Raw genomic sequence first — 72,089 nt, 5'->3', positions numbered from 1 at the left:
CATACCATGCCGGCCTTCCCTATGCGGCTACCAAAACGAAGGCCTGCAACAATCAACAACCACTTTTTCATCTAAGATGTAGATCTTAGCCGTCCAAGGTTACCAGCTAATGCATGGCAACCTTTGGCCCTAGTTTGGTCGCGCCTAAACAAATACAAAACCCTAATTTTTGGTCGCACCTAAACTGGGCCATATTAAAGCCATACTGATCATACTTTCATGCCGCTGGATACCAAACGAAAGGTTGCAATAGTCAACGGCTACCTTCCTCTTAAGATGCAAAATCTCGACCGTTGAAGGTCACCACCGAGCGGGCAAGTCTCCCAAGCTCAACTTGCCAGAAAACAACAACATGCTACATGTTTTCCAAGAAAACACTCGAGACAGCAACACATGTCACAAACTGGGGGATGCTCATTGGGTATTGGTTTGGCGGTTACAGCGTGCGGCGTACACTACGCTCGTTATAAGAAAGTGTCATAAGGATGAGGCGGTTAGTAAATATAGGGAGTAATGGTGAAACGCTTTCTTTTATGGAACATCAATTCCAAGCGTTACCGGTTACCACCTCCTCCTATTTACTCACCCGTTTTCCATTACTTAATGAGACCAGAGTACGTTTCACTTCGAATTTTATAAATAGGCATTACCTATTTCCACCAAACAACAAGTTCTGGTCAGGAGCATACAACACTCATAAAACGTTTGCTAGCTTTCCCATCTGTTAGCTTCCCACTTTCTGATACAAGTCATAAAACGACTACTCTTCCAGAATCAACTATTCTAGTCTCAACACTCTCTTCGCTTCCCTCCCCAAAACCAACCCTTCTCCTCCACTTTGTGACCGAAGCAAGTCTGGAACGGCCATTTCTTGGTTTAGGACGGACTTGTACAGATTGATCTCTCGAATCTAAAGTACTCCCTTGCAGTACATTTTTTAGGGTTTAGATTTGTTTCTCACCCACATCACACGAAATTACCGAAACCAGCAGAAATTGTTTTCACCCTCAAACAATTGGCGACCACAGTGGGAGATTGGTCTTTCGGTTTCAATGTCAATTTTCAATCCTCGATCTCATACTTCGACCCAGACGTCAAGACGGTAGAGGCAAACGTTCCGCTCAGGGATCGATGACTCAACTACCAGACGGCCCGATACGATCCGCTCAGGGATCGACGACTCAGTTACCAGACGACCAGATTACCAGTCATGACATGGCAAGGGGCGACTGGGGACTTCCCAGAGGTTTAAAACAAACGATTCGCCCAGGGATTTACGAATCGATTATCAAGTGACTCAGGGATGACTGGGGACTTTCCACAATTGTTGTGCTTCTCACAAAACTCGGACTTGCACCTGACTCATTTTTCGTTAGTAGATCCAAAAAACCGAGTAAGTATTTCCTAGAAAAAATACATGGTTTACCATTTCAAGTTTTCACGGGAATGATAAAACCGATAGCCATGTTATGTTTCATCCCATGTCATCTACCGACACGCAACGTTCACGGTTCCATATCTTCCCTGGGATATTTGTGTTACTTACAACCATAACCAAAAACGGCATCATCCTAAAACAGTTCATCCCAAATAATAATCCAAAACCCTCATAGGTAACACTTGTCTATCAACCCAAAAATCCAGAAAATCAAAACCATAAAGCCAGGTGTTTCATTTGCCTTTCAAAAAAAAAAACGAAACAAAAGAATTTCAGAAGACAGCAGTGCATTCAAAGGAAGCCATTCAACGGTGTTTTTCTCTTCTCGAAGAAGGCGTCCTTCGTCATTTGGAGGACCGCCTGTTTCAGCTCCAACTCTTTGGAAAGCCTTTCGACCTCCGCTTCTTGTTGTTTGGCCACGTCCGCATAAGGACCTTCGGTCACCTTGTCCTGCAACTTTTGGATCTCATAGAAACCCTAACGCCCAGTTCCTCGTGGAATCAGTCACCTACCCGTACGTACCTACTTTGCATAATAACGATTACCAGTCACTATTCATGAGGTAGCCGATGCTACTACTGTGACATTCGAAGAGAAGAACAATATTTCTACAGATTCATGGAAGGCATACCTATGGATAGGATTTGCCCCGAAACAAGAAGACAAATTGAAAGAGAAACGCTGAAGTACATAGCTGGAATACGCTTTCCCACTTTATTGCTACAGCGCTAACGCTAACACCAGGACGTGAGAACAAAGATACGAGATAAAAAGGAGAGCCAACCCCTTTCATATGCATAATACATTTGGAATTTGAACAAGGAAATGATTTCCTATTTGAGCTACATATGGAAAGAGGCAACTGGGCCCGAAAGAACAAGTCCGCGCCATGCCAAGCCAACAGTCTGCGCCATGCCCAGCCAAAAGTCCGCACCATGCCAAATCCAAGCCAGCGTCCACGCTAAGCCGATCCAGCGCTAACAACTTGCATCTTTCCAGCGCCAGCAGCTTGCATCCTTCCAGCGCTAACAACTTGCATCTTTCCAGCGCCAGCAGCTTGCATCCTTCCAGCGTTGCCTTTTGAACGCCTAGTAGAAGGGAATCAGCAATTTAATTTCATCACACGTAAAGATCAAGAACGATTCTCCAAAATCGAAGCAAAGAAAATCAGCAACCCCCCTGAGTTCACAAAGACTCTCTTCCTGTCAGGAGCTGCATGATTTCCGGGGACTTCGCCCACAAAATCGTGCATTCTATGATGAAACACTTATGTGAGATTCTGTAGGCGCAGAAGCGTCAAGACATATTTGCAGCCCTCAACCGCACTGCATCAGGGAAGCAGCTATTTCTAACCAGAGAAGTCGTTCCCAAACCCCAACCTCTCCTAGAAAGCACGATTGATAGATGGAACTGGGGACTCCTAACCATTGTTCGTTTGAAGGGTGTCCAGTTTGACAGCACACTGACTAAGCCGCTTCACTTCAACGTCCTCCAGCAGCGGCTCCGCTTCAACGTTCGCTCCGACAGCCGCTCGCTCAAGCAGCCGCTACGCTTCAGCGTTCTCTCTATAAGCTGCTCCAGAATCCGAAGCCGAAGCTTCAACGTTTGTCTCCTTAAGTTTCAACATCCTTTACAAGATCCGAAGCTGCTTCAACACCGTTTCTTCCTGCAAAGGGTCGTACCACCATGCTCCCCATGTCAAGGATCATGATCACAGCCAGCCAACCTTCATAGTCATGACCGCCTTTTGATCCATCTCGCCAAAACTCGTGATCATGGACAGTTTGCTCGCTTACGCGTCCATCCAATCCTTTTACTTCCATGGATGCCCATACAATTCCAGCCAACCTACTTTGTTACCACGGCAATGTAGTCTCTTCTGATTACATCTGCTACCGAGAATTGTTGCCGCTCATTTGTTGATACCAGCCAGAGCTTCACCACAGTAGTAATCACTACAAAAGTAACCTGTACTCCTCCATATTTTAAGTTCCACGTGGAAGAAGTAACAAAATCACCAGTACGAACGCACGATGGTGATGTCTTTATCATGGTCAACCCACTAACCATACAAGATGGAAATATGTAAACCATACTTGGGGACTGAGGATATACATGGAATCCCTTCACTGTCAAAGCTCAGAAGACACGTTCAACCAAAAGGTCATAGCCACAACAAGGGTGCAGCGCAAGAAAATCATCACCTATCTGTCCAGGAGACGCCTTCAATACTTTACAAGGTCGCGGAGGATCCCAAGCCTGCTTAGAGGAAAATAAATTCAGAAACTGAAGAAAAATGCGACTGGGGACTGCTCATCGCAGTCCATCCCAACGACCATCAAAGACTCATGAGATAACTCCAGAGACGTGGCTGAAACATTTTCTTGAAGAAACAGAGGGAGCCATGATAAACAACATAACACTCGCATTCCTACCACTTTACTATCCAGGATATTTCATCATGTGATATTATGATCACCCCAGTGTCACATCCATAAGAGTACGATAAGCTTATATCAAATCCCGTAGACGTGGATTCAAGGCGATGCAATGAAAGTAGGCTACACATGGGGACTACCAACATGGGACGGTTTCACTCCCCTCAACCAGGTTATTTCTGATTTCAACATCATCACTGTCGAAGTTTTACGAGCCGCAGGAATTTCTCAACATGAAGCCGTACATGTGCACCGAAGACTCCAAATGCACGCCACAAAGATACATTCACATATTCGGCCAAGCCATCGGATCTAACAGAAGCATAACTAGGGACTGCTCACTACATCCCATTCCACACGATAGTCTAAGATTCAGAAGATGGTTTGAAGGATGCCACTTGGAACCAAGTCCTTGAAGACTTGAGTAGTAGAACATCGCCAACGAAACATCTCCCAACTCATCTATTTCATCCAGTGTCTCCGGAAGATTTCGACCAATACAAGCATCCACAACATATTGTCATCGCGATCAGAGGGTCCATGCACTGAACAACCTAAAACCAAGGATGGACCGAAAACGCAACCACATCCATCTGTCCCAAGAATGCAATGGAGTTTGATAAATTTTGGAATCCACTGGAGAGACACTGCAGACGAAAGCACGGATCCGGATGAGCAACAGAAAACAGAAGAAGGTCAATATCTCTTTTCATACGGACAGAGTTTCTAGAGTTTGAACAAAATGAAGATTCCTTCTTGCTCCATGAAACGGATGACTGGGCGCGACTATGCCACCTCGGGCCCGCAACATCCCTCCTGAGTTCTTCCTGAATTTTACTGTCGAGTTGTTTTCACCTCCCGAACGAGCTCAACACCTAAATATTCCCGCGTAGGGGGGATAGGAAATTCTTTCCTGAATTTTATTGTCGAGCTGTTTTCACCTCCCGAACGAGCTCAACACCTAAATATTCCCGCGTAGGGGGTAGACCATAAAAAAGTATTATCTTTGTAGGCCCAATAAACTTTTCATGTATATAGTATCATAATGTATGTACAATTATGATCGAGCTCAATTACTGTCCGCGGGAAAAGTAATAGGTAGGGATGATAGGATTTCAACCCGTGACATTTTGTACCCAAAACAAACGCGCTACCAAGCTACACTACATCTCTTTCAATTGGTATACAGTGTCATTGTAGAGAATCCCTGTCTTGTTTTCCACATCATTATTTCCCCCTATAATAAAATATTTTGATTGCAATTTGTTATTTTTGGTCTCATATAACATATAATAAAAGAATTATTTACATATGAAATCCATCGGATAGAGAAATGAATATTTGTCGGTAATACTCAGGAAGAGGAGGGTGTCTTTTTCTGTTTTAAGGAAAGGGAAATCTTATCTACCGGGTCGTTGTATATATCCATTTTTGTTTCTTCATTCATGATTGTATTTGGTTGAATTCTCTATTAACGGGTTCTTTTTTATGTTTTTCTTTCTTTAGAAATATTTTTACCCGGGTAGGTAAGTTCAGAATGGAGGGGCGGACCGTCAAAATCCGAGTTCGTACGAGAATTCTACAACGATTCTAGTAAGGGGCGCTAATTAGGGTTGCAACATGCTAAAATCTAAAGCAAGTTGTTACCTTCCCGAAGCCATTCGTCACCTTCCTAGGGAACTAAAACAAGTTGTTCTCTTCCTGAAGCCAATCGTCACCTTCCCAGGGAACTGAAGCAAGTTGTTACCTTCCCGAAGCCTGTCGTCACCTTCCCAGGGAACTGAAGCAAGTTATTATCTTCCCAAATCCAGTTGTCACCTTCCCAGGGAGCTGAAGCAAGTTGTTATCTTCCCAAAGCAAGTCATCATCTTCCCACGGAACTAAAGCAAGCTGCCATCATTCCACGGGCCCGTAATTCTTCTTGAATTTTACTGTCGAGCTGTTTTCACCTCCCGAACGAGCTCAAAACCTAAATATTCCCGCTAAAGGAGATAGGAAATTCTTTTTCGTTCAGAATGGAGGGGCGGCCGTCAAAATCCGAGTTCGTACGAGAATTCTACATCGATTCTAGTAAAGGGCGCTAATTAGGGTTTCGGCATGCCAAACCCTAATTCAGACAAAGTTGCCATCATCCCATGAAACTGAATCCGATCGTCATCCTTCCACGGAACTGAAGCCAGTCGTCATCCTTCCAAGGAACTCAATCTAACTCCATTCCAAGCCGAGCAACGCAAGCAACTCCATTTCAAGACGATCAATGCTGACGGCTCCATTCCAAAACGACCAACGCCTGCGGCTCCCATTCCAAGCCGACCAAGGCCTGCGGCTCCCATTCCAAGCTGACCAATACCTGCGGCTCCCATTCCAAGCCGACCAACGCCTGCGGCTCCCATTCCAAGCAGACCAATGCCTGCGGCTCCCATTCCTAGCCGACCAATGCCAGCGGCTCCGCTCAAGCCGCACCAACACCGACAACTCGCTAATCCAGCACCTTCGCGTTCCCTATCTCAGCCAAGATGATGCGTGACCAAGCCAAGCCGACAGTATGCATCTCAACCAGCAACCGACTCTACCGTTTCAAGGTCTAGCCAGCAACATCACGAGTAGAATTTACGCAAGGCCGCCAACACAAGAATCACAAATTCTCCTTACCTCTCGAAAAAGGTTAGTCGGGTCTTCCTGACCATCTTTTCATGACTTGCCATTTCGATTTTTTCCTGTCCTGTCACCATCTTATGCTTACCTCGCAACAATGCTCATGTTCCGAGCTAAGCGGGGGGACTTAATGTTGATGGTGGTTTTTAGCTTAGGGTTAAAATCGTAAAACCTTACGATAGAAATAGCAAGATCAGATCAAACAACTACGATAAAGTAGTATCGGTCTAGCTTCACAATCCCAATGAAGTCTTTAAGTCGTTAACCCGGTTTGAGAAAAGAAAACCAGAGGTTAATGGAGAATCGACTCTAGCTTAGCACAACTAGTATCACATAGAATGTGTGGGGATTAGGTTTCCCAGTTGCTAGAGTTCTCCCTTATATAGTCTTTCAAATCAGGGTTTGAAATCAATGTTAGATTGGTAACAAAACATTCAATATTCATCGTCAGATGAAAACCTGATTAGATTCGAGTTAATATTTATCAACCGTTAGATCGAAAACATAGCTTGTTATACACAAATGAAATGCACGTTTCTAGGCTTGTGTAACCGTACCCAAACTTGTACATTAGTTGGTCCAACAATAGTTAACAAAATGGTTAGCCATATGATCACTTTCATATCAACCATATTCTTATTCACCATTGTTGATGGTGGTTTTTAGCTTAGGGTTAAAATCGTAAAACCTTACATCTGACATGACATCACTACAACCACTAGCGCATTTATTGAATCATTCAACATACCTACGTAAGAATTACCAGGGTACCGTTTTTTTGTATACATGTGTCATGTTCCACGGCAGAACCCTTAGTATTGACCGACATCATCTTCGTACATACCAAACCCTAATTCTCATGCTACCGCGCCAAGGCATGCAACCATGCCAGCCGCACCATTGTTCCAATGGCAAACCATGCCAGCCACATCTCCGCGCCAAGGCATGCCAACCATGCCAGTCGCACCACTATGCCAATGGCAAACCATGCCAGCAACATCTCCACACCAAGGCATGCCAACCATGCCAGTGCACCACTGTGCCAATGGAAAACCATGCCAGCCAAATCTCCGCAAAGGCATGCCAACCATGCCATCCGCACCACTGTGCCAATGGCAAACCATGTCAGCCACATCTCCGCGCCAAGGCATGCCAACCATGCCAGCCGCACCACTGTGCCAATGGAAAACCATGCCAGCCACATCTCCGCGCCAAGGCACGCCAACCATGCCAGCCACATCTGCGTTCCAAGGCATGCCAACCATGCCAGCTGTACCACTATGCCAATGGCAAACCATGTCAGCCACGTCTACCATGCCAAGGTATGCCAACCATGCTAGCCGCACCATGCGCTAATGGCATGCCAAAACCCTTGGCCCCATCATGCCAAGCCAACCGCATCTTGCCTTGGCCCCACCATGCCAAGCCATCCGTACCAAACCCTTGGCTCCACTACGCCAAGCCATCCGCGCCATTGGCCTTGGCCCCTACATGCCGGCCTTCCCTATGAAGCTACCAAAACGAAGGCGTGCGACGATCAACGGCCACCCTTCCATCCTGGATGCAAATCCTAGCCGTCCAAGGTCGCCAAACAACGCATGGTAACCTTTGGCCCAAAACCCTAGTTTTGGCCACGCCAAGGTATGCCATGCCACATGTGCCAATGGCATGCCAACCACCTTGTCGCGCTACACCATGCCAACCTTCCCTATGCGGCTACCAAAATGAAGGCGTGCGACGATCAACGGTCACCCTTCCATCCTGGATGCAAATCCTAGCTGTCCAAGGTCGCCAAACAACGCATGGTAACCGTTGGCTCAAAAAAAAGTAAAACCTAGGGTTTGGACGGGAAGGAGCTCCGGTTTTTTCTCCCTTTCTTTTCTTTGCGCGTTCAAGTTTTCTTGGTTTTGCGCGTTCATGGCGCAAAATCAATCAGTTCCGCCTGATTTTGGCGAACAATCACAACCTTCATATCATGCACGTGGTCGTTTCTTCAACAATGCTCGATCATGCTCGAAATCAAGAACTCGACAGTTCTACAGGCCGAAGGAAACTTCTAACCATATCCCTAATTCCAGTTCTGGGAAATAGGTTGTAGATAGTAATATGGATGTGGGTGATGGTGGTAATCGATCATGGGCATCCATAGTTAAGAAGAGAACTCATGTTCTATCTAAGATTGATGCGGAATCTTTGTCACATCCTCCGGTTAGAACATCAACAGGTGAAGTTTTTATCACGATTCCGCGTGAAACTCACGTTAGAATTAAAGTTGTTTGGAAGTTTAGTTTGGTTGGTCGTTTAGATTTTAGAACACTCAAATTTGATGTTGTTAAAAGGGAATTATTGAATCAATGGAAGCTGGGGGGTTCGGTTCAATTTATTCCATGGGTTAAAGGTTATTTTGTTATCAAGTTAGACAACGAGGATGATCGCAAGAGGGTTAGCTATGATGGTCTGTGGAAGATTAATGAGCAACAGCTTAAAATTCAGCCATGGACGCCAATGTTTGATCCTGAGTCGGACAAGGTTACAATGGCTGCTGTTTGGGTTCGTTTTCTAGCTCTTCCATGGGAATATTGGATGAAGAATCATTGTTTAGAATGTCTAGAGGTTTAGGTAAGCCATGTGCAATTGATCCACGAACCTTAAATTATGAATATTGTTATTTTGCAGCGGTTTTGATTGATATTGACTTCTCGAAACCACTTGGTAAGATTATTATTAATGGTGAAGATGGTGAGGAATCTTTTGTTCAAAATTATGAAATTCTTAATCGGCCTAGCTTTTGTGATCACTGCATATCCATTGGTCATATTAATGCTGAGTGTCTTATTAAGAAACGTAGGGATTTACGAGAACAAGCTGATGCTGAAAAAGATCCAGAGATCAAGAACAGAATTGAAGCTGAGATTGCTGAGCTACAAAAATTTTGGAAGAAGGAGAGAATCCCAAAGGATAAAGTCCCAAATCTGGTGGATCAATCGGACGTACCTCCATCTGATCCAAAAACTACGCCACCACTAATTAATCCAACAAAGAAGGTACCAATTACTGGGGTTTTTGATGGAACCCATAGATATATTGATATCCCTTTGACGAGTGTTGTTGGTGAATCTATTCCTCCAGTTCACAATGTTGGTGCGTGTGATGGTGCTCCGCATAGTGATAATTCTGAGAAGTGCAAGGATAGTGAAAGCCAGCGCAAGGATTGCGCTTCTTCTGAACGCAATGATTGTGATACTTCTGGTGCTGCGTGGGTGCACAATGATGGTGCTTTAAGTTCTGCTCTAGTCATGACTTCTTCTGAGGATGTTGACTTGGAGGATGATGAAGAACTTGATGCTATTAAAAAACTTGAGGAATTGAAGAAAATGACTTATGATTTGCAGAGAGATGCGGAGGTGGCCAGAATTGAGAAAGAAATGGCGGATACTAGGGTTGAGAACCTTAGAAAATTATCACTCGAGAAGAGGAAGCTGGCACTTGAGCAGAAGAAGCAAGCCGAGAACATTTTTTTTCAAGATAATATTGAAAAACGTGTTGAACTATAGTTACAGGTTCGCTCCCTATAAATTTTGTGTTGGAACCTGTTGACGAGGCTGGTTTTAGTGCTGCTATTAAAACATCTAGAAGATCATCTCCGGCAAAATATGTAGATAATATAACTTTATCAAACAGATTTGAATCTGGCACTGAGGAGGGTTAACAAAGAGGCGAAGGAGTTTGTATCTGATATTCCTCCTGATACTACGCAATCAAGTTCTAATCCTGTAGATGATGAATCTAAGAAGATTGAATGGAGTGCTCTGATGGACCGGGAGGAGCGGGAAAATAAGGAAGCGGCAGATAAATTGAAGCAAGAAACTTTGGAAAAGAAAGCGGCTGGTACTACAAAAACTAAACCAAAAAAGAAACTGGGCACTAAACCTGTGGAGAGTACTAGCCATGTTGAAACAAGAAATAAGATTAAATGAAGGGGTTCGACAAGCCCTCCACGTGATAGGGGTAATTAATGCGGGTCTTCTATTGGAATGATCAAGGCTTGGCCAAAGATGGTGCAAAGGCCAAGTTAAAGGAGCTCTATCACTTGCACAAACCTGATGTTATTTGTATTGCAAAACCGAAAGTTTTTTGCACTACACATTTTGTTAGGTCTTTGATATTGGATGAGTTTTGTGAAGATGTTATCACTAATGAGGATGTTGGTGAAAAAGGTAACATATTGGTTTTGTGGAAGAATTCTTTGGCAAGACCAGGTATTTTATCTTCTTCTAAGTAAGCTATTACTTTAGACTTTGATGGTGATTGGATTACGGCTGTTCATGCTTCTTGTGATCCGGTTACAAGGAGATTAATGTGGCAACAATTGGGGTTGGGTTTTATATCTATTCCTTGGTTGGTGCTGGGTGATTTTAATTATGTTCTTCGTCTGGATGAAAAGAATAACGGTAGGCCAATTTTAAGTATTTATATGAATGAATTTCGAAGTTGGATTTCTGATAATGGGCTAGTGCAAGCGGATTCGATTGGCAAAAAATATACTTGGTCTAATTGTCAGAGTGGTGATCGTCGTATTGTTTCAAGGAATGATAGGGCGATTGTGAATGATGCTTGGAGTTACAAATATGAAAATTGGAGGTGCAAGATTTGCCAAGGATCTGTTCAGATCATTCCCCTCTTTTTGGGTTTGCTTTTGACAGTCCAAGGCCGGCAAGAGCTCCATTTAGAATCCAGAAGATGTGGTTTGATCATACGAGTTTTATGCAGCTGGTGGAAGATAACTGAAATTTGCGCCTTGTTGGTGCGCCTCCTTTTGTTTTTGCTGGAAAGTTAAAACGTTTGAAGGAAGTCTTGAAGCTATGGAATAGAACTGTTTGTGGTGATGTTCAATTTCGTTTGAAACAGGCCGAACTTAGTCTTGATTCTGAAAATGATTTTCTATATTTAGATCCGGCGGCTGAAGTTCAATTCACCAAGGTGGCAGATGCCGAGAAAGTTGTGGATGCAGTGCGAACTGATTTTGCAGTAATGCTTAAGATGAAATCGAGAGTTACTTGGTTGGAGGATGGTGATCAAAACACTCGGTTTTTTCATAATAGCATTCGTATGCGGAGGAGTCAAAATACAATACCTGAACTTAGGATTTCATCTAACTATACTTTGGTTTTGCAGGATGAAATTAAAGATTTCATTGTCAATCACTATAAAGAAAAGTTTAATGGTGGAGCGGCTGACATTGATCCAAAATTGTTTGAATTTGAGCATGAAAGAATCTCAGCTCCTGAGAGTTCTTTTATGGATGTTATGCTAACTCTAGACGAGATTAAGAGAGCTGCTTTTGACTTGGGAGCGGATTAGGCGCCTGGCCCAGATGGTTTCTCAGGTTCTTTCTGCAGACATTTTTGGAAAATTATTGCTACTGATCTTTTTAGTGCCACTAGAAATGATTGGTTGATGAGGAAAATTCCAAATGACATTAATTCTAGCTTTATTGTTCTCATTCCAAAAAACACAAGGTCGGATGCTATTAAGGATTTTAGGCCTATTGGTTTGAGTAATTTTTTCTTCAAAATCATTAAAAAAAATTTGGCTACCAGGCTTGGTACGGTTCTTAATAGACTGATTTCTGATGAACAAGTGGATTTTATGAAGGGAAGGAACATACATGAAAATATAGATCTTGCGCCTGAATTGATTAATGAGATTTCTGCGCCAAGGAACTTTGGTAGTGTCGGCTTAAAACTTGACATTGCTCAAGCTTTTGATACTGTAAGTTGGGAGTTTATAGCTGAAGTTTTCCGACAATATGTTTTCTCTGAAACCTGGTGCTCTTGGATTCATAGTATTCTTAGTTCGGCTAGGATTTATGTGCTAATAAATGGCAGTCCGGAAGGTTTATTTAGCATCACTAGAGGGTTGCGCCAGGGTGATACTCTTTCACCTTTGATTTTTGTTCTTATTGAAGATATTTTGAGTCGTAATCTCTCTAAATTGTTTGCTAGAAGAAGTATGCACTACATGGTTAGTAAGAAAGGTGTGGCTCCAACACACCTACTCTTTGCAGACGATATTCTTGTTTTATGCAGAGGTAATCTTCATAGTTTGCAAAATTTGAAGAATATGCTTAATGTCTATGAGAAGGCTTCAGGCTAGTGCGTAAATTATGCAAAGAGCAAATTTTATTATGATGGTGGCACTTATTCTCGGAGTACTGCTATTGCTAATTATTTGGGCATGGAAAGAGCTTTATTTCCGGATAAATATCTGGGAATTCAATTGAAACCTGGCATTGTGTGGCACATTCATGTCAGGCAGGTGGTTGAAAATATTATGGACAAGTTGGCTGGTTGGAAGGGTAAACTCTTATCTCTTCAAGCTAGACTGGTTTTGATCAGATCGGTGACTGCTAGTTATGTTATTCACTCTATGGATGTTTCCAAATGGCCTAGCAATATCATTAAACAGGTTGAGAGGTCCATTAGGAATTTTCTTTTGTCGGGTGATGCGAAAAAGCGTAAGTTCTTTACGGTTTTATATGACAACCTGTGCTGTTCAAGACGTGAAGGTGGCCCGGGCCTTAGAAAATTGATTGATGTTAACAAGGCTATGCTTATGAAGTTATGGTTCTCAATACGTGATTCAGACAAGACTTGGGCCAGATTTTTGAAGGCGAAGTACTTTAAATTGAATGGTGTTTTGATTGATTACAAACTTGGTTCTACGGTTTTCCTGGAATCAGGTGGGTTTATGATTTTGTGCAGCAACACACTAGGTCAATTATAGGTGATGGCGCTAATACTTCCTTATTCTTTGATAATTGGCTTGGTGATTTTTCGATTGCGAAGAGATTAGGTATTACTTCCAAAGGCCCTAATGATTTTAAGGCTAAGGTTAGTGATAACATTGTTGATGGTGCTTGGGCTATTCCCCAAAGCACGCGGGATTTGATGGTTCGGCTCAATAATGATGTTGAAAATTTGCCTATTATTGCTGGGGGCGATGACTATAAGATTTGGGATTTGGATAGCAAAGGAGTCTTCTCAGTTAAATCTGCAAAGGCTGCCATTAGAGAGAATGCGGAAATTCTGCCAATTGCAACTTTGTTTTCTCGGCCAGTTGTGCACCCTACTCTGAGTGTTCAATATTGGAAGGTCTGGGCAAAGCAGTGTTGTGCTAGTGATGATAACGTCATTAAGAAGATTGGAAGGTGTTTGCCTTCAATGTGTCGTTTGTGTAGACGGGATTGCGAAACTCTTAGCCATATTACTTGGCAGTGCAGATTTCCCAAGAGAATTTGGGCTTGGGCGGCACGTATTTTTAATCTGCAACCAAGAAAAGATTTGGTGGTTTCGTATAAGGCTGCTAAACGGCGCAGCAGGATGATTAAGGATCTGTGGTTGGTTTCTAATCTTGCAATCACTACGGAGTTATGGAGGCTGCGCAACAAAGTTTATTTTGAAGATGCTGTAGTGCATTGGCTAGGTTTTAAAGGTATAGTTTATCAGATAATTTTTGATAACTCAATACGGATGAAGGGCCATATGAACAATACAATGGAGGATTTACGCATCTTGAATTATTTCAAAGTGAAGCATCGATCATGCAAAGTTTCTTCTCCAATTGAGGTAAGGTGGTGTCCTCCTAACCAAGATGAAATCATGATTTGTTGTGATGGTGCGTCCCTTGGGTATCCAGGCCCGGCTAGTGCTGGCGTTACATTTCGTGATGCAAATGCAGCTGTTTTGGGTGTTCTCTGCGTTGGCCTGGGATTGCAGACAAACTTTTATGCGGAAGTGTGCGCAGTTATATATGGTACTATGCTGGCCAAAAGGTGGAATTTTAGTAATATTTGCGTGCAATATGATTCGATGAGTTGCATTCAAGCTCTTCAGAATGAGGGTTTACCTTGGCAATTAAGTCAGAAGTGGAGATTGGCGAGGAATTTCTATTCCAATATTCGCTACATTCATAAATATAGGGAAGTTAATTTTTCTGCAGATGCTTCGGCAAAGCAAGCCTATTTGCTAGATGAAGACATTTTTGAGTTTTATGAGGGGAGGCCAATTTCTATGCTTTCCGTAGAATGGTCGAGTGAGGTTTATTTTCGTTTTAAATAGGCTAGTTTTGATGGTAGCCCATGGCTCGCTCATTATAGCCTAGGACCTGTTCAGTTTTTGCTTTTTTTTTTTATCTATTTTATTGACCGAGTTAAAAAAAAAACCTTTGGACCAAATCCCTAGTTTTGGCCACTCCAAACCGCGCCAAGGCATGCCATGCCACATGTGCCAATGGCATGCCAACCACCTTGACGCGCCACACCATGCGACCTTCCCTATGCGGCTACCAAAACGAAGGCGTGCGACGATCAACGGCCACCCTTCCATCCTAGATGCAAATCCTAGCCTTCCAAGGTTGCCAAACAACGCATGGTAACCTTTGGCCCAAAACCCAAGTTTTGGCCACGCCAAAACCGCGCCAAGGCATGCCATGCCACATGTTCCAATAGCATGCCAACCACCTTGCCGCGCCATACCATGCCGACCTTCCCCATGCGGCTACCAAAACGAAGGTGTGCGACGATCAACGGCCACCCTTCCATCCTAGATACAAATCCTAGCCGTCCAAGGTCTCCAAACAGCGCATGGTAACTTTTGGCTCAAAACCCTAGTTTTGGCCACGCCAAACCGCGCCAAGGAATGCCATGCCACATGTGCCAACGGCATGCCAACCACCTTGCCGCGCCATACCATGCCGGCCTTCCCTATGCGGCTACCAAAACGAAGGCCTGCAACAATCAACGGCCACTTGTTCATCTAAGATGCAGATCTTAGCCGTCCAAGGTTACCAGCTAACGCATGACAACCTTTGGCCCTAGTTTGGTCGCGCCTAAACAAAGCCAAAACCCTAACTTTTGGCCGCGCCTAAATTGGGCCATATTAAAGCCATACTGATCATACTTTCATGCCACTGGCTACCAAACGAAAGGTTGTAATAATCAACGGCTACCTTCCTCTTAAAATGCAAAATCTCGACCGTTGAAGGTCATCACTGAGCCGCCAAGTCTCCCAAGCTCAACTTGCCAGACAACAACAACATGCTACATGTTTTCCACGAGAACACTCGAGACATCAACACATGTCACAAAATGGGGGATGCTCATTGGGTATTGGTTTGGCGGTTTACAGCGTGCGGCGTACACTACGCTCGTTATAAGAAAGTGTCAGAAGGATGAGGCGGTTAGTAAATACAGGGAGTAATTGTGAAAAGCTTTCTTTTATGGAACATCAATTCCAAGCGTTATCGGTTACCACCTCCTCCCATTTACTCACCCGTTTTTCATTTCTTAATGAGACCAGAGTACATTTCACTCCGACTTGTATAAATAGGCATTACCTATTTCCACCGAACAACAAGTTCTGGTCAGGAGCATACAACACTTAGAAAACGTTTGCTAGCTTTCCCATCTGTTAGCTTCCCACTTTATGATACAAGTCACAAAACGACTACTCTTCCAGAATCAACTATTCTGGTCTCAACACTCTCTTCGCTTCCCTCCCCAAAACCAACCCTTCTCCTCCACTTTGTGACCGAAGAAAGTCTGGAACGGCCATTTCTTGGTTTAGTCCGGACTTGTACAGATTGATCTCTCGAATCTAAAGTACTCCCTTGCAGTACATTGTTTAGGGTTTAGATTTGTTTCTCACCCACATCACACGAAATTACCCATACCAGCAGAAACTGTTTTCACCCTCAAACAACCATAACTAGTTCAAATGACTCAAAGAAACTAGTTAGAGAGTTGTTCAATTGCAAGGAAATCTCATGTACTACACAATACACAATTGAAACAAAAACGATTTGATTCACTTGAATCGGTTCATGAACTATATAGCCATGGTTTGCAATTGCATTCCTTAATTAATATAAATAAGTTCACAATCATCGTTTTTAGATATAACCTACTCAAGTTCGCGGACTGGGTTCGCGGACTTAAGTTCCTGAATGGAGTTCACAAACTCCAGCAGAAATTCTCGGGTTTGAGAACTTCGCCAGTTCGAGGACTGGGTTCGCGGACTTAGCTCACACACTACTCCGGTTCACTTGATCAACAAAGTTCGCAAACTTTGGTTCAAAAAATAAGGACTTATACACCACGACAATGCTTATATCCTCCAATGGTTATATAATCTAAACTCTCATTTCAATCATTGAAACATTCTCAGAGGACGTTATATAGTTGTTATTCACAAACCATTTTTCGTCAGAGCAATTTTCAAAGTGATTGAAACATAACATGACTTTCGTCACTAGGTAAAGATGAACTTGGCTAAAGCGAAAGCTTACCAACACATATTTCGAGAAATAGATAGGCGAGATAAACTCGGCTCGAAATACCAAATGTGTATAATCTAAGTCTATATAGCAAAACGACTTTTGTCTCAAGATAGAAGATAAATAGACTTTTGAGTGATAGATAAGTTCAAGTCTCCACATACCTTTTAATCGATGAAGATCCACCAGTTCCTTGAGTAGTCCTTCGTCTTGTATGATGATTGCCATGGAGTTCTTGAGCTCAACTACACTTTCTATCCTAGTCCGAGACCTTAGATATAGTAGACTAGAAATCAAGACTTATAGTTTTGATCACTAACATTGACAAACATGCTTGAGATAGCAACGCATGCGAGTTCGACCGAGCAATGCTCTAACAGTATGTATTGTTTATAGCTTAACAAAATACGGTATCATTTGTTTAGTGCAATTTGATTCCAGATAAGAAAAATTAAGTTAATTCTGATCTTAGTAAGACTTATCAAATTGAAGGATTCAATTATTCAAGTCTAATCGAATGCCTTAACAAGAAATACTAGTTAACCAACCTAGTACTTGTCTTGTCTAAAGTGAAAGGTCTAAGTTACTGTCTGAATAATTAGAACCTAATGAGAAAATAAAGTTAATTCTGATCTTTATTTTGGTATCGAAATAAGCAATTATATTTAATCGGTTTAGCAAGGGAACTAAGTTTCTTAGTCAATTTGTTAAACTATTAGGGAAAATTGCTTCAGGCAATTGTTTTCTTGATAACGTATTAAAGCCAAATTACTTATAGTTTTGGTTTTGATATTGGTTATCTAAAATGGTATGTGAAACCTTCGTGCTTAAATATTATAGGTTGTACAAGTCTTTTAGATTTGTAAGATCCTTTCGGTTTGACCTTTATTTGCTTGAACCTTTGTCGTTTTGTGACAAAAAAGGGGAGAAATATATGGAGTAAACAAGTGATTTTTAATCACTGAGGAAAAGACAATTGTGCTTAAACATTATATCTAACGAAAGAGTAAAGCATTGACTAAGGTAGAGAAACATATCATATTGCTATTGTAGTTATCTTGGCTACAAAAGGGGAATAATAAAGATTTTTGGATTGAAAATCTACCTATCTTACCTTTAGGGGGAGTATTAGCTTTGTTATTCAAATGTCAACATCATCATTTATGGATTGAATATATGCAGGTTATCGTGTTGTTGAAACTTGGAATCAAGCGTATGTGTAATGAATTCTTGTAATTTGTTTATCCATATGTATTAAGATTTTTATCATGAAAATTGACAAAGGGGGAGATTTTTAGAGCATAGCTCGGTTGAACCCACCAAGCGTTGGTATGTCAAGTTCGGTTGTCATATTTTAGTGAATCAAAACTCATCTAAGAGTCGCTTGATTATGTACTAGAGACAACTTCGTATAGGTTAGACTAGAAAGTTTTGGATTATGAGACATACAAGTATTACTCGAAGACTTAAAGAATGTGAAGAAGTAACAAGCTACAACGACGACATCATCCTTCCTATTGAGGTTAGTAATATTTGACTTGAATTGTTTCATTCCTAACGTATCTTTAAAGTCGTGTTATATTGAAAACATAACTGCGAAGCTGTGAATGATTATACTCTAGTAGTAACACATGATCACATGATCATAGTGTTGAGGAATTAGGATACAAAGTATAGAAATTATCTTTTGAACTTCGTATATATGACATCGACATAATCGTACGAATGCTATTGTGATTATGTGTATGGGTAAAGGTGAAGATTTCATCCTAGGAAACAATGTTTGCATTTGTTTAAAGGAAGTACATTCATGAACTTGTTTTATGAATCGAAAGGGAGTCGCTAGGCTCATTGGTATTGGTATTCATTGCATATATTTGTATTACCAATACGTGTGAGTTAGTAGAACCGACCATAACTTGTTATATATCTTGGTATAACTAGTCATAGTGCCTGACTTATGATTTGGTATGACTTTTATTGGTGTAACCGATCCTAAGGAGTCACCTAGATGGTATGATCGATATTTATAATTGGTGTGACCGATCATAAAAAGAGTTGTGTAATCGATCATTGTAATTGGCGTAACCAGTCCTAGTAATTGGTATAACCGATCTTGGTAATTGGTGTAACCAATCCTAGTGACTTGTGTAACCGATCACAAGTAATACCATAAGTATACGGTAATCGGTCCTGATAATTGACGTAACCGATCCTAGTAACTGATGTAACCGGTCCCAGTAACCATATCGAGGTAGAACCGATCCTTAGTGATTTTATATTTGATCAATCACATAGTTGTCTTGGAATACAGATGAACCAATTCTAAACTTGTTTGGAAGTGTGGTATAATCGATTCCAAGATTGTAAATATGAAAAAGGATTTACAAAGAAAATATGTCAACATACTTTGAACATGATCAGTAACTCTTATCTTTTATTGTTCAAAGATATTCCTTAATAACTCAAGGAGATCCCAGTCCGAAATAAATTAAGAATCTTTTAATTAAGGTTGTTAGTTTTATATTATTTAATTACCAGCAATTAAATGCATTCTCTAGAAAATAAAAATTGGTAATGTGCATTTACTAATTGGAGATAATCTATGAGAGATTTCGAAAATATTGGACAAATCATTTCCAGGAATTATGAAAACCGATTTTGGGCATTTATTGCATATCTTGAGAATATTCGGTTTTGGAAATTCCTTGGTGTCCAAGCATCCTTGGTCTATTAAATACCCAAGTTTGCATTTCTAGCAAACTATCCTAAGAGCTAGGCAAACTTCATCTTTTTGTTGTTTCTGGTGGAGCCGTCTATCCGGAGAGGAAAGTACCCTAATTAGGCGAATCTCTTACGACCGCTCGATTAAAGATTTTCGTGGGATCAAGAAGCTCTACGAGTACCGTTGGTGGGAAACTATATAATTGCAGTTTTTTTTAGTTTTAGATTGATTTGATTGACTAACCGTTGTTGAAATTTGATTGCACCTAGTTTGTTTATTCTTGAGAATCTTCTCTTTTGATATAAGATTCACTCAAACTAGATCGAAGTGTCGACGGGATATTTAGAACTGTTTGCAGATCTAAAGACATCTTGTGATAATCCATTGTTAACAGACTCCATTCTGCGTGATTGATTACAAGAGATTCAAGTGGTGTTGCGCAAGTGTTTATTGAAGATTAAAGAAGATTTGAAGACAAAGAAGATTTCTTATTTGGTTTCTATATCTTTGGGTGTGCACAAACCTTGATCGGCTGGGATACAACTAGAATCAGATTTATTTGATTGGTTAGTTGAGATCGGCATCACCTTATAGTTTTTTGTTTGATTGATTGATTGTTTGATTGCAAATCTAAACTCTTCTAATTCGGTAGTTGTTGGATAGATTGATCTGACCAGACAAATGAGTTTATTTGTTAAACGGAAGAGCCTTTGCATATGACTTGAGATATCTTCACCTGAAAGATCAAGAGTGTTGTTACCAGACAGATTTGTTGTTCCTTACTGTTTGGAATACGATCCAAAGGAATTGTTCCAGCGCGTGCACTTATTGAATGTCGGAAGCGCAGGGATACTGAAGAAAATAAGTGAACTATAGGTTTAGTTGCTTTGTCTCAACTATACGAAGTTGGTTTAGATTTTGTATAACGGCTTAATTCTGAGAGTATTCAATTCTTACTAGGTCCCGGGGTTTTTCTGCATTTGTCGTTTCCTCGTTAAGAAAATCTTGCTGTGTCTTTTACTTTTTTATTTTCGTAATTATAATTGTTTATTATAATTAAAAGTAAAATACACAAACGTTAACTCCGTATTACTTGATAGTGATCCTATAAGGTTTGGTTAAGTCCGAACCTATTATCAAGTAATAACACTTCGATGTTGTCTCGATCTCGTCTCCATAGACGATCACACAAAGTGTGAATACCGATTTGTAGTATTGTCTTGACTTTGTCCATAGACAATCACTTTCGGTAAGAGGACTTATAGGTGGATAATTCAAAGATTGTGGTGTATTTGGATACCCTCGTCTTTTCATATCCTAATCCGAGAAATGACTAATTCTAGATTAGAAATCAAGACTTACTTTTGATCAACTAAATTTGACAACAAGCTTGATATAGTAACACTTGTGAGTTCGACCGAGCAATGCTCTAACAATTTCCTCCTTTATCAATTTTAGTGACAAAACTATCAATACATATGGATTTAAAAAATAAAGCTTCAAAAACTCCTTGAGTCCATCATGCTTGATTTCCTTGGTTTCTTCAACTGCTTGAATTCTTCGTTACTTCAAGTTGCAGTGATTCTGAATGTGTTCAACTCAGCATCGTTATTATTGAAAATCCATAGCGATAACAACTTTGAAAACTAATATTATCAATCATTGGTATACAAAAACATAGTATTATTATCTTTTCCAAAGTTCAATTGTATCACAACTTTGAAGTAATACTACGGTGATATGTTTCCCCCCTTAATCAATACTTACATCTTTTGCATAATAGGTGAAACCTATAGATATTGATTCACTCCTCCTTTCATAATGATACGTAAACCATGTACATGTAGTGCGAAACTACTGATTAATTCACCCCCTTTTTGTCAATAAAAATTGGCAAAGGTACGAAAACTATGGGATCGTAATGAATTCAATCAAAAGACACGTCAATACTGTAAAGGAATTACGTATCAAATTTTATTTAGATGATATCACAGGGTAAAAAAAATACTCAGCGCTCATCTAGGAGATTTAATATACAAGCATCCCTGTAAATTCCACATCCACTCTCCCCACAAAGATATAGTGATTAAGCACAATTTCACTTAAGAATTCTCCCCCATTGATGTCATTCCTAAGAGAACAACATGACTGACCTTACTTTAACGAAAAATAAGGATTTTGTCGGACATTAACAAATCACATGGATTTGTATCCTAAACATCGACATAAATTAATCTCAACGCCAGTTACAAACAAAGAGATAATTTTAATCAGTATGACTCAACATAAGAAAATATTACAGAGTTGATAGTGCAGTAATTACACAAAAGTGTGACCACGAGTAGATCAATAGTGCGAAACATTCTCACAAAGCTTGTTTTAATTTCAGTTCATAAAACTTAATAGATTTAACTTTTGAGCATTTATGAGATATCAGTTCAATTCACATGAAGTAAAGGACACATATATCTCGTGAGACATTGAGCAATACACAAGAATATCCATGAGGATCAAGTATTGCTATCATCTTGTCTAAAAAACAAACTTGTAAAGAACATACAAGTTGATTTGCTCTTAGAAGAAAGAATCAATCTTTTCCGCTGAAGAAATTGCAAGGTCATCAAGGACGATGCATAATAAGTTCACATTTGTGAATGTTCCATGTCTGCAAGTGTCCGATTAGTATCCGGAAAGTGTCTAATTAATGTCGATTTTTATGCGACAAATGATGTGGTGTATCCATCACGTGTCGGAAAGTGTAGTAACCATATCGTGTCGGTTCGTGTGTTCGATACGGTTAGTCGGTTACAACATCTTTCTTGGCATGTCCGTGCAACATAGCAATAAAGTGGTCCACTTGCCTATTGACCACTGTGATAAATTAAGTTTGCCCGTCCATGTGGACAAGCAAACAATCAAATGAGACTAGTCCAAGTGGACTTGCTCTAAGTCGGCCAAAACAAACTAGTCCAAGCCCATTTTTGATGGTGGGAAACTCGGAAGACAAAAAAAGGTCATAATGATACAGCGAGAGAACTTCAGAAGAAATAAAAAACCAGATCAAATTTTGGATGCTAAAACCCTTCTCTCTTTCTCACTCAAAAATCTTGAAGAACATCAGATGTTCAAATTCTAAAACCCAGAAGAAACAAGACGAAAAAAAGTTGAGTTTACTAATTCAAGAGAGATGGAAGTAATGGAGCTAGAACCAAGGGTAAAACCCTTATCATACAAAATCAAGGGCATGTCTCGTGAAGCCCCTTCACAAAAAGCACTTCATGTTCTCGATACTGATCTTCGTTCTCACTGGTCTACTGGTACTAGCACTAAAGAATGGATTTTGCTCGAGCTAGACGTAGTTTTCTCTCCCTATATCCCCATTCTTTGATTTTTACTTAGCTATTGTTTCTGCCCCAGTTTCATTATTTGGTATAAAGTTGTAATTTCTTATAATTTTGATTGAATTTAAGTATGTTTGCTGTATTAAGGTTTTTTATTTTATTTTTCATCACATCTTAAAATTTTAGGTCTTCTAGATATGAAATTTCAGGCAAGTAAATGTTCGCATACCGACTGTTAAACCTTGTTAGTTGCTTGCTGTATTTATTTTTCAGAATTTTTGAATTTCCTAGTTTTATTGCAGGAACCGTGTCTACTATCACGTATACGGATTTATAATAAATCAGTACTTGAATGGGAGATTGCAGCTGGGTTGCGGTACAAGGTTAGGGAATTACACTAGTTAAATATTGAAATTGATGGGTTGCATTGTTTTTCAGTACTGCCTTTCCGTTAATTTTGATTGAGAAAATGTTAACTTTGTTGTACTTCATATATCTGGGCAGCCGAAAGTGAAATAATGTTGAGAGAGTTGATTTTATGAAAAATGAGATTTTAGTAGTTTTCTTTTGAAGCATGTATTGATTTTAAGAAGCAATAATGTTTTTCCTTTCTCAGATATGGTTAGTTTCCTTCCTGCAAATGTGAATCTATACTTGATTTGATATTATTACTTTTCGTTCATTTATATACGATCCCCACTTTACTGCTAATGAAAGTAGCTCCAATGTGATCCTTAACGCATTTCCCCCTTCAAGTTCTTACGTACAACATCTCATAATATATGGTTTGGTTTGAATGGACCCTTCTCTAGTTCTCTGCCAAGTTATATTTTCTAGTTGCTATATTTTGCAGCCAGAGTCATTCGTTAAAGTTCGCCCCCGATGTGAAGCACCTAGGCGTGACATGACATACCCTATGAACTACACTCCATGCCGCTATGTGCGAATATCTTGTTTGCGTGGGAGTCCTATTGCTATATTTTACATTCAGGTAAACAGCTGGAATATATTCCATTTCATCATCTTTGATAGAGCAGCTTCGTTGATGCTCAAGTCGCTTTGCATCTCTCTTGCAACTCGCTAACACATGCTACGAATACAAGCTATTATATGTTCCGTACGATATGTTTATGTTGAAGAGATAATAAACTTACCATGTGTCCTTACTTTGCAACTTATACTAAATTGTCACCAAGTTGTCATCTTTATCTTTTGTGTACCATGCACTCCCTTCATAATTTTGTCAGCCATCAACTGTTCACTGTGCTTATACATATCAAGAGATTCTTGATCATGAGTTGGCAAAATATGGATTCTAAATAAAGACCATTAAATGTATTATTAGTTCGGGTGACTGTGTTGTAGACTTCAGATATCTAAACTTTTGCCGCTTGGCTCCTACTGCAGCTAATAGGAGTTTCTGTGCCTGGTCTGGAGCCAGAGTTTCAACCAGTTGTTAATTATCTTTTGCCACACATTATCTCTCACAAGCAAGGGGGAGAAAATCTGCATCTTCAGGTAGACCATTTTTTTCCTTCAATTTTGGTAATCTGTGCATTGTCTTCCTATCAGTTTGATTTCTAATATTCATCAGTTTGTAGTTGCTTCAAGACATCACAAACAGGTTGCTGCCATTTCTCCCACAACTCGAGGTACAGCTACGGCTTACGACTTATGATGGAACAGAAAGTGTAATGCTACCTTTATTCCGGGATATATATCTTGCTTATTCTTGTTAGTTACATATTTCCTTAATGTGCAGGCGGAGCTTACCAATTTTACCGAGGCAGCAGAATCTAACATGCGTTTTTTTGCTATGCTTGCTGGCCCATTTTATCCAATTCTATATGTAATAAATGAAAGGTCAGTTCTACTTTGCATTGTTTATCCGCTTCTTCATAAGGATATACATATGCATGTATATAATGTCAAACGACAACATTTTTGTGTTTCAAAATTTCCTCGCATGGAGTCGTACCCGACATGCGAAGACACGGCAACAGCTTTGTTAGCCATTAACTTTAACACCTTTCGAACCTAGTTTTATAAAGGTTTGGAAAAGAAAAAAGAAAGAAAGAGAAGAAGAAGAAAAAAAAAGGCTGTCATTTACTTCAATATAGGTCTGGATGTAGACATTCTATTTTCCTAAACAGAATGTGCATAATACTAAGCTAACCCAGTAACCCTGACTCCCCTGTCCCCATATTTAGCCTTTCTAGGTTTGGCGGAGACCATATGCCGGTATCGGACACTGCCACCTGCACCCGTGTCACGTTACATAGTTCTTTGTTTGTTTGAATGATAGGATGATCCCTTTTTAGAGCCATTCAAAAGAAAATAAGGCATAGTAAGTACAAATAACAAGGAATTGTACTATATCTGTAACAAATTCAGTGCTCACCAGATGATTGGTTGCGTCATTGCATCTTATGGGAATGGGAGAGCAACATATAGCTTAATTTGGTAAAATATTTCCCACAGTTATGTCTATGTCCAGGGCTATTTGTTAATACCAATTAGGTAAGTAATAATTGTTTTATGATTCAACAGATTACAGAAAGTATATTGCTGAGAACTTTAAACCATTTATGGAAAAAAAAGAGAGATATTGAATCATAAAACCAAGAATGAGGATTCATTTTCTTCCCTCCTGTTACTCTTCACATTGATGAGTGAATCAGTCTCTTAAAAATTTTGTATGCATACTTGCAGAAAGAACGCATTTAACTTGCGTTTTTGAGGTTAACATATTGAAACTATCCATTAGGCATTAGCCTATTTTACTGGGAATGTTACAACTTATGAAGAGTAACAGGAGGGAAGAAGTCAGTGGAGATAAAAAAATCAAGCCACACTTCTTTTACGGCCGTTGTTGGACTTGTTTTGGAACTTTTTGTAATGCTCAAGATATGTTCTCGTCTTTCCGCATTGCGTTTCTTATCATTATACGAACAATTGGACATCGTGCATATTATGTTGCCTAATCCTTAGGCTTAAGTTGTGTTTATCTGATTTCTTCTTCTTACTCAAATCATCTTTTGTAATGTTTTATGCCGTGGCTACTGTATTGACTAGTTTATTGCATACTTCTTCTATCCATAATTTTGTGTTCTCTGGTGAAAGTGCAGAGAAGCAACTAGAACTTCGTGTAACTTTCTTGATTCAGATGCTTCGAAAAACACCCTACCTCCAACCTTAACGGTTTCCTCCAATTTTGAGGTGACTGCTCTGTTTCATTCCCGTGGATTGTTCTGCTGATTATTCGATAAAGTCTCATATTCTGAATTAATATGTCGTTGGTTTTTTTATATTTTCTTTTTACTGATTGTCTGCACTTCGCATTTTGTTGTGTGTTACTAGTTAAGTAACACTTCAAGATTCGAAAGAGTGCTTGCATTGGCCACCGTTTTCATCTCTAGATTAGTCAGTGGATATTATTTGCTTGAAATTACTTAATTAGTTAATTTGTAAATTCTGATCATGGCTAGCATATAAATTCTTGTAACCCAGGTGAGATATGACTTGAGCATTACTGTAAATATTTACTTCAGAAGTTCTCTTGGCTATTGTTAGATTTGTTTATGGAAAAATGTGAATCATTTGTAAATGAACTTGAATTTAGGTCCAACCGAGGAAGTTACGTAGCCCTTCATCATTACTTCAGCCTGCTTCGAGTTTAGTTTTTCGTCCCGACACAGTCTTCATGCTGCTCAGAAGGGGTTATACAGATCCTCATCTAGGATCTATTTGCCGAATGGTATGTACCAGAGCCTTTTTTATCTATTGCTGTCAGTAGTTATCCTGCACTTATGTTGAGCATGAATCTTCTGATCGGTGGAGATCACTGTGTGTGTTTCAGTTTTCTGGAGTTCTTCGAAAGCTCATTGAACCTAGTGAACCACTAGAAACACCAGTTCCATCCACTGATTTGACATCTACAGTTTCTGATGAGACCAGCAAAGCTGAAGCATCTAATTATATGCTTTTAGCCGATTACTCAAGCTTGTTTGGGGAGGAACTTAAAATACCTGAGGATCACTGGGACCCCAATTATGCTAATGTCTTGGATATTTCGACCGTGGAAGAGGGGGTTCTACATGTCCTATATGCATGTGCGTCACAGGTGAGCCATGGTCTCAGGGATGTGTTGTTTCTTAAACTTTAAGGATCCAACTCTTATTTATATGTTTTCGGTAGTCTTATTTAGCTCTTACATTCCATGTATTTATTTCTGTTCAAATTTCAGCCTCTCCTCTGTCACAAGCTAGCTGAGAGTAGTTCTGAATACTGGTGTGTTCTACCGCTGGTTCAAGCACTGCTTCCAGGTAGTGTATCCTTCTACATAAGTTCACTCTGGTATTGTGACGGAATCTATCTGTTTTTCTGTTTATTTTGTTTTTTAGGGTGAGAAATAGTTGGAAACCATGTATGTTTATTCCATCTCAAGCTGCTTTTCTAAAATTGTCTAAATTAGATGTTCTTTCAAAGTCTCCTTGGTATATGGTATTCTTGCTAGAACATGAGCAGAGTACGATAGACAAGGCTTTATTTTAGATTGACGCGCAGGTTCTCTAAGTTAATTGTGTTTGAATCAGTTATTAAATGTATACATTTCTTGCGAACTGCAGCACTTCGTCCTCCAGTTACCGGTCCTTCAGACCATGTTGAGGACGGTTTTTCTCAATGGAAACACCCATTCGTGCAGCAGTCCCTCTGTCAGGTTACTGTACATACTTGATTTATTTTTATATTTTGTCTTTTTGACCAGAAAACCTAATTTCCTTGTCAAATTCCATTTGCTATTGCAGATTGTAGCAACGTCTTCGTCTTCAGTGTATCGTCCTTTGTTATGCTCGTGCTCTGGTTACTTGGCATCATTTTCTCCATCACACGTTCGTTACTTCTAGCTCCTTTGTACATGATACAATTTTGTGATCCTCTATTTTGTGTAACACTCGCGTGTCAGCTATTCTGTTTCATATTCTAATTCCTCAACCAAATTGTAACTTGCATCTAAATAGCAAGTTGTCTCCCATATTGCAACTGCCCTGGGTATTTGGATATTTAATAGTATGCTACCTGCTTATATTGACAGAGAAAGGCAGCTTGTGTTTTGATTGATCTCTGTTCTGGACCACTGGCACCATGGATATCTGTTGTGATTGCAAAGGTTCTCTCTCTTTCTCTATCTGTACTACTGTCTTTTTTCTTTCCCTTCTTGCTTACTGGTCTGATTGTACTGCAGATTGACTTGGCAATCGAGCTGTTACAGGAGCTCTTAGGCATTATCCAGGTAAACTTGTTACCTCATTTAGTGTGGTTAGGCCCAATTCAGGCTCTAAATTCATCCTACCGATCATTGTCCTCAATTTCAAAAAATTTCTTCTTTATATCTTTGTATAATTATTTATTTTAGCTTTCGCTCATTTTGGTTTTGGTTAATTTATTTGTTATGGTAGTCAGAAAGGTTATCCATTTCATGTTATATTCTAAGTATGTCAAGGAAGAGCTTATTCCTGCTTTTCTCATGTTTAAGGGTGCTCGGACTTCTATATCTTGGTCTCGAGCTGCTCTTAAATACATCGTTTTGGCACTCTCTGGACATATGGATGATGTACTAGCTGTGTATAAGGTGCCACAATTTTTCTTTATCTTTTTTAATCTTGTTGTTTGTTTCACATTCATGCTCTTGTTTCCAGTTTACCAAAATTACAGTACAGATCCGTAGTTTTATACTCAAGGCTTCTTAAGGTTGTTAGTAATCTTTTATACAGATGGTCTCATGTTGCGGTCACAAAATCCAGGGTTATTTACAATTTTATGCTTATGTGTAGGATGCGAAGCATAAAGTACTATTTCTCGTGGAGATGTTAGAGTCCTTTCTTGATCCTGCCGTAACTGCAGCAAAGAATACAATTGCTTTTGGAGACGTTTCCAGCATTTTCCTGGAGAAGCAGGAACAGGATTGTGCTGTTGCTCTGAATGTTATACGCACAGCAGTGCGTAAATCTGCTGTACTTCGGTCACTAGAATCTGAATGGAGACGAGGATCTGTTGCTTCGAGGTAACAGAACCGGATTCTGGATTCTCATATACCTATTTCTAAAATATTTATAAGCTAATTATTTTGAGTTTATTTATTTATTTGGCTTCTAGGTAACCAGTAACTGTTTCCCGAGAATTTAATTTGATTAGTTAGGAAAGGGAAAAACTTAGCAGTATAATATCTTTTGATCAAGAAGTTATTAGAGAATGACTCTAGGGATTTGAATGATCTTGCTCGAGTATACCTGTACCACGAGGTGGCTCTTCTTTTTATTGGTAAATTTGGCTTCTAGGTAACCAGTAACTGTTTCCTGAGAATTTAATACTTTATTTGATTAGTTAGAAAAGGGAAAAACTTAGCAGTATAGTATCTATTGATCAAGACGTTATTAGAGAATGACTCTAGGGATCTGAATAATCTTGCTCGAGTACACCGATACCACGAGGTGGCTCTTCTTTTTCTTGGTAAATTATTTTCTAATACTTGACTACAAAGTCCATGGATACAAGAAATGTCTGAGATGTTTCACATCTTAAACTTAAAATGCTTAATTAACACATCTGATTATATTTATATAAAGCTAGTAATTAGTTTCCCTGATTGCTCAGAATTGACACAATACAATTAATGCAGTGTGCTTCTCTCTATTTTGGATCCAAACTTGCCATTGCCTCCTGATATTGACCTTTGCGTATGCCCTGTTACAAAAGTATCAGAGCAAGAAGAGTCGGTTCGCTTTGGAGGAGCCTTTGCAAGACCCAATGACCAAGAAGAATCTGATGGGAAAAGTGAAATTCCGGAAATGAAGATAAACGTCCTGGATGATGCTGGTCTTTTCTTTGCCCCACCGGAATTGAAAAGTGCTGCATTGAGGAACCTTTCTAACTCTTTCACGGGACATAGTCCGGATAAAAACAGTATAGAATCCAATCATGAAATTGTCAACAAAGGAGGTAGACATCTAATTGGGAAAAATCTAAGCACGCACTTTGAGAATGGTTTAGTTCTGGATGTTGGGTTTTCTGTCGAATACTTCAACTTGCAGGCTGATTATTTGCAACTTATGAATCATCGAGACTGTGAGCTTAGGGCATCTGAGTTCCGGAGTTTGGCAACAGAGTTGCATTCACAACATGATATTACTCCTGAGGGTCATGATGCTGCTATTGATGCTTTGCTTTTAGCTGCTGAGTGTTACATAAATCCCTTCTTTATGACGGCCCTTAGATCTCGTCCAAAAGTTAATCTGACAAGTATTAGCATAATCAGCAATGTTAAGAAGGATGAGATATCAGTACCAAGGGTTTGTGAAATGAAGTGCAACGACTTGGAAAAAATATCACTTCTTGAAAGGAAAAGGGACTTAACTGTTCTCCAAATACTCCTCGAAGCTGCTCAATTGGACAGGGAGTATCAGAGAAGGGTATCTGGTGAGGATCAATGTTTACATGATAATGGGGGCATGGAACAAGGGATTGAAGTATTGACAGTAGATGAGCATGCTTCAGATGCAGTTACTCTGGTTCGACAAAATCAAGCTTTGCTGTGCCGCTTTCTGATCCAACGGCTAAGTAAAGAACATAGCTCAATGCACGAGATTCTCATGCAGAGTCTGTTGTTTTTGTTGCACTCCGTCACTGAACTTTTCTGCTCTCCTGAAGATGTGATTGACATTATATTGGGATCTGCTGAATATCTTAATGGCCGACTTTCATCTTTCTATCACCAGCTTAAAGAGGGCAATTTGCAGTTAGATGACGAGAAAGTACATGGGATACAAAGGCGCTGGATTATTCTTCAGAGATTAGTCATTGCATCCAGTGGAGGTGATGAAGGACCAGACTTTGCAATGAAGGTCAACAATGGGTTTCGGTTCAAAAATCTGATTCCTCCTTCCTCCTGGTTAAACCGGATACCTAAATTCTCTTCTTCTCAATTCCCACTTGTTCGATTCCTGGGATGGATGGCGGTATCCAGTTATGCAAAACAGTATTTGAAAGAGAGACTGTTTCTTGTCTCAGATCTCACAGAGATGACGAGTTTGTTATCAATATTTGCAGATGAGCTTGCCCTTGTCGATAAAATAGCAAAAGATGAGGCTGCAAAGTTGGGGCTGACCAGAGAGAAAACTGATTCTCAGGCCAGTGAAGGGTTTGAACTTCATGAAAGACATGGGACCGGATCATTCCATATTATTTACCCTGACCTACATAAGTTCTTTCCAAATTTGAAAAGGCAGTTTGAGGCTTTTGGGGAGAATATTTTGGAAGCTGTCGGATTGCAGCTGAGGTCTCTTTCTACAACATTCGTTCCTGATATGTTATGTTGGTTTTCTGAGCTTTGCTTATGGCCATTCCTCGGCAGCGGATGGGATTGTTACTTGAACAGAACCACTTGTAATCATTTGAAAGGTTATGCTGCAAAGAACGCAAAAGCTATAATCTTAAATGTACTTGAGGCAATAGTGGTAGAGCACATGGAAGTTATGGTGCCTGAGATACCCAGGGTGGTGCAAGTGCTGGCATCCCTATGTAAAACCTCATATTGCGATGTGTTTTTTCTCAATTCTGTTTTACGTCTGCTGAAGCCACTCATCTCCTATGCTCTGAAAAAAGCGGCTGATGAGGAACATATAGTGAAGGATGACTCTTCCTGTCTTAACTTTGAGTCTGTATGTTTTGATGAGCTTTTCTGTTACTTGAATAATGGAATTGGGAATGAGGATGGTGCTACAGAAAGAGTATACCGTGGAGCACTGACCATTTTCATTTTGGGTTCTATCTTCCCTGATTTATCATTTCAAAGGAAGAGGGATATTTTAGAGTCCTTAATTTTGTGGGGTGGTTTCACGAAGCACGAACCACCATCTGCTTTATATGATTATCTGTGTGCATTTCAGAAAGTAATGGATAGTTGCAGACTTGTACTAGTCAAGACCTTAAAAGATTTCAACCTAAGTATCCCAGTAATGAATCCACAATTGCCTGTGGAAGGCTCTACTCCTGTCCTTGATGATAGGTTAGGAATCTTTGGTATTCATGATGGTATCTGCGATCAGTTTGAAGGTGCTGAGGATGATGAAGACCTGTCAGGTAAAAAAGTCCAGGCTTTGCAAGGTGAAGAAATTGATGAGTTTTGCAAATGTTTAGATGGATTGATTTCTAAGCTTTATCCAACAATCGAGCTCTGTTGGAAACTTCATTCTCAACTAGCAAAGAAGCTGACTGTTACACTGTCCAGGTGTTACATGTACTTTAAATGCTTGTCATCTCTGCAAAACTTTTACGAAAATGAAAAGAATGGTGGTGAAGATGTGTGCCCAACTATCACAAGTGAATGTGCCGCACTTCATTGGAGAAGTGGTCTTGAAGGGCTTGGGAGATCTGTTTTAAGGCTCTTAGAAAACCGTTGCTGGCAGGTTGGGTCCACTATGATTGATTATTTACTTGGATTGCCTCCATATTTTTGTCTCGATAATGTGCTGGGATATGTATGTTCTGCAGTAAAGCATATTTGTTGTCACGCGCCAACCTTAGAATGGCGCCTTCAGACTGATAAATGGTTGTTGATCTTAGTCTCGAGGGGTATCAGTAGCCTTCATGAAAATGAATCCTCATTCTTGGATATGTTCTCTACGATGCTGGCTCACCCTGAACCTGAACAGCGATCTGTCGCATTGCAGCAGCTTGGGAGACTTGTAGGAAAAGATGCAACAAGTGGAGCATCAAATTTATCATACAAGATTCACGATATCAAATTAACTGCATCTGACTTGTCCAGTTCTGTATCTGAGTCGGTTCTGTCTCTACTGGTATCAAATACGTGGGATAGGGTAACCCTATTGGCTTCATCTGATCCATCAATGGTTTTAAGGCTTCATGCAATGGGTATTCTAGTTGATTACGTTCCTTTTGCTGAGCGGAGTCAATTGCAATCTTTTCTTGGGGCGTCGGATACTGTTCTTCATGGTTTGGGCAGACTTGCATACTCGGTATGTGAAAGCCCGCTAACACATCTCTCACTATCCGTTCTTGCTAGTGCCTGCCTGTATTCCCCTGCTGAGGATATTTCGCTAATACCTCAAAATGTTTGGAGAAACTTGGATATCTTAGCAACATCAAAATCTGGTATGCTCTTTCTTTTTGGCTTTTTTGAACATTGATTGAGCAGGGAAAACCTTAGCTCTGCTGTAATAGGCTTCTGATAATTTGTTTGCACAGAAGGAAGGCTTGGTGATTTGGAGAAGAGGGCCTGCCAAGCTTTATGTAACCTAAGAACAGAAGTTGATGATGCAAAAGAGGTATATGATATTGTGGTATTGTAATGTTTGTGCAAAAAACCCTGTTAAGCATGCATCATCGCTTCTTCAGATATGCTTCAGTGTACCTGGCATCTATCTGGTGTAATTTTATATTTTAGCAATATATAGTTAGCTGGACTAGATTGAAAATCTATCTGGTTTATATTATTCTTATGCCTCTGCTAATTTTAGTTAAAATCTACTGAAATGTTGAGTGAAGCATTAATTTTACGTATCAGGTCCTGAAAGAGGTTCTTTCTACAAGTACTTCTACTAAAGACAGTAACCCAGATTTTGGAAGTACCCGTGAATCTATTCTTCAGGTACGGAGCCGTTTTGCGCAGGAATACTTTTTTTTTGCGTCTATTATTTTTACCTTCCCGACCTCTTCATTTTTGTTGTTCACCTGTTTGAAACATGGCAATGGTATTTGTTTCCAATTTTGACCTTTGGTTCTATTATTCTGTATAGGTCCTTGCAGATTTGACTTCTGTTCGGTCATTTTATGATGTCTTCTCGAAGAAAGTCGATCGAGAGGCTATGGTAAGTGTTGAATTGGAATTGTCAGTTCTGTTTTCAATTTTCATGACTAAGTTTACATGCTTAAGCGAAAACTGTTTTAGGAACTTGAAGAGGCCGAGATTGAAATGGACCTACTTCAGAAAGAACGAGCGCTTCAGGAATTGTCTGGTGTTAATAAAGACGAAACTCAGCAGATTCCCCTGTTCTCTAGTAATAATTTCTTTAGCAATCATCTTTGAACATGTTTTCACCGTATTGCTTGTATGCATCTTGGCTTTTGGTAGGCTGATACCTATGCTTCTTATATTTAATAGCTCAAATGGAGAATAATAAAGGTCTTCAGCAAATTAAGGACTCGATTCGTTCTCTGTAAGCATTTTGTGCAGTTTTCTGGTTTGGGCCATAATACTAATTTTTACTTTCTTTCCCAAGGACGCCAAGAAGTAACCTATCATGATATTTGTTTATGTCGAATGTTTTAATGATCAGGGAGAAGTCCATGCTCAGAGAGGAGATAGCTGCTCGAAGACAAAAAAAACTTCTTGTTCAGCGCGCTCGTCAGAAATTTTTGGAAGAAGCAGCATTACGTGAATCAGAGCTACTCCAAGAACTCGATAGGTATTACTGAAGATTCTGTGGTTAGTCTTAATTGCTAGAATAATTGGGATGCGTCTACATGCATGTCTGTAGATAATCAGTAAGAGTAGTGTTTGGAGCTGACACCTGTTTTATGCATACTTAGGGAAAGAACTACTGAAGTGGAGCGTGAGATTGAAAGACAACGAGTGTTAGAGCTTGAACGTGCAAAAACAAGAGAGCTGCGCCACAACCTTGACATGGAAAAGGAAAGGCAAACACAGGTAAGAATATCTCAGTTAATTATCATTTGTGAAGCAATCAAGAAAATTTTTAGTGCATTTTTGAGTATCAAACTTGAAATCATGTAAATTCTAAAAGAGACACTTGCATGTAGAGAGAACTACAGCGGGAACTAGAGCAAGCTGAATCTGGACTTACACCATCGCGTCGAGAGTTCTCTTCAACTCCCAGTGGGTATGTTCTTCGTTCCACTTGTATTTTTTTGTACATTCAGAATAAGTTTCAGTTAGTCTCCGCTAATTGCTTTTTGTGGTGCATTCTATCTGCAGTAGGCAGAGAGATAGGTACCGGGATAGAGAAAATGGAAGATCAGGTCATGAAGGAGGTATTAGGTCAAGTAGCACTGGTCGAGAGAGTGGTCCTACTTCACAGACACCAATTGGTGGCGCCAGTTCTAATGTGGCATCTATTCCAACAGTAGTTTTAGGTGGCGGTGGTTCACGTCAATTCTCAAGTCAGTTGCCAACTATTCTACAATCACGGGACCGTCCAGAAGAACGTGGTGGTGGCAGTTATGAAGACAATTTTGAGGGAAGTAGAGATTCAGGTGACACGGGTAGTGTTGGCGACTCGGATACAGCATCTGCCTTTGATGGGCAAGCTGGGGGTTTCGGGTCTGGGCAGAGGAATATATCTCGTGGTAGCAAGTCTAGGCAGTTGGTGGAGCGTAGAGAACGAGAAGGAGGCGGGAGACGCGAAGGAAAATGGGAAAGAAAGCATTCATGACATGTTTAGGATAATCTGCCACCAATAGTGGATAATTCTACTCCAGTTATGAAAAATGCAGATGGGAGAAACAAGCTTCACGCCAAGTCTCACGTGGATCTGCTAGTGTACAACAACTCGGATGTTAACTCTGGTTTGATTCTCTAGGTTGAAGAAACAAGCCTGGCAATGAGTCTCTAGTGGAACTGCTGGTGTACTCTCTGATGGTTATTCGTGGCACTTCCTTCTTGACTGTCAACTCTTGAACCTCCATAGAAGGCATTCCCACCTCAAAGGCTTAATGCATGTTTTGAGTTGGTAGACCACCAATGGAATTGTGGCTTGCCGTAGAGAAGTTGGGTAAAAAGTTGGTGGTAGATAGGAAGTGACTCTGGTTAGCAGCAGATGGCCAATACTAGTGCGGATGCTTCACTAGATTAGTGGGTCAGATATGAAATGTACTTGGGATCAGTTGGTTTTCTGGTATCACCCTACAATTGTTGTTGCACAGATATCTAATGACATGTTTCATAATGAAAAATTTCTTATTTGAAATACCAAATTGAAAATTTTGGAGATGTAAATTTCATCAAACTTTGGACCCCTTCTGAATTTATTGCAAAACTAAAATACTTTTCGCCCAATTGGCTCATGCTCTTTCTATTTGACACTAGTAGTTGTGCGGTTTATTCAACAGTTTCTAATTTGGTGATTGCTTGCGAAAATATTTCTGTAGATTAGTGTTCTTAAAATGTTCTTTAGACATGTCACCTATCTATCTATCAGTTGGCACATTGTCATTTTTAACAATGTCCATGGATCCTCCCTCGTACTCTAAATTCCGTTCTTTACTGCTGATGGTTTAGAGCAGCGTGCATAACTCCTCATTTTTACCGTAGGTTCTGTTATACTGTGTCTTTTATGTGCTAACCTAACTTCATCATATAATGAACATTGTGTTTCCTTTAACCACAGTTTAATTTTTTTTTTGTAAGAAAATCTTGCCTTTTGCTGTCTTTTTGTGTACGGAATTAGGTGGGTATAACTAGGAGGTATATCAAGGACCAACCCAAATAACGGTTTGTTGTCGGCCGAGCTTAAATAATCAAGACTTCGGCATAAAGTTAAGCAAATCAAGAATTGTTGTAATTTAACAGCTGTTAGAGATAGGCTAAGCTTAATATGTTTGCTAAAGGATATGTTTATGGAACTAGTAGAAAGACAGATTATTATTATTACTGTCGGTATAGAAAGGGGAGGGACCAGCTATGTCCATTTACAGTGCTCGACCAAAATTAAGACAGGACATGGAACCTGCCCACACTGCATCATATAAACATAAGCAGATATCATGCATATCCTTAATCAAGATTATTATCCCCAAAGGATATTTTATCCTAATCTTGACCAGGTCAAGCGGCGGTTCATCCACCTAGAATACAACATGGGTGTCCAAGGTCCTTCAACTCTCTAACTTCTCCCTTCACATTGGTATATCATCGTGTTAAGGGCATCCAACTCAAACCAATTGACAATGAGTAGAGCGACCCTTCCATAATATATTTTAAGTTAATTAAACTGATTATAGCGATGTGGGACTATTGTCCTTTCACACATCGCGTCGCAACACAGGCCGTTTCTGAGGTACCCAATATGACAAATTACTTTATCGTTACTACCAGCTTATCCACTGATATTAAAATGGGGATTAACTAAAAGGAAGCATAATAATGTGTGAGGTGAACTAATCTTTGAGTTTCGTAATAAAGTACAAACCTAATCACATCCACTCCAACAACAACTTACGTAATCTCTACTCCTAGTTGATTCTTAATTATGGGCTCATATGGTCCCATAACAGCATTCGTTTTTGCGTGCGAGTAGTTGTTTCTTATAGAAGTATAGTAAACAAGATAATAAGGTGAGATTTGTTCTTCTTTTTTGTAAGCGTATCTTGTAGTATGATTCATAATTCACAAATCATATGCCTATCGAGTCTGCATATATCTATCTATTGATTTAGAACCAAATTAGAAATATCTTAAACTTATGGGGCTAAGACCTAGGCACATTTAGTAACACCAAGCTACTCATTTCTTGAACCCCTGAAGCATTTGAATAGACCAAGCGCCGGTGCTACTAACAATCATCTCAGGCTTATCGGGAAATATCTTAGTTAAAGTTCAAGATAAATTATAGACACTTTAGGAATGCATGTTATATGAAAACACTCGTATTTAGAAATATATAAAGTTTTGGCGATTAATTAAAATATATAAATATTCCAATTTAAGGTTTCTTCGTAATCCTTATCTTCTTTCTTATACACACCCCATTTCTTGTCTAAAACAGTACTCATCATAAGATCGATCAACCCTTTCTACTTGGAGCCAAGGGAGATGGCTTCCAATAATTCCCAGCCCGAACATCCCTTCTCATCCCTCTAACGTTATTCACTCCATTTCTCCCTGACTTTGGTGCTCCTGCCGCAGGCCATTGCCCATTTGTAATCGCCATATCCCTGAGATTTTGTAAACTTTCTAGAATTTGAACAACTGTTGGCATTCTAGGCCTGTCTTTAGGATTCGGACTAACACATTTTAAGGCCAAAGCTGCAATCTCTCTCGCACCCTTTATCGAGTACTGACCTCCGAGTTTTGGATCCATGATGCATCTTAACCTTCGACTGCTAGTCAAGTATGGTTTTGCGAAATCGACAAGGTTTTGCTCGAGTTTAGGCCTCGATTTTTCCATTGACCTTCTCCCAGTTAGTAATTCTAGTAATACGACTCCAAAACTATAAACATCACTTCTGGTAGTAAGATGCCCTGTAAAAATTCCAGGAAAATATAATAAAATTACCGTTTTCTTTCGTTGTGAATAATTGTTCAACTAGTACCTGTATATAAAGTTTAATTACCCGTATTAACGTATTCTGGCGCAGCATATCCATATGTCCCCATTACTCGAGTTGTGACATGTGTTTCTGATCCTTCAGGACCCATTTTTGCCAGCCCAAAATCAGATAGTTTCGCATTGAAGTCCTATTTAAGAACGGCAAGGATTTTCTTTTCAACATTAGCTAGTAATACTAAATTATAAATATTTCTAAATTATGAAAAAAAGAAGAAGAAGAGGGAGTTTCCTTACGGAGTCCAGCAAGACATTCGAAGTTTTAAAATCACGGTATATGACAGGTGCCTCTGCCCCATGCAAGAATGCAAGGCCTTTGGCAGCTCCAGTGGCTATCTTCAATCTCGTACTCCATGGCATGGACACCGATATCCCTGTGATTTCATTGCACCGAAAAAATAATTATCTGAAATAGTCACCCGTTGGCGATTGACTTACGGTGAAGGAAAAATGTTGTTAATGTCGGTAAATTTTCATACTAATGTTATCTTGAGCTAAAACGCATTGCTCAACAATTATACACTCACTCTTAAACAAGTGATTCTCCAAACTTCCTCGAGGCATAAATTCGTAGACCAGAAGCCGTTCTTCGTCTTCGCTGCAATAGCCAATTAGTTTCACCAAATGTGGGTGCCTCAGCTGTCCCAAGAATATCACCTCCGCCTTCATCAAAAGATTAATAATTAATCGGATAAGAGACTATGTAAAAGTTAATTATTACCAAATGTGCAACGCAAATAATTAATTATTATACTTAATTAAACTAATGTAACCTAATTATTTGTTTCAAAGAATATTACCTAATGATTAAACTAATAATATCTAATGATTAAAAAAAAATGGTTGACTAGAAATCTAGACAACAATATTTATCTTCGACCTTATTGCCCAAAATTTCAACAATGAGAAAATGATTAATAAGGACATACAAATAGACTTGCATTATTATCATGATAACATATTTAAATTTCTTATTCACAAACAATTGTTACCTTGAACTATTTGAAAGAGTAAAAGCAAAATTATTACCAGCCATTCACGGTGACCTTGAAGACCCGCGGTATCAAGCAGCTTAACAGCAACTGGTTGAGCTTTCAGTCCGGGTCTTAGATTTTCATCCACGAAACCTTTATGAACGGTACCAAACCCTCCTTCTCCTAGCAAAAAATTACTTGAAAAGTTTTGAGTTATGGCACGTAATTCACTTAACTGAAAATTATGCAAGCCCGAGCTGAAATTATGAGCTAAATCTTCAGTTACTCGTGTAGACGAAGAAGAACTAAGATCAGAGAATGATAGTCGACGAAACGAAGGGAATTGGTCGACAATTTTTCTAGAGAACTCGGCTCGTGTTGGTCTGCACCGGCTTAAATTGCCTAAAACCAGTTGGTTTTCAACCGTACAACAGTTTGTTGTAAATGGTATCCATGGTTTCGACTTTGGTTTTTCTTTTGGCTTTTCTTTTGATAAATCTTTGGACATCATTGCAGTAGTAGAAGCAGGGGAAGAAGAAGCATTAGAATTTTTAGAGAGAGTAAGAACATGTTGAGAGAGTTTGGTAGTAGACATTGCAGTTCTAATTTTTGAGAGATCATGAAATAATGAACTTGAAGAACCCTTCTTATCATCAAACTTTTTTGCAAAGAGAGGATTTTTTATTCTGTAACTACTCTTCCAACTACTCTACTACAGTAGAGTTTTCATCCGTATATATGCATTTCTATATTGTTTGTTCTAAAATTGAACATATTTTTTTCTTCTTTCTCTTGTTTTTATATGTAGCGTGTCAATTATGGAAGCAAAGACCAAAAGGTGTTTCCATGCCGGGGTATGATTTTAGGGTTTATGCCTTCAAGGGTGGGAAGGGATTATCGTGGGTTGGTAATTGCCGTTTGCGTAGTTTTTCACTTGCCGGTTCGTTGGGCCTGATTTCACTGTTTTACAAGGTTAGCAGTTGAAGCAGCAATTCTCATGTATGATAGATAAAATTAACTAGAGTATATATTGTGTTTCAGAAAAAGAACAATAGATCAGCAATACTCTATTGTTATGTATATAAGCAAGCACGATATCTCTATGATATTGTTGTGAGGGAGGGAGGAGTACTTAAAGCATGAGGTATTGGGGTTCATGATGTGTCGCTATGCCTCCTGCTCCGCTATTACATGTTTACTTGCAGGCATATTATAGCAAAAGACCAGGGCCTAATAAAACGGTTATACATGAGCAAAAAATTCAGCTAGTGTAGAGGAGTATGAATCCAGACAACATTCACACGGCAGTTGGCAGCTTTCTTTGACAAAAAAGTCACCCACATAATTCGGCGTCTCGGAAGACATGACATTATCAAAATAATCGACCCAAGTCAGGGGCAGAGCCAGGTTTTAAGAATTGGGTGGGCAAGTTATAAATGGATGGACATTTAAGGGGGTGTAAAATGGGTAAAAATGGGTATATTGGGCTAAAATATGAAAAATTGGGCTTGGAAACCATATGGGATGGGTAGGCAAGTGCGTACCCACCCTTTCATGTGGCTCCGCCCCTGACCCAAGTACTGAGTGTCCGAAGTTAGGTTTCGAGAATTGGGTAAGGAAAATTAGGCTAAGGCCCGCCATAGGTACTTATAATATCAGACCCTTAATTAAAAGAAATTTAAATCTAGGCCCTGAAATATTAAAAAGACGTTGATATTTTTATGCATGTTGTCCAGCCCATAATCAAATAAATTTTAAATCTAAGCCTAGAATTATTAAAATATAGTGTGATGATGTTCCAACCATCACAGCCACCTCCGACCACCACCGTCGCCGCCAACCACCTTCGACCACCGCTGCCGCCCACCGCCACTAACAACCGCCGCCGCCACCCACCACCTCCCGGACCACCACCACCATATGGATGTGTACACAGAAGTTACACATGCATATGGCATGTGTATCCAGAAATTACACATTCATATGACATGTGTAATGGAAAGTTACACTATTATATAGATGTGTACTCAGTAGTTACATATGTGTACGCAGAAGTTACACATGCATATGCCATGTGTAGTCCACGGATACACATGCCGTAACAGTTGTACATCAAAATAAACATACAAAGTTATATGTATTAGCCTTGATATTTATTTACAATAATTTCTCCGTCTATCAATTGTAGCAATCAGTTGTTATTGATAACAATACACAAGTTAAAACACTTGATATGGAAAACAAAATCCTAGAAATGAGCCACCACATCCTATAATAGAACTGTTATCATCCATTCTTACCTTCCTATATACCGAAATGATTGCATATCTGCAACAAAATAAACATTTGTGGGATGAACAAAAAGAAAGAAACAAAATTATAGAACAATTTAAAGGCGAATAACAAAGATCATAGAAAAGCATCTAAATAACTCATCTTAGCATGTGTAACTAAAAGTTACACATGCACCAGTCTAGTGTAACTAGGAGTTATATATGCATCTGCCTAGTGTAGCTGGGAGTTACACATGCATATGACTAGTGTACCTGGCATGTAAACTACATTAACTCTGTAATATTTCAATCACTAACAAAAAAAAGAACCACATACTCCAACAACACTGCGATTACCAAAACCTGCTGATACGCGTACAAAATGCATGTGTAATCTGCTGGTACATATACAAAATGCACATGTATAACCAGCAGTTACACATGCATCTGACTAGTGTAACTAGGAGTTACACATGCGTATATCTTGTGCAATCAGAAGTTACACATGCATACATCTTGTGTACTCCGCAGTTACACATCCACAAACAATCTATCCTAGGATGGAGCCAAATAAAAATCCAGAGAGAACCACAATCAAAAGAATTAACAAAAAAAAGTGATTAACTCGGTTGCTTACCCTATCAAAGTGAAGCAGAGTATTGTACTGGTTGGCGTAGACACCTAAATGGACCTCCTTGCATCCATCTACATCTTTAATAGCTCATACGCATATGAAAGTAACTAGGAGTTACACATCTATAAACGTGTGTCATGTATTCATAATAAACGTGCCACAAAATCGATGTATTTATAACAAGATAACACCCAAAAAATGAAGTTACCTGGTGCTCAACAATTTTCACCAAGTGTTTCTACTAGGCGAGCACACTTCTCCCTGTGCCAAAATCATTGTAATTTAATCATCTAAAAGCTCATAGTAAGCTGACAGGATATTGAGTTAACATAATTCCTTGAAGATTTAATCATTATCAAACCAATTTCCATCTTCATCTATAACTCACACTAACATAGCCATAAATATCCAATGCTACCCTGTATTTACATCTCAGTCACCACCACATCTCAACTCCTTTCTTCTGAAATTTCATCAACAACATCACACCTCCTTGTTTCAGCTCCAGAAATTTAGTTCAAAAATTAACCTGTAATTTCAGTTCCACAACCAACCATCATGACCACTAATTTCCAATAAACAATACTAGTGTTACAAATTCGATTTCACTGACAGAGCTACAACAAATTACATAGAATCAGAAGTAAAATACACAAAATCGATCAATTCAGTCAAAGTATATGGAATTTGTAACAAATATATGAGTAATATAGATGATGGTTCTGGTTTCTTTCTTTTCAACCACAGTCTCATTAGATTTCATACTGAATCTAGCAAAATCATCAGCACCTTCCTAGTGTAATTGGTAGATAAACATGCATTTTCCTAGTGTAACTAAGAGTTACACATGCATTTTCCTAATGTAACTGAAAGTTACAGATGATTAATTTGACCAATATCCTCGCCTACACTCCCATATATGTTACTAAATGTTATACAAAGTTACAAACTCAACAGGGTAGATACAATACTCGGCAATTCCATCACTACCACCTAATCTTACTCCTCTATGTATCCTCCACCACTCACACTACCTCCAACTACAATACCACCATTAGCACCACCGCCTCTTATGAACCATAGAATATCTTTCATATTAATAATTTTACCAACACAACATCAAAATTCAAGACTCATACCCTTGCAAAGTAATTTCTAAGTTTCAAATTACCCATACACATTAATGAAACAACACATAACATGTCATATTATTATATATGTGTACACAGAATACACATATTCATAAAAAACGCTGAAAATAAAACAAGTTATGTCATATAAGAAAGCAGGAATTAACTTACTTACCACTGACTTCAAATCCTCATATGTTAAGAGTTAGGGTATCCATCTTAGGAGATATATAAGTTTAGATTGACTTTAAGTAAATGAAAATCATCTTATCTGTTTGAGCAAGATTGTTGCTAAAACTTCAACACTTGAGTTTATTGAAAGACGAACTTCAAGACATACATCTTTGCATTCCTCTGCTCTGCACAAAACAACACAAAACTCTGTGCATTCCTTTTCCCTACATAAAACCAGTAGTGTAAGCCAACAATTGACATAAAATGGATGCACAATCACCTTATATGAGGCATGTAATTGAGATGTAGAATGTGGTTTTCAATAATTATTATGAGGATATTTCTTTATCATGCTAATTTGATGTGTATAGGAAAGTTATACAAGCTATATGAATGTGTAGAGAAAATTTACACAAGCTAACCGAATGTGTATACGCAAGTTACACATGCAAATTCGATGTGTAGACGCAAGTTACCCATGCAAATTGGATGTGTGGACGAAAGTTACACATGTTGTGCATAATGATCACATAACAAAATTCTTTGATTTGTCATTCTTATTCACAATTTCATCTGGTTTTGAAATTGTTACAGCTTCAGATATGCTCAAACAAATTGAACAACAACAGTTAATGATCAAAAACATTTCATATCTACTCATCCAACATAAGTATATGCGTATTCTCACAACAAAAAATGAATTCACCTTCGTCCTTACAACTTGCATTAACTTGAATAACCAAATAGAAGCAACATCTTCATCAATTAACTCCTATTTTAAAATCCAACACAAAGAAATCTACAAAATCAACAAATCAGATCAGGTAGAAAAAAAATTAAACTACTTCGTTTACGAAAATATTAAATGGGTAACACGGGTTCACACATGAGGATTACAAATCTGGAGTCTGATTTTCAATCAGGTAAATGATAGAAAAGATCGAAAGATTCTCGACGAAGAACCCTAAAAGTTTTGGAAACTCTTTTTTCTTCGAAATTTCTAACTAAAAATGAAGAGAAATAGAAGGCGAAAGTAGATCTGAATGCTAATCATAAATCAGATAATAAAACTGAACTGAAATCAAAGTTTTAGGTTTCGAAATCTTAATAAAAAAATTCACAACTAAAACATGAAAAAATGAAAAGGATACAACAAAAAAAACTTATTTTTTATTTAGTCATTGTTGATTAAATCTTCAGAGTTCTTCGTTGATGGCGAATTTACTCAATTATTCTCCATTACAGGCACAAAAACTCCATTAAATTTTTTAGATCTAGTGAGAATTTGATGTGTGTTTAACTAGATTTGTTGTTTGAATGATTGAATCAGTTGCTATGTGTCGATCTCGATTTAGGTTCGTGTTGTTGAATCAGTTGCTGGTAATTTAAGTTTTGAGATCTCTGAAAGTAGCTGAAGAAGGATGGAGAGAGAAAGAAAATCTAAAAATAAAAAGCTCTCATGATGTCCCTCTTATATATATTTAAAAGGGCAGTGTTGTCATTATTAAAATTCATAACAATTAATTATGGGTCAGATCTGAAGAAAAATTGATATTTTGGGCCTAGTAATAGCATTTTCCTAAAGTATGGAGTTGACAATAAAGGATTCATTTTGTGGGGCTATATTGAACCCCTATAGTGGGGGGTTATAGTATTTTTCACATTGGGTAATGAGTGGAGATGGGGGGCAAGTAAATTATGCTAAAATATGAAAAATCGAACTTGAACCAGATGGGATGGGTGGGCAATTGCACACCCACCCTTCCATGCGCACACGTACTAATACTTCCTTTGATAAAGCGAGTCGTTTATGCAATTTATCTGGGCCTTCTTTTTTTATATATGTTGATTATCAATGGTGGTGTAAATCGGGTCAGACCAGATCACCCGACCCAAAAACTAAGAAGGGCCTATTAAATGTCCGTATATAGTTTAATCCTTAAAGTTCAATTTCCGACGTTTATATGAGCATACTATAAAAATAAAATAAAAAATTAATTTTGAGTATGAATGTTAGCAAACTTATTTTTTTGTACTATACTCAAAACTTAACATTATGGTGATCTTTTTTTCTCTAAATAATAAAAAAAAATTTAGGGAACATAATTATTAAATGAAAATGAAAAAAGTGTGTATAGTAATTAAATATTATGATATGAATGTCATCAGACTTATTTTTTTTTATATAATATCTTTTGGATATTACAACCTCAACTCCCGAACCTTAAGATTTATCACTTATGTAGGCTCGAAATTCTAAAATTTTGGTCCTATCAGTAAACTTTTTAGTTTTGATAATTTTAAAATCTCCAAAATACCCCTTTAATACATATATACATATGTAACAAAAAGAATAATAGTTTTCATTTCAGTTCGTTTTCTTTTTCATTTTTCATTTGAATAAAAAAATTTTATGGTATGACACTAATGTGAAGTGGCTTCGTCGGGGAATCGATGTTATCACGTCAGATAGCAGCGGCAGTCTCCACTCTAGATGCGATCAGCAAAAGGAGGAAGTTCCTCAGATGTGTAGGGTTTGTAATGTGGAGAGGTTACGTTGATGACGTTTCATTTTCCTCCTTGCATCACGTCAGGTTGCAATGACTTTTTATGTGGATCACATTGATCAAAATAGATTTGAATTGATTTTTTCAACAAGATCAAGTCCCCAAGTGCATCTCAGAGGTGTTCATTCACTTAGCAGAAAGATGTATGTTGAAGAAGTTCATGACATCCATGGATAAATGACATTGCATCTTCTTTAGGAGTCTTGTCATGGGGATAGTGAAGACTTATCGATTTTAGTTCAGTTACACTTTGATCGTCTTGGTCTTGAATCAGTGTGTCATCGTCAAGATATTCGTGTTGAAGCTAGGAAACTATTATCAAAGGTGTACTCTTTGATTGTGAGTACAATTTCAAGGCTTCTGGAGAATATAGCACCGAGATATGAGAGGTTTTTGACTTTCGGTTGACCTTGGAAAAGTAGGTGATACATAGCTTAGGGATTTTTTTTTAGTTTAATAGAAATTTTGATTTAGATTAATTGGGGTTAATGGTTGAAAGGGATTCAACTGGATGCAAGTATTGCGTACATTTTGGAAGAATTGAAAATACGAATAAATGAAGAAAATCTAACTGCTTCAAACTTTAAATGCTTGAGCGTCAAAGCGCCACATCCATTAAGCGTCGAATGTCTTAGGTTTTACTGTCTTGTCCCTGAATATCTTCTGTTGATTCAGCTTTCCATTCATTAGTGCATTACCATCAGCAGCGGGATTCCATATTTGGACAAACATTATCACCTTCTTGTAACAACTTTTGGTACATGTGGACACTCTTGTAAGGTAGCATGAAAATATCCAAGATGTTTCTTGTAGTGATTGAACATCTCAACAATGAATGTTCTAGTGTGATGCTCTATTTGGAGAGGAGTCGGATTCAACCACTTGGTAAAATATTGTAGTGGTGAAGCTACCCATTCATAATGCCTTGCAAAAGAAAAGTTGCTAGCATAATTTAGTCACCATGCTAGGAGAGCATGTTGGAGAATAAATGACATAGACATGGATGGAATGACACTTTCCTGAGTGCAGAATATCTTGATGAATGCCAATGCATCTTCTCCAGGTTCTTGTTTTAACCCCATGAGAGTTCAAAATTCCTCCAAGTGCCATGATGATGGAGCGTCCACCAAGTCTTTCGGATCAAAATTTTCTTCATCGGAGAAATGTGCGATCAGAGGTGCCCTGTCAGTGGTCATCTTGTCAGCATGTATCCATGTTCATCTGAGGATCATGTCATATCTTGGATCCTCCATGATTATGTAAAACTTGGTTTTTCTCCAGGTTGAACCTATCTTCATTTAGAGAATGATATAGACACAAGCATTTATGGACATTCCTTCATGGTCTCTGATTGAGATGGGAGCATGTGTAATACCCGCATCTCTGAGTATCTTCAGTGGGATAATGTTGATAGCGGAACCAGCATCAATGAACGTTTTCCTAAATTCGTTTCCTTTGTGATTGACTGTAGTAAGCATTCCTCATTCGTACATTTATTTATCTGTAGCTGAAGGTCCATGAGACATCTCCGGGATGGATAGATGTCTTCCTGACACGATGTGATTCAGAGCGATGAACATATCTTTCATTGTACCTTTGACAAATAGAGAATTCACATATACGTTCCACGAAGGATTAAACTGCTTAATTGACAGGTTGTCCAAAGAGAGTGAGTGTCCTGATTGGGAGAATGTCCTTGTACATTTCTTCAGTACTCCGATGAAGGTCTCCTGATTCAACCTTCTCTTTGAAGATACGCTTTAAAACATTACAGTCTCTTGTTGGATGATTGATGAATCTATGAAAACGACAATACCTAGGGTTCTCCATTCCCTCTTCAGTCGGGTCTCTCTTGATAAATGATAATTTGATTGCACCATCTTGGATCCATACTTCCAGAAATTCGATCATGTTTTCAATGAAAAGAGAGAAGTTAGAGTCCGTCTAATCATTCCCCGTTTGTTGACTTTAGGTCGGAGCTTGTGCATTTCGAGTTGGATTATCCTTCCTTTGTGTTTATGGAGGAGCGTGGGATATTGGAGAAGCATGCTTGTGTTGTTGTGTCTCGACGGCTTTCCTTTTACTTCCTTCAGCAACAACGTTCGTGGAAGGTTGGAGATTATACTGCTTGTTAACAGGGCATCTGCTGTCGTGAGTTTCACGAGGTTCCACGATCCTTACATGTTTTTTCCATTTCCAGTAAAGCGGGTGCAGTTGTTGTTGATCGCTTAGTTGTTTCATAAAGTTTCGAGAAGGTCTAGTATCATAGATTTACCAATAAATCTCTATATAACGGGATCATTCCATTAATGCACAAGTCTACGAGTTGTTGTTCAGTGACATTTGGTTCATGACAATCCAAAACTTGGACTCTGAACCTCTTCGCATAATCATTATGATGTTCATTGTTCCTCTAAAACATCCTTCCCGGATCGGAAAGGGTAACTTGTTCTGAAACAAAAAAGTACTTTCTATAAGAGGCATTAATTATTTCATCTTAACTGACGATGCTTCCTGGCGTAATGTTGTTGTACCATGTGAATGCTCTGCCTGTTAGAAACTTGAAAACTCCTTCATAGGGATAGCGTGGTTGTACTCATGCTCATCCAATGATTTTGGGAAACGTGAGACATGCTCCCGAGCATTGCACAATCCATCATAAAGTGTGAACGTTATAGAAGTATAACCTTTGGGAAGAGGAACTCTCTGCACATCATAAGGATATAGAGGCGGGTGACGGTGGAATAAGGATATATTATCTTTCCCACGATCTTCCAAAAAATGCTCCATCTCTTCATGAGTAATGAATTTTGGTTGCTCCTTCACCGCTGGATTGTTTGCAGTGTTACGAACTTCATCATCTCCATGAACATGGATTTGAGAGATTTCAAGATCAGCGACCGAGAGAACTTCCTTAGATTTTACTTTCTCCCGTCGACGTTGGTCAGATAACAATTGCTCTGTCAAGATCTTCAGATAAGCGAGAAGTTCTTTCTGTGCTGCAGCCATATCTCCTTGAGTTTTGGCAAGGGTTTATTGTGTCTGCATGGGATCATCTATAGTAGGCGATTATTCCTCACTTCTTCAGGAGTCCGGCCGAAAAGAGAATTGTTGCATGCACCGGAATTAGTTTCAGCATGGACACCGGTATTGCTGGTCTGAAGGGTAGTATCAATAGCGCAATTGTTGGAAACGAGAAGAGTGATTGGAGTACCACCATTATTGCTAGTGCAAGCATTGTTTGTTTTATGGTTAGGGTTTGTAATGGAGCCAGACCTAATATCAACGATATTTGACGAATTGGGGTTGCAACCGAGAGACTAATGTCCCATTATGGTCGCCAATCTGTTAACCGGTGAAAATAATTTGCTGATTTTTGAGGAAAAGTGGAGAGTTGTGCGTATGGAGAATCCTCGATTAATCAAATTTCCTAAACCTTTAACAGATGCACTGCACATGAGTGCTTTGAGTTTGGGAGATCAATCTATATGACTCCATCCTAAACCAAGACAATGGTCGTACCAGAGTCAATTCTGTCACAAAGAAGGATGAGATTTGATATGTAGGATGGAAGCTGAGAAATGTGTGAAATCAATGATGATTGATAGATTATGGATGTGTTGAATTCGGAGACTTCTGCAAATTTTATGGAGGTAAATCCTGATCAGACTGATTAAGTTCTGTTCAGTAGTGTTCGGATAAGAATCGTTGAGTTCAGTTATCAAACCATAAGTTGATAAACCTATTTATGTTGCAGAAGTTATTAACAAATTGATCACCAGCAAGTGTGGAAGTTGCAGAGGAGTAGAACAATGGGGAAGTGGGAAATCGTTGTTGAACCAGTTTCACATGCATGGGAGACTTGGTTGGTTTTCCATCCACTACTTTACTAACTCCTTCAACTGCTAGCATGACTTACTCACATTTCTCATCAAGGATGTACTGTTACATCGTACGTGTTGTAGGCCGTCAGACCAAAATCCTATTGAATATCCCACCATGTGACATGATTGATGTATCATGTATGTGGAGTCTGCAAGGCAGACGCGTATTTAATTGGTCAATATTGAATTGGATAGACCATGAGTCTTAGCTTGATGAGTCGAGCACAATTTTCGAGTGTGATATGATCTAGGACTCATCATGATGAATTGAGCATAAGGTGTCTGCTGAGACAGCAATAGAAGTCGAGTTTGATGAATTGTGACATATCATTATGCAAGACGAGACAGTAATAATACTCGGATGTTTTGGATTGATGAACGTTGGTCTAATGAGATTGCTGGATCATGACCTATTCAGATATATCAAGTTTTTGACGGGAAACCATAAATTGCTAAGTTATTATTGCATACCCATTCTTGATCCACCATGTCATGAGTTGTCGATGTGAAAATAGGAATTGGAGTATCGGTAAATATTAGACGATAGATGGTTGTCCAATGAAATATTAGATAGTCGACCATGTTGATGGCCGTCCAATGTCATGTTGCTTCTTGGGCAGTCGAGCAATAAAAATGTTGGTAGCGGGACCAAACTTTAAATATTAATTAAAATGTTGATAGATGGATCAATATAAAAATTGTTGATACTCAGACTCGATTAAAATTGTTTTCAAGTCTGAAACCCTAATTTTAGGAAGCCCGAGATCCAGGAGATGGAGGACTTCCAATATGGGTAGAGACCGACCAACCAATGGGTATGAAGACATCATATCCATTTTTAACGTCGAAGTGTCATAGTATTATTACACAACATCAAAGTCCAATTGTATCACAACTTTGACAATAATACTACGGTGATATGTATCACTCCCCCTTAGTCAATACTTCATCTCACAATGAAAACCACTCCCCCTTACATAATGATCCGTAAACTATATGTATTTGTAGTGTGAACTACACATTAATGCTCCCCCTTTTTGTCAATATAAATTGGCAAAGGTACGAAAACTAGTGGGATCATAATGAAATTCTCATAGAGATACTTCATGACTAAAAGAGAACATATCAACTTTGTTTTGATGTTTTCACATAGCCGAAACTTAGTGTATTCATCGAGGAGTTTACAAAGATACAAGAAAACTCCTACAATATTCCACAACCGCACTCCCCACAATGATTTGGCAATTAATCACAAGTTCAATTAAGAACTCTCCCCCATAAAATGTCATTCCCGAAAGGAACAACAAGAGCGACCTTACTTTCACAAGAAAAGAAGGATTTCTTTGGACATTAACAAATTACATGGAACATGACTTTGTATCCAGAAAACTCATTAAATTAATCACAAGAAAACCTATGATTAATTTAATCAGAAATGCTCAACATAAGAGAACTTACAGAGCCACATAGTACTTTCACATAGAAATGGATCAGGGAAAGATCAATACTGCGGAATATTCAAAGATTCATTATATTATTCATCAATATTTAATGATATCATAGACTTAATCTTTGCAAATCAAAAGTTCATCCTATCTTCCATCAATATTTTCATAATGACATAATAGGCTTAATTTTTGACATATATGAGACAATTATAGTTCGCAGTCGTAAACACACATATCATAAATTTTTGAAACAATATTTGAGTGATAATCAAATGACAATAATGATTGTTAACCCTTTAAGAAAGTAACTTGTTCAGAAGTTTTTCAAAAACAAACACAGAATTATCAAAGTTACTACACCCCAAGATGTTCAAATAAAACTAATCTATCATGTCATAATAAGCAATAACAATTTCATTAAACTTTTCAATCAGATATGGGTGTTCTGCTTTAACATACTCCAACTGCTCTCTCATACATATAACTTCATGCTGAAGACGAACAAGATCAGAGTTTGCAGTTGCTGAAGTACTTGTTGAGGCTCTAGCTGAAGGTTGCTTCATCTTTTCGATGCTTGTCATGGTCAACACTTTGATCCTCCAAGATCTGAGCCAAAGGGGATGATGCCAAAATGACTGCAAATCCTTGAAATGAGATAAGGAAATCTTGGAGTTTTCTTCGAAGTCTGTTTCACACTTATCATCTGATTAACAATAAGTCCACATAAATCAATGTCTCTCCCTTCAACAATATAACAAACCAATTCAGCAAGATACCTGGTCCATAACATTTGTCAATAGTGCTCGGCATCATGGTGGCCATAATCAGTTTTCCAGCAATTTTGAGAAATAACTCAGCACCATGAACATCAATCTTACCATCTCTCCGAGAAACGTCTCTATTAATAAGGCGATTGGACATTACATATGGAGTCAACCTTTCTTTCTCAGGAGGAGGGAATTGGACACTACCAATTTGAGTCACATTCAACAGGTATGCAATAACATGACGATCCACAGTGAAAATTTTATCTCCTACCATAGTTTTGAACATGCAATTGACAGGGTCTGGAACATGAATGTTTGCATAAAACTGTGCAGTTATATGAATGCGAGCAGTTCCCATTAGTTTGTGAATTAAACCCCATGTGTGATTTTTGAAAAACTCAGTCAGATTCTGTACATCAATTTCAGAAGCATTATAGTATCTTTCAAAAATAGGTTGTTTATTTTATACTCCAAAAGAGGTCGCGAGCAGCAGGGTTAACAAACCTATCACGAAGACTGGGATCATAATAAGTATTATCACCACCTTGACCACTTGAGATCCCACCATGACTTGTCCTCTTCCTATACGCCATTGTTGAAAATAAAAACACAAAGGAAGAAGAAGAACTTACTTGAATACCCGAACTGTTGGAAATGATAAAGCTCTGAAACGATGATTAGGACGAAAATCGTTCTTGACCGTTAGGATAAAAACTTCTCTTGGTACACGAACTGACGCTAATGGTGAAGCTCTGGAATTGAAATGAAAAGAGAAACAAGGGCCAACCCAAAACACCCAAGAACGGTTGAGAATTGAGGTTATGGTGATGGAAGGTATGCGAACTTTTGGGTTTCCTTTTCTGCACTCGAACTGTGAAGAAGAAGAGGTGAAGTGAATGAATAGAGTTCTTTCTCTTTTTAAGTGTCAAACGGTGGAACCTGAATTGGTTAGTTCGTTCTGGAACGCGGTTCAAACGCGTAAAGGTTACGAGTTCAGGGTATGTGAACCGTACGTATGCGGCAAGGGCTTGTTTGTTTTATGAGCTTTTATTTAAACAAGATATAAAGATGATTGGACCAAATCTCGAAAACCTTTTAACAAGCAACCAAAAAACTTTGCACACCATGACACTAAGGGAGAGTTTCTTTCCAACAACTCTTACATCTTACAGTAATGAGAGAAACCCAAGGAACTGTTTTTACAAGTTTTTCAAATAACATGAAAAGAGCACCAGACACTTTGTGTTCCTGATTTCTTCGTTTACAACTTATAAAATACAGTCTTTCCAGATAATGTTCAATATTGCAAAGGGAAACTCTTTTGATAAGAAGAGACATCCCGACTTTCTCATGAAAGAGAGCAATATTATTATCTTGAGAAGGTGTACCAGAGTTTGACCACTGAACCGATTCATGCTTTGAGGTGATACAGTCAGAAGACTGAGATTTAAACTAATCTTGTAATATGTTTAGTTTGCTACTAATTTGATTACCAAAAGGAAGAGCATTGCATTTACTGATTAGTAAATCAAGATCAACCTCAACATGAATATTTTTCATCATAACTTGATTTAGGTTGTCAAGAGAATCTTGTTCTTTCTGGAGGTATGACTCAACATCATCAAGAGATAAGCTTTCAAGTTTATTTTCAAGATCTGAAAACACTTCAATGGATTTTAAACCTGATGGAGGATTAGATAGAATTTCTTCAATAGATTTATTGAATCAGTCATGGAAGAGAACTCAGGAATCCCTGGATCTGGTGGCGCATTTATTGAGATAGAGTTTCTGTCCATAGAGTCAGATTGCTATAAACACAGACTTATGAGGTCTTAAACGTGTTTGCGTGCTCTGATACCAATTGAAAAAATGGGGGTCTAGCAACCACACCCAATATTTTGTTTAAGGAAATTTGTATGGACTAACTCCAATATATTTCCAAGAGAATCATCTAGACTGTCAGACTCAATCGAGGAAAATGCATCCAAGAGTTATATCTCAATTTCTCAGATCAATTTGCAACCGAACAGATAGAAATATGTGAGTCGGATTAATATGAGAAATAACTTGGATGGTACCAAATACCAATATCCAAGTGTCAATCAATTTATATCAACAACCAAAGGTTGGATTATCTAATTGATTGAATTACGCACAACCTGTGATATTTCAATTATATAAAAATATAATGCAAAAAATAAATAACACAGACACCAAAAAATTTGTTAACGAGGAAACCACAAATACAGAAAAACCCCGGGACCTAGTCCAGATTTGAACACCACATTGTATTAAGCCGCTACAGATTCTATCCTACTACCAATTAACTTCGGACTGGAATGTAGTTGAGCCCTAACCAATCTCACACTGATTAAGGTACAGTCGCGTTCCTTACGCCGGATTCTCGCACTTGATTCCCTTAGCTGATCTCACCCACAACTAAGAGTTGATACGACCCAAAGTCGAAGAGTACTTAATTGATAAACAAATCTGTCTCACACAGAAAAGTCTATTGAATAGATAAATCTGTCTCCCACAGAAATACCTACGAGTTTTTGTTCCGTCTTTTGATAAATCAAGGTGAACAGGAACCAATTGATACATCGGACTTATATTCCCGAAGAACAACCTAGTAATATCAATCACCTCATAATAATCTTAATCGTATGAAAGCGAAACAAGATGTTTGCGACTACGTTTTATCTTACCTATCGGAGATTAAATCTCGAGAAAATCTGTCATGTACCTGAGTACAATGACAAGAGGGGAGGATAGATTGAGGATAAACCTCTCTGAGTTCAAAGAACACAACCTAAGAAGAACAAAGTTCTAATTTGATTAATGATTTTCTTACCCTAGCTATTACAGAACTTGAGCTTATAAAGCTCGACTCTACTCAATAGATCCAACGGCTAGAATACTACCAGATGGTTACATCTCAACCATTCTTTACAAATGATAAAGATACCCCTTAACATGTTAATTACTACTAATAAGCCTACTACTAAATATAGACACTGAGTGGGATAATGACACCCTCTTCTCATCATAGCAGGTACAGGACATTCCAATCCCCTTGAAAACATCCTTGTCCTCAAGTATGAGAATCGCAAAAACTAGCTGGAGTGATAAATATTCATCGCTTGTGATGCCTTCTAGATAAATGCAGAAGTAACAAGTAAGGATAACTGGTCGAGAACATAGTAGTGGTAGCTCCTTTTAAGACGCATGAGAATACCAATAGCCCTAGTGCCAATGAATAACCTGGAAACTCTTAATACTTCAAAACCAGACCCAAAAACCAATTGTTGCCTATTAAATGGATTACAGCCATTTTCCTCTATAAAACAACAAACGACGACAGACCTTAGTACCAGTACCATTTCCCATACTGAAAAGTCCACTTGCAGCAGCAAGGTTCTAACATGGTAATCTCATGAGAATGTCTGCAGTTTGATTATGGTCCTCAGCTTCGCAGAACCAATGGATTTTAAAATTCCAGTTTATGTCAAGGAAACCCACTGATGGAACAATATTATCAATCCATCTAACGTTTCTCACACTACATAACACAGGTGGATACAATCTGAACTTCCGCCTCAAGTATCCTACCCATACCAACATTTTAAAAAGCTGAAATACTACCACTAAGATCTGAGTTCCCATGATCATACCCACTGGCATCAAACAACCACTATAGACATTAGGGGAAGCTCTAAGATGCATTTTACAGACCTCATGATATATGATAGATGAAGTATCAAAGAGATGTTGTTGTAAACATTTAAAACTTCAGGACAGGAATAACACAAATATTGGTCTCTCTTTGTGTCCCTTGTGATACACAACCCATAAATAAGCCTTGAACTCGATAAGAAAAATCCCATTCTTAGAAGTCGAATAAAAACAGCAACCAAGGACTCAAACTGACAACCCAAAATCACCTCAGGCAACACATATTTCAGCTGGAAAGGAAAATTTTCCTCTTCCCACATCTCAAGCATTTGATGAAACAACTCGCTAACATTCTTAATCTCACACATTAACATATAAACTAATTTTTCATAGTAAGCATCCATGAATGTCAACCCATTAAGACCAACCAAACAAGGATTAAGGTCGAATTTAGAAATATATCTACCAAAAGAATAACACACCTCAGCCGTATCAATTGATTTACCGCGATCAAATAGACTTCGAAAATAGTCAGAAGCAAGGGAAAAAGATTCTGTACCAAGTAGGTTGCTGTGAATAATGAAGAAATAATCCTTCAAGCGTTGAAGTTCCGCACAACTAACCTCGTCAATGTGAATTTGAATTATTTTGACGAAAGCATAGGCAGCGGTCTTTGGAGCTTCATCAACTTGAGAATTTACACTATCAATTGAACCATCCTTGACTAACACAACCACACTTGAACATATAAACTGAAATTCCAGCTGATACCCAAGTTTATAAACCAGTTCTTGAACAAGTCTCCTATAGTATCCATCCAACAGTTTCAACCCCATAGAAAATTGAGAATACCTTTGCAGAAGTTCAATTTCTTTCCCACGATCAAAAATTCTACCCATTTTGAGCTTTCAGAACAAATCAACTCCACTATCACTCAATTTCACAACCTTACTCTCAGACATTTTATCAAACATCACTCCAGCAGTACAACTAACTCCCCCATTAGTAGGTATACAAACGATTGAATCACCGGGCCATGAAGCTGACCAGTACCCATTCTTAGAGAGTAGCTCATACACATAATTTTCATCACATTCATCCATTAAAATTGAGCAAACATATAGTGCAAAAGAACATGAACAGGGGGTTAGTCCACGAGTGAGTTGGAGGGAGTTTAATGTATTTTGAATCTTGGGGATTTTGAGGGAGTGTAAGAGAGTATTGGGAGTTTGAGAGAGTTTGGTGTGTTGAGTGTAGGGAGTTTGAGAGACTCTCCCAAAATCTCTACTTTTTTGAGAGATTTGGAGTGAGGCAAAAATACACTATAAACTCCCTAGAACTCCCCAGAACTCCCCAAAAAAAACAAACTCCCTATCATTCTAATTTTTACCACTAACAGGGAGTTTAAGAGTTTCTTTCAAACTCTCCCACGACTAACGGGGTTTTTTAGGGAGTTGGGGAGACTCTTCTAAACTCTCCCACGACTAACGGGGATTTTAAGAGACTCCCTCGAACTCCCTCACGACTAACGGGAAAAAACACAACTACACCCAACTCTCCCAACTCCCTTGAGGACTAACACCCTGGAAGTAATTGTATCAAAACCGAATTCATAAACACCAGCCAAATAACAAAACCTCTTAATGAGTTTGAAATCATTTCCTGGATCAAATATATTACGAGAAGAATTGACAGTAATGGGAAAACACTCACCCATTAGTGGTTTGTAAAAATGCAAACTCGGATTCTTCCTCTTGAACTCATTCACGGTCTTGATTGCAGTTAATTTAACTATAGCAGTAGTTGAATCTTCGTTTTCTTCATCGAAAAAAACGAACGAATTAATTCATCAAGACAATCGATAGAATCATCATTTTCTCCAGCTTCTTCATCAACATCGGTAGGAATGGATTTGATGTTCTCAGATGGAGAGACTGTGAAAGCACCAATTGAATTAGCATAGTCTTCAATTGTTGATGTTGATCGTAAAAACCCATTGAAATAATTCACACGATCGGTGTGAAAGGCAGCAGCTGACCCCAGATCGGTTTTCATGGTGGAAGCATCTGAATCCAATTGGGTAAAAGAAGTTGTCAACTCCTTGACAGATTGAGACAGTCGATTAACAGTGATGGCTAGTTGATCAACACTGGCGACCAATTGATCAAAATTATTGGTGACCTCTTTAATAGGTTCCAGGAAAGGAGTCTGATACCAATTGTCATGTACCTGAGTACAATGACAAGAGGGGGAGGATAGATTGAGGATAAACCTCTCTGAGTTCAAATAACACCGCCTAAGAAGAACAAAGTTCTAATTTGATTAATGATTTTCTTACCCTAGCTATTACAGAACTTGAGATTATATTCGACTCTACTCAATAGATCCAACGACTAGAATACTAATAGATGGTTACATTTCAACCACTCTTTACAAATGATAAAGACACCCCTTAATATGTTAATTACTACTAATAATCCTACTACTAAATACAGACACTGAGTGGGATAAGAGCACCCTCTTATCATCATAGCAAGTTCATGACAAAATCTTAGAGAAGATGGTACTCAACACAATATAAAAAAGTAAGATCAGAACACGTAACTACAAAGAAAATAATTGGGTCTGGCTTCCGAATCCCAATGAAGTCTTCAAGTCGTTAACCTATAATGATTTTAGGAAAACCCTAAGTTAAAGGAGAATTGAATCTAATCACAACTAGTATAACACATGAGGTGTGGGGATTAGGTTTACCAGTTGCTAGAGTTCTCCCTTATATAGTCTTCTGATAAGTGCATAATTCATATGATTTTTAGTGTCCATTCCATACTTGTTTAAGCTATTATTCTTGCATATTATTACTCTTGTTTTCTCTTATTTGTCTCAATTAGGTGAATCATCCAAAAGGGAGCTACAAAGTGATGAAAAGATCTAGGGATAAGTGTTCCAAGTATCCAAGCACCCAAGACCAAGAGAAGTGGAAGAAGTGCGACAAAAAGGAGCAAAACGCTCGAAATCAAGATAAGGGCCAGAGACCGATCTTAAATCATTCAATTTAAGTATTTCTCATCATAATCTTGAAGAAAATTGAAATATAAAAAGAACTCAAAAAGAATGAGGTCATTCCGAGTTCGTATGAAGAAGTTGTGGCCAAAACAGTTTTTATCAAATACCGAAGACAGTAAAGTTCGCATACCATGTTCGCATACCGAGTACGTGAAAAAGCGGGGGTCTAACAACACCACCCAATATTTCTCTTAGAAATCTGTATGGAAAAACTCGAATGTACTTTTAAGAGAATCAACAAGACTCAATTAATTAAAAGTATATCAACGAGTTTATATCTCTCTTCTTGATTTGATTTACTCAAGCAAGAACTGCGAGTTCTAATCAAATACAAGGAATAACTTGGATGGTACCAAAGACCAATATCCAAGGATAAATCAATGACAATCAACAACCAAAGGTTGGATTACTCTAATTGATGATCTAAACGTACAACCTGTATTATTTCAATTATATAAACAAATATAATGCGAAAATAGAAATAACACAGACACCAGAAATTTTGTTAACGAGGAAAACACAAATGCAGAAAAACCCCGGGACCTAGTCCAGATTGTACACACACTGTATTAAGCCGCTACAGACACTAGCCTACTCCAAGATAACTTCGGACTGGAGTGTAGTTGAACCCCAATCAGTCTCCCACTGATCCAAGGTACAGTTGTACTCCCTACGCCTCTGATCCCAGCAGGATACTGCACACTTGATTCCCTTAGATGATCTCACCCACAACTAAGAGTTTCTACAACCCAAAGTCGAAGACTTAACAATAAACAAATCTGTCTCACACAGACAAGTCTACCAAAGGATCAATCTGTCTCCCACAGATAAACCCTAAAAGATTTTGTTCCGTATTTTGATAATAATCAAGGTGAACAGGAACCAATCGATAATCTGATCTTATATTCCCGAAGAACAGCCTAGAGTTATCAATCACCTCACAACAATCTTAATCGTATGGTAGTGAAACAAGATGTTGCGGAATCACAAACAATGATACGAAGATGTTTGTGATTACTTTTTATATCTTTCCTATCGGAGATATCAATCTCAAGACAATCAATCTGACTGTACTCGTACGGTAGAAGATGCAAGATCAGATCACACAACTACGATAAAAGTAGTATCGGTCTGGCTTCACAATCCCAATGAAGTCTTTAAGTCGTTAACCTGGTTTTAGAATAAGAAAACCAAAGGTTAAAGGAGAACCGACTCTAGTATGCAAACTAGTATCATACGTGAGGTGTGGGGATCAGTTTTGCACAGATACTAGAGTTCCCCTTATATAGTCTTTCGAATCAGGGTTTGCAATTAAGTTACCTTGGCAACAGAGCAATCAATATCCACCGTTAGATGAAAACCTGAATTAGATTCAAGCTAATATTTCTCAACCATTAGATCGAAAACTTAGCTTGTTACACAAACTTGACAATGCACGCTTCTAGGTTGTTAACCGTACCCAAACGTATGCACTTGTTGGTTCAACACTAGTTAACCAAAAGGTTGGCCATATGAGCATTCCATATCAACCACGTTCTAGTTCAAATGACTTCAAATGAACTAGTTAGAGAGTTGTTCAATTGTAAGAAAATCTCATGTACTACACAAGACACAATTGAAGAAAAGATGATTTGATTCACTTGAATCGGTTCATGAACTTTTATAGCCACGGCTTGCAAACTGCATTCCTTAGTCTTTTTAAGTTTTAGTTCAGAAATCTTCTTCAGATATATAACCTTCTCAACTTCGCAGACTAGGTTCACGGACTTAAGTTACCGGGCAGAGTTTACAAACTCCAGTAGAAATTCTCGGGTATGAGAACTTCTCCGGTTCGCGGATTGGGTTCGCGGACTAAGTTCGTGGACTTAGCTTCACGCAAGTAGTTTGTCAACTCCAGCATAAATTCTCGGGTTTGAGAACTTCGGAAGTTCGCGGACTGAGTTCGCGAACTTGGCTCACGCCATTCTTCCGATTCTCTTGATCAACAAAGTTCGTAAACTTTGGTTCAAGGAATAGGACTTATACATAAATGTGTTTCCACAACAATGCTTATCTCCACCATTGGTTATGTAATCTAAACTCTCATTTCAATCATTGAAACATTCTTAGAGGACGTGATATAGTTGTTACACCATTTCTCGTCAAAGCAATTTTCAAGATGATTTAAACATATCATGATTTTCGTCACATGGTAAAGATAAACTTGGTTAAAGCGAAAAGCTTACCAACTCATATTTCGAGATATAGATAGGCGAGGTATACTCGTCTCGAAATACCAAATGTGTATAATCAAAGTCTATATATATATATATATAGCATACGACTTCTTGTCTCAAAGAGTAGGACATAGAGTAGATAGACTTTTGAGTGATAGATAAGTTCAAGTCTTCACATACCTTTTCGTCGAGAAGTTCCACCGGTTCCTTGAGTAGTTATTCTACTTGTATGATGAATCGCCATGAAATCCTTGATCTAAACTACACTTTCTATCCTAGTCCGAGACTTAGCTATAATAGACTAGAAATCAAGACTTATAGTTTTGATCACTAACATTGACAAACATGCTTGAGATAGCAACGCATGCGAGTTCGACTGAGCAATGCTATAACAATCTCCCCCTTTGTCAATTTTAGTGACAAAATTATCAATACATATGGAATACAAAAAAGATAAAGAAACTTTAGTAGCTTCTATTCCACACGTCTAATCTTCAACATTCATCGAAATCTTCGTTACTTCCAAGTACTCCAATGATCCCAAAGGTTGTAAGTTCAGCATCACCGCTGTTGAAGATCCGTAGCTATAACAATGAGAAAACATAGTTCTCGATCATTGTTATACAGTGTCAAAGTATTATTACACAGCATCAAAGTTCAATTGTATCATAACTTCAACAATAATACTATGGTGATATGTATCACTCCTCATTAGTCAATACTCCATCTAACATGGAAACCACTCCCTCTTACACAATAATCCGAAAACCATATGTATTTGTAGTGTGAACTACATATTAATTATCCCCCTTTTTGTCAATAAAATTGGCAAAGGTACAAGAACGGGATCATAATGAAATTTTCGAGGGAGACATTTCATGAAAAAATAAAAAATACATACCAACTAATTTAGATGCAATCATAAAGATGAAGCTAAGCGCATTCATCAAGGAGTTTAAAGATACAAGATAACCCTTCGAAAATTCCACAGTCGCACACCCCTCAAGATATGACCATTAAGCACAAGTTCAAAAGAACTCTCCCCCATTTGATGTCATTCCCGAAGGAACAACAAGAGCGACCTTAATTTATAAAGAAAGGAAGGATTTTTATTGGACACAAAAAACCATGAGAATGATTTCCTATATCCAAAAACTCAATCAAATTAATCACAAGGAAACCCATGATTAATTTAATTGGAATACGCAATCAAATTAAACACAAAAAGTGATCAATTCAATTGATTATGCTCAACATAAGAGAACTTATGGAGACGCGAAAAATACTCAACTAGATTAATTACAAGAGAACCCATAATTAATCTAATTGGAATACACAACCAAACTAATCACAAAAGTAATAAATTTAATTGTCATTTGTTTTGCTCGACATAATAAAACTTACGGAGCAATAACTAAATAACCAAACAAGATGATTAATTTAGTTCAATATGCTCGACATAACATATCTCACGCAACAACAACTAAGCTAAAAATCAACTTGGTTGTATAGTGCTCAACATAAGATATATTACGGATGCTCACAGTAATACATAAAATATGGATCAGGGATGATCAATACTACGAAATACACAAGGATTCATTCTATTTTCCATCACTATTTGCATAACGATATCTAATAGATATAATCCTTGAAAAACAAAAGATTTTAATCTATCTTCCATCAAATATTTGACAATATAGGCTTAACTTTTGTATTTTTCAAAAGTTCATTCCTTATTTTATCAATACGTGAATACCGATCACGAACGACTTTACTTTTGACAAGTATGGGATAAACATAGTTCACGGTCGTAAACCCCAATATCCCATAACAAATTGCAATATAACAAATCATAAAGATTAATAGTGCAAAAACATCATCTTCCAAATAGTTTTTAGAATTTAATATCAATAAACCTAAAAGAGAACAACGAGATGAAAAATAATAGCTATGTGTAGTCACAGTCATTGCTATTCAAAGCACTAGTTATTCTTCCAACTAAATCAAAAGGAAGACATACTAGGCAACATAAATAACACAAGCTAAAGGAAAACAGACTCCAGTGCTATTCCGAACACGAACTAAGATCATATGGACGGCTCAGAAGCCTCATGAGACAACGGGTCTTTGAGATTGTGAACAACAACATTCATTGCAGCATTAGAGAGGTGATTCTCTTTGCAAAGATCATTGATGTAAGACTTTATCAGACCAAGGTCAGCAGTAACCTTTTCCAACTCAGTTTTCAATGCATCAAGATTTTTCAGCGTAACAATGAGCTGTTGTTTTGCTTCCCCAAAATATTTAAGAAAGTCATGAACCACTTCAGCAAAAATCATATCATCCTTCTCAGCATCCTCATAGGCATAGGCATGGTAACAAGAAGCGTTAGGATGATCTTCATCTACAAGAGTTCTTTTCTTCCTTTCCTTGGACTCAGCGTCAAAACCTTTTTCAAGGAATCCTTTTGCAAAATCACCATAGCAAGAAGAAGAAGAAGAAAACATTCTTGACAACCCAGAAACCAACCTAGAGTATGCGTACGTGACTTTCGTAACTCAATAGGTCGGTATTTGAGGGTCTCTTGGGGAAGGGATTTCAGGGTTTTCTTAAACAGTTGACTCGTGCCAGAACATGGGTATCCGTTCGAGTACAGCATGACCCCCAAAAATAATAAAGCCCAAAATGGACTTTTGCAACAAAAGGCTCGAAAAATTCCATAACTCAGGAAAGCAATTTTGAGCATAGTTATAGCAAGAAACAAGACTCAAACGAGGACTTCCTAAAGAAAAAGAGAAACAAATTTAGACACAACAATACTTTAAGCACAACAAATCTGCAATCAATAGTTTATATATGGACGATAAGAAGATAACTCAACTCAACAGACGCAAATGCCAAAAGTATACCTGATTATTAACACATCTTACTCAACATGGTTTTTATGACTAAGCTCTTCAAACCTTGTGATTAATTATCACAAGTATGAGCCACGAGCTCATCAAGAGATTTGTGTTTATGTTCAAGTCTATTTTTCCTCCTAAATCTAGAGAGGGATCCCTTTTGATGTGAGAAATTATCATAAAACTTACTGTCATCAAAATACGAGACATAGTTTGAGTTCTTACCAGAAGAATTTTGATTTTGGGAGGAAGACAACCTGTTGACAATTTCTTTATACCCTTCAATTATCTCCTTCAGATTATCTCTCATTTCATCAATTTTTCTTCTTTCTCTTGGAATTTCGTTCACATTAGGGACAACGTTATTTCCAGAGACCATGACTTGATCTTTCTTTAGACGATGTTTATTAAGACGTCTGTTCTGCACTTGAGCATTTGAGGAACTCATTGAGTTGACTTTCCTGGTAGCATACACAGGGTAGGTACGAAAACCAATTGGTTTAGTCATACGAATGTCAGTTATACCTTCGAGAATTAAGTCTAAGGTGTGTTGAAGTTGAACCAAGGAGTTTTTATTCAACTTAGGTTTCCCTTTCGTTTCACGGAACTCTTAGTCTCACATAGGAGACATACTTTCTGATCACAAGCATGATTAGATAGTACTGTCTTAGTATCATCGTTAGAATATTTCTTCCCTCCAATTGATGTGCAGCACCCTTGGTTGATGGAGATTTCAGGCACATCTGTTTTACAAGAAGGGACTTCCATTTTTACTTCTGAGCATGAAACATCTTAAGTTGTGTCAGAAGTACTTGGCATATTAGATTGCTTTGAGCATCCTTGAATAGAGAGCTTACTCAAGTGATATTCAATTTCCAAGGCATCTCTTTTGAGGCTAGCTTCAAGAGTCGTACACGAAGAATAATCTTCATCATTACCTTTGGATTTGCAATCTCTTATAATACCAAGAAGAACATTGACATGGTGTTTCAATCGATTAAATCTATCAGCTTGGATTCTAGCAAGATTTAGAATCAATTTACTCTCTTCATCTGCATCCCATTCATTAATAGAGAAGGTCTCTTTTGAAGGGTAATCAGAAACACTCATGTCAGTGTTAGTCTATCTCGTCAGAACACAAGGTTCGTCTATATTCGAGATTGAAGAACCTTTCTCTTAAATAGAATTAGACGAGATAGAACTTTTATTTCTGGTGATGCGTTTATCATAGATAGTACTCTTGTCCATAGAGTCAGATCGCTACAAACACATACTTGTAAGGTCTTGAACGTGTTTGCCTGCTCTGATACCAATTGAAAAAGCGGGGGTCTAACAACACCACCCAATATTTCGCTTAGCAATCTGTATGGACAAACTCGAATATACTATTAAGAGAATTAACAAGACTCAATCAATTTGAAAGTATATCAACGAGTTTATATCTCTCTTCTTGATTTGATTTACTCAAGCAAGAACTGCGAGTTCTAATCAAATACAAGGAATAACTTGGATGGTACCAAAGACCAATATCCAAGGATCAATCAATGACAATCAACAACCAAAGGGTGGATTACTCTAATTGATGATCTAAACGCACAAACTGTATTATTTCAATTATATAAACAAATATAATGCGGAAATAGAAATAACACAGACACCAGAAATTTTGTTAACGAGGAAAACGCAAATGCAGAAAAACCCCGGGACCTAGTCCAGATTGAACACACACTGTATTAAGCCGCTACAAACACTAGCCTACTCCAAGCTAACTTCGGACTGGAGTGTAGTTGAACCCCAATCAGTCTCCCTCTGATCCAAGGTACAGTTGTACTCCCGACACCTCTGATCCCAACAGGATACTGCGCACTTGATTCCCTTAGCTGATCTCACGCAAAACTAAGAGTTGCTACGACCCAAAGTCGAAGTCTTAACAATAAACAAATCTATCTCACACATACAAGTCTATCAAAGGATCAATATGTCTCCCACAGATAAACCCTAAAAGGTTTGTTCCGTATTTTGATAATAATCAAGGTGAACAGGAACCAATCGATAATCCGGTCTTATATTCCCAAAAAACAACCTAGAGTTATCAATCACCTCACAACAATCTTAATAGTATGGTAGCGAAACAAGATATTGCGGAATCACAAACGATGAGACGAAGATGTTTGTGATTACTTTTTATCTTGCCTATCAGAGATAGAAATCTCAAGCCAATTATTACAATTGTACTCGTACGATAGAAACAGCAAGATCGGATCACACGACTACGATAAAGTAGTATCGGTCTGGCTTCACAATCCCAATCAAGTCTTTAAGTCGTTAAACAGGTTTAGAAGAAGAAAACCAAAGGTTAAAGGAGAACGAACTCTAGTATGCAAACTAGTATCACAAGTGAGGTGTGGGCATCAGTTTTGCACAGATACTAGAGTTCCCCTTATATAGTCTTTCAAATCAGGGTTTGGAATTAAGTTACCTTGGTAACAAAGCAATCAATATCCACCGTTAGATGAAAACCTGATTTATAGTCAAGCTAATATTTCTCAACCGTTAGATCGAAAACTTAGCTTGTTACCCACACTTGACAATGCACGCTTCTAGGTATGTTAACCGTACCCAAACGTATGCACTTGTTGGTTCAACTATAGTTAACCAAAAGGTTAGCCATATGAGCATTCCATATCAACCACGTTCTTCTTCACCATAACTAGTTCAAATGACTTCAAATGAACTAGTTAGAGAGTTGTTCAATTCCAAGGAAATCTCATGTACTACACAAGACACAATTGAAGCAAAAATGATTTGATTCACTTGAATCGGTTCATGAACTTTTATAGCCACGGTTTACAAACTGCATTCCTTAGTCTTTTTAAGTTTAAGTTCAGAAATCATCTTCAGATATATAACCTTCTCAAGTTCGCAGACTAGGTTCGCGAACTTAAGTTACCGGGCAGAGTTTACAAACTCCAGCAGAAATTCTTGGGTATGAGAACTTCGCCGGTTCGCGGACTGGGCTGGCGGACTGAGTTCGCGGACTTAGCTTCACGCAAGTAGTTTGTCAACTCCAGCATAAATTCTCGGGTTTGAGAACTTCGGCAGTTCGCGGACTGAGTTCGTGAACTTGGCTCACGCCATTCTTCCGGTTCTCTTGATCAACAAAGTTCGCAAACTTTGGTTCAAGGAATATGACTTATACATAAATGTGTTTCCACAACAATGCTTATGTCCACCATTGGTTATGTAATCTAAACTCTCATTTCAATCATTGAAACATTCTTAGAGGACGTGATATAGTTGTTACACCATTTCTCGTCAAAGCAATTTTCAAGATGATTTAAACATATCATGATTTTCGTCACATGGTAAAGATAAACTTGGTTAAAGCGAAAAGCTTACCAACTCATATTTCGAGATATAGATAGGCGAGGTATACTCGGCTCGAAATACCAAATGTGTATAATCAAAGTCTATATATATATATATAGCATACGACTTCTTGTCTCAAAGAGTAGGACATAGAGTAGATAGACTTTTGAGTGATAGATAAGTTCAAGTCTTCACATACCTTTTTGTCGAGAAGTTCCACCGGTTCCTTGAGTAGTTCTTCTACTTGTATGATGAATCGCCATGAAGTCCTTGAGCTCAACCACACTTTCTATCCTAGTCCGGTACTTAGCTATAATAGACTAGAAATCAATACTTATATTTCCGATCACTAACATTGACAAACATGCTTGAGATAGCAACGCATGCGAGTTCGATTGAGCAATGCTCTAACAGTATGCATACATAATTCCGAAAATTTCTACTGGAATTTGAAGTCTGCGGACCAGGTACATGTACTTAGCAAGTAGGAAAACGTGTATTCATACCTTGGAAGGCCGAAGGTCACGTTTGGAGTCGTTATTTCATATTTTGGGTCGGGTTCTTAAACCAAACTAAATACGTGAAGGCCAAGCAATGTAAACCTATAAAAATGTGTTAGGTTATGCAAAATCATATCACATCAAGGGATCACGAAATTGTAAGTCTTGGAGAGGAGAAACATCACACGGAGCTAAAGCTAGGGTTTCAGAGCGATTCTTCAATCGTAACGATATCTCTAAACTTTTCTCATATGTATATCATGGATGCTTCTACATCCATGAGTAGTTAAACACCTATTGATTGAGGATGAATTCTAAGGTGTAAACTTGATTTTATTTAATATATGAATCTATTTTGATTTCTTCATATGATTATCGTTTGTTTATATTATGAGTAAATATTATGATTGATTGATTGATTGTTCTAGGTGGCCAACTAATCAGTTTATTGATTAATATAAATCTAGTAAAGGGTTAGGATATCCGTGTAATTGTTGAATAACCCCTACACAAGTAGAAAACGTGAAACCTTGCAGAGGGATTCTTTGGAGAAATCACGTGTAGAAACAACACTAGAAAGTGGACCTTGCACTAAGAGTCTAACTACTAGGATTAACCTAAGTTACCAAAAATAAAGCATTTGACAAACTACACCTTGAATGCGCTACTACTTGGTGGTTTGGACGAACATAATATGGTGTTCGAGCGCTTCGGTATCCAGTGACCAAATGACTTTAGAGAATAACACTGCTCTAGATGCTTTTCTATGGTTGGTGATAATCTATGATTAATGACGAATAGATAAATATATTAACTCACTGACGGTTTATATACGAAGAAGGATTCCTCGATCATATCTCTCTCTATTGATTACAATACAATTTTATTTGCTTTGATTATTTATTTTGTTCACAATCTAAAACAAAACCCCCATTTGTGACACTTTGACAACTAAAACTCACTGCTCTTCGTGGGAACGATCCTTACTTCTATTATATTACCAGTTAATTGTGTGAAAATAAGATAATTAATTTGTTGAGCCTACGACACCCATACAAATTTTGGCGCCGTTGCCGGGGAGCAGTCGGTAGCTTTAGTTGTTATTTTTATTAGTTTTGATCTTGTTTTTAGAATTTCTTTTTAGTTTTAATTTCGTTTTCTAGATTTTTATTTTCAGGTACTTAATATATGGCACCGAAAGACTGGGAATACCAGAGGTGCAGAATCCAAACTCGTAGGGGAACGATGTTACAAGAACGTCCACAGTTGCAAGAAGAACCTTCTGCATTAACAATGGTTAATACAGACGACGAGATAAACCCTCCACCTCCACCTCCGCCTGAGGAGAAGAAGCTGCGAGATTTAACATCTTCATGCTTAGATTCACAACCACTATATATTACAATCACTAACCCAGTGGAGCTGAAGTTGAATCTAATCCATCATCTACCAAAGTTCAAGGGACTTCCAGGTGAAGATCCGAATCGTCATCTCCGAAAATTTCTACAGAAGATGACAAGTCTTAGGCAAAGTACCGAAGACAGTAACACGACAATGCTGCAAGCTTTCCCATTCTCTTTAATAGATTTAGCGGAAGAGTGGTTGTATTATCTTCCCCCTGGGAGTATTACAACATGGACCGAGATGAAGAAGCTATTTCTAGAGAAATATTTTCCTGCTTCTAAGGCAGCATCCGTTCGTAAAGAGATTAGTGGTATTCTCCAAATTACCGGGGAGTCTCTTTATGAATATTGGGATAAGTATAAAAAGTTAGTGGCAAGCTTCCCACATCACAGCATATCCCCAACACTCATCATTAAATACTTTTATGAAGGATTACTTCCAGAGCAACGAAATTTGATTGATGCAGTTGCTGGTGGTTCACTTACTGAGAAAGACGATTTCACAAGCAACTAGTCTGATTGAGAGTATGGCATCAAATGTACAACAATTTTACACAAGGAACGACTCAAATTTTATAAGAGTTAGCGAGATGGGAGAATCTCCAAATACAGAGCACCGGTTAAGCACCGTTGAAAAGGCGATTCATCGTATAACTTCAGTAGTTGCTCCACCACATGAAGAGGAGGCCGAGGTTAATGATTTATTTCCTAATCAAAGGCAAAGGTACGATCCATATTCTAATACTTATAACCCTGGTTGGAAAGATCATCCTAATTTCAGTTATGCCAACAAGCAAGTCGCGGCTCCTATGCCATCTTTTGGGCGATCGAATGCTTTTCAACCTCAACAACAGAACCGGAGCTCCAGTCTAGAAGAGATGATGAAAGCTATGATGCAAAATCAAGATCAAGCTTCCCAAGAACAAAAGGCGATATACCAACAAAATCTGCAATATCAACAAAATAATGATAATTTTATTAAAGACTTGCAGACTCCGATGGGGCAATTGGATACAACAGTGAGTAAGTTGGAGGCACAAGCATCAACAAAGTTACCATCTTAACCGTTCGTGAATCCAAGAGAGCACGTAAATGCGGTTACGTTAAGGAGCGGAAGGAAAATAAAAAATTCAACTCTGGATACAGGGGCAGTACACGCACCTAATGATGATGATATTGAGAAGGAAGTAGAAGCGGAAACCGTACCAAAGGAAAAGCCAACCTCAAACGGCCAACCTAAAGACACGGTTCTCACTTTTACCATACCACCTCCTTTCCCTAGTCGTTTTGCCAAGCCGAAGAAGCAAGCTCAAGACAAGGAGATCATGGATATTTTCAGCAAGATACACATCAACATTCCATTTATTGAGGCCATCATAACCGTACCCAGGTATGCCAAGGTTTTGAAGGATTTGTGTACAAGGAAGGATAGGTTGATTTCTAATGAGATCACTCAAGTAGGAGAAAGTGCTGCAGCTATGTTACTAAAGAAGATGCCTACAAAGTGTGAAGATCCTGGCGGTTTCACAGTACCGGTTACCATCGATAGACGACGATTTGAGCGTGCTTTGCTTGATTTGGGTGCTTCCATAAGTGTTATGTCATCCGATGTTTATGATTCTTTGAATCTTGGACCTTTAAAAGAGGCAAAGATTACTATTCAATTGGCTAACAAGTCTAACATACATCCTAAGAGAGTCGTGGAGGACGTGTTAGTTCAAATGAATCAGTTAATCTTTCCGGTTGATTTCTATATTGTGGATATGCACAATGTAGATAATTCTTCATCTACTTCGTTACTTCTTGGAAGACCGTTTATGAAGACTACAAAATCGAAGATTGATGTTGATAGTGGTGTACTCACTATGGAATTTGATAAGGAGATCATACGGTTCAATATTTTTGAAACCATGTGTTATCCTAGTGATGTCCACTCCGCTTTCTCTATTGATGTTATTGGTTCGTTCGCACAACAAATGTTTGATTTGAACTCTGGAGATGAACTTGGTGTTGTGCTACGGAATAGCATTGATTTAGACGTTCATGGGCAACCGAACCTGGACGTTGACTTAGCCAAAGAGATAGTGGAGATATCTGGTGCTTTAACAGCACTACAAGAATCAAAAAGGGGTAATATTTCTTATATTTCTTTACCCATGAGGTTCCGTTACCTTCTATTGTGCAGGCATCGAAACTAGAATTGAAGCCGTTTCCAGACCACCTAAAGTATACGTACTTGGGTGAAAAAGAAGAACTTCCGGTGATTATTGCAAAGAACCTCACCCCAATACAAGAAGAACGTCTACTTAGGGTTCTAAAAGAGCACAAAGCGGCCATTGGTTGGACAATTGCTGATATTAAAGGAATTAGTCCATCCATGTGCATGCATAGAATCCTAATGGAGGATGATTTTAAGCCAGTACGTGATGCTCAGCGTAGGCTTAACCTCCCAATGATGGAGGTCGTGAAGAAAGAGATCCTCAAATTACTAAGTCTGGGAGTGATTTACCCAATTTCTGACAACAAATGGGTTAGCCTAGTTCAAGTGCTGCCTAAGAGTTCAAACAGGATGGAGAGTGTGCATAGACTACAAAAAGCTTAATATCGCAACCCGAAAGGATCACTTTCCTTTGCCTTTCATTGATCAGATATTAGAGAGGTTAGCGGGACACTCACATTATTGCTTTTTGGACGGTTATTCGGGGTACAATCAGATTGTTATTGCACCAGAAGATCAAGAGAATACTACTTTCACTTGTCCTTTTGGTAGTTTGCCTATAGACAAATGTCGTTTGGTCTTTGCAAT

At 38.4% G+C, this 72,089-nt stretch overlaps 2 protein-coding genes across 5 annotated transcripts; one reads left to right on the top strand and one right to left on the bottom strand.

The window, feature by feature from the left end:
• The first annotated feature begins 22,619 nt into the window (after positions 1-22,619).
• LOC113301683 lies at positions 22,620-35,960 on the top strand. 4 transcript variants are annotated; one of them, XM_026550473.1, is made up of 26 exons: positions 22,620-22,908; positions 23,235-23,315; positions 23,786-23,923; positions 24,340-24,450; positions 24,534-24,584; positions 24,695-24,795; positions 26,061-26,151; positions 26,555-26,689; positions 26,792-27,055; positions 27,179-27,257; positions 27,561-27,652; positions 27,741-27,824; positions 28,028-28,102; positions 28,178-28,225; positions 28,469-28,564; positions 28,767-28,996; positions 29,612-33,105; positions 33,199-33,278; positions 33,518-33,601; positions 33,750-33,821; positions 33,902-34,010; positions 34,115-34,169; positions 34,290-34,418; positions 34,543-34,660; positions 34,774-34,853; positions 34,949-35,960. In XM_026550473.1, exons 1-26 carry the CDS (start codon positions 22,870-22,872, stop codon positions 35,403-35,405), a joined length of 6,393 nt encoding a protein of 2,130 aa, XP_026406258.1. In that variant the 5' UTR covers positions 22,620-22,869; the 3' UTR covers positions 35,406-35,960. The 4 variants fall into 4 exon arrangements, with proteins under 4 accessions (XP_026406258.1, XP_026406256.1, XP_026406257.1 ...); XM_026550471.1 differs by having other exon boundaries at positions 22,620-22,946; positions 33,202-33,278; XM_026550472.1 differs by having other exon boundaries at positions 22,620-22,946; positions 34,952-35,960.
• A 1,644-nt stretch (positions 35,961-37,604) lies between these two features.
• On the bottom strand, positions 37,605-39,992 carry LOC113301682 (probable serine/threonine-protein kinase PBL15). The gene is made up of 5 exons (XM_026550469.1): positions 39,327-39,992; positions 38,825-38,960; positions 38,535-38,671; positions 38,305-38,428; positions 37,605-38,212 (listed from the first exon to the last, which is right to left on the bottom strand). Exons 1-5 carry the CDS (start codon positions 39,864-39,866, stop codon positions 37,755-37,757), a joined length of 1,395 nt encoding a protein of 464 aa, XP_026406254.1. The 5' UTR covers positions 39,867-39,992; the 3' UTR covers positions 37,605-37,754.
• Between the last annotated feature and the right edge of the window lie 32,097 nt (positions 39,993-72,089).

The sequence above is a fragment of the Papaver somniferum genome, chromosome 8, assembly GCF_003573695.1.
Source record: "Papaver somniferum cultivar HN1 chromosome 8, ASM357369v1, whole genome shotgun sequence".
NCBI lineage: Eukaryota > Viridiplantae > Streptophyta > Magnoliopsida > Ranunculales > Papaveraceae > Papaver > Papaver somniferum.
The sequence above is the reverse complement of the archived record's forward strand: the minus strand, read 5'-3'. Positions and strand labels throughout refer to the sequence as shown.

Coding starts and splice junctions, on each gene's coding strand:
- LOC113301683 (XM_026550470.1), top strand. CDS start 22,779: ATGGAAGTAATGGAGCTAGAACCAAGGGTAAAACCCTTATCATACAAA. Junction 22,947..23,234: donor GGATTTTGCTCGAGCTAGAC/GTAGTTTTCTCT, acceptor GTTTTATTGCAG/GAACCGTGTCTACTATCACG. Junction 23,924..24,339: donor TTGCTATATTTTACATTCAG/GTAAACAGCTGG, acceptor CTCCTACTGCAG/CTAATAGGAGTTTCTGTGCC.
- LOC113301682 (XM_026550469.1), bottom strand. CDS start 39,866: ATGTCTACTACCAAACTCTCTCAACATGTTCTTACTCTCTCTAAAAAT. Junction 38,961..39,326: donor AAGGTCACCGTGAATGGCTG/GTAATAATTTTG, acceptor CTTTTGATGAAG/GCGGAGGTGATATTCTTGGG. Junction 38,429..38,534: donor CGAATGTCTTGCTGGACTCC/GTAAGGAAACTC, acceptor GTTCTTAAATAG/GACTTCAATGCGAAACTATC.